We start from the raw sequence: 72089 nt of genomic DNA, 5'->3' as shown, positions 1-72089 counted from the left end.
TAAGGCATCAAAATCGGACAAAAAAAGTCCAAATTTTTTTACACCTCCAAAAGTCATAAAAAACGTCATAGTATAGTACGGCGTCAAAATCGGACAAAAAAAGTCTAAATTTTTTTAGACCTCAAAATGTCATAAAAAACATCATAGTATAGTATGGCGTTTTTTTCGGGCAAAAAAAGTCAAAAAATTTTTCGACCTCAAAATGTCATAAAAAACCTCATAGTATAGTATGGCGTTTTTTTCGGGCAAAAAAAGTCAAAATTTTTTTCGACCTCAAAATGTCATAAAAAACGTCATAGTATAGTATGGCGTTTTTTTCGGGCAAAAAAAGTCAAAATTTTTTTCGACCTCAAAATGTCATAAAAAACGTCATAGTATAGTAAGGCGTGTTTTTCAGCCAAAAAAAGTCAATTTTTTTTTTGACCTCAAAATGTCATAAAAAACGGCATAGTATAGTAAGGCATCAAAATCGGACAAAAAAAGTCAAAATTTTTTTCGACCTCCAAAAGTCATAAAAAACGGCATAGTATAGTAAGGCGTTTTTTTCGGGCAAAAAAAGTCAAAAAAATTTTCGACCTCCAAAAGTCATAAAAAACGTCATAGTATAGTAAGGCGTTTTTTTCGGGCAAAAAAAGTCAAAAAATTTTTCGACCTCCAAAAGTCATAAAAAACGTCATAGTATAGTACGGCATCAAAATCGGACAAAAAAAGTCAAAATTTTTTTCGACCTCCAAAAGTCATAAAAAACGTCATAGTATATTAAAGGCGTTTTTTTCGGGCAAAAAAAGTCAAAATTTTTTTCGACCTCCAAAAGTCATAAAAAACGTCATAGTATAGTAAGCCGTTTTTTTCGGGCAAAAAAAGTCAAAAAATTTTTCGACCTCCAAAAGTCATAAAAAACGTCATAGTATAGTAAGCCGTTTTTTTCGGGCAAAAAAAGTCAAAATTTATTTCGACCTCAAAATGTCATAAAAAACGTCATAGTATAGTAAGGCATCAAAATCGGACAAAAAAAGTCAAAAATTTTTTCGACCTCCAAAAGTCATAAAAAACGTCATAGTATAGTAAGGCATCAAAATCGGACAAAAAAAGTCAAAATTTTTTTCGACCTCCAAAAGTCATAAAAAACGTCATAGTATAGTAAGCCGTTTTTTTTGGGCAAAAAAAGTCAAAAATTTTTTCGACCTCAAAATGTCATAAAAAACGTCATAGTATAGTAAGGCATCAAAATCGGACAAAAAAAGTCTAAATTTTTTTCGACCTCCAAAAGTCATAAAAAACGTCATAGTATAGTAAGCCGTTTTTTTTGGGCAAAAAAAGTCAAAAAATTTTTCGACCTCAAAATGTCATAAAAAACGTCATAGTATAGTAAGGCGTTTTTTTCGGGCAAAAAAAGTCAAAAATTTTTTCGACCTCCAAAAGTCATAAAAAACGTCATAGTATAGTATGGCGTTTTTTTCGGGCAAAAAAAGTCAAAATTTTTTTCGACCTCAAAATGTCATAAAAAACGTCATAGTATAGTAAGGCATCAAAATCGGACAAAAAAAGTCAAAATTCTTTTCGACCTCCAAAAGTCATAAAAAACGTCATAGTATAGTACGGCATCAAAATCGGACAAAAAAAGTCAAAATTTTTTTAGACCTCAAAATGTCATAAAAAACGTCATAGTATAGTATGGCGTTTTTTTCGGGCAAAAAAAGTCAAAATTTTTTTCGACCTCAAAATGTCATAAAAAACGTCATAGTATAGTAAGGCATCAAAATCGGACAAAAAAAGTCAAAAAATTTTTCGACCTCCAAAAGTCATAAAAAACGTCATAGTATAGTATGACGTTTTTTTTTCGGGCAAAAAAAGTCAAAATTTTTTTCGACCTCAAAATGTCATAAAAAACGTCATAGTATAGTAAGGCGTTTTTTTCGGGCAAAAAAAGTCAAAATTTTTTTCGACCTCAAAATGTCATAAAAAACGTCATAGTATAGTAAGGCATCAAAATCGGACAAAAAAAGTCAAAAAATTTTTCGACCTCCAAAAGTCATAAAAAACGTCATAGTATAGTATGACGTTTTTTTTTCGGGCAAAAAAAGTCAAAATTTTTTTCGACCTCAAAATGTCATAAAAAACGTCATAGTATAGTAAGGCGTTTTTTTCGGGCAAAAAAAGTCAAAATTTTTTTCGACCTCAAAATGTCATAAAAAACGTCATAGTATAGTATTGCGTTTTTTTCGGGCAAAAAAAGTCAAAATTTATTTCGACCTCAAAATGTCATAAAAAACGTCATAGTATAGTATTGCGTTTTTTTCGGGCAAAAAAAGTCAAAATTTTTTTCGACCTCAAAATGTCATAAAAAACGTCATAGTATAGTAAGGCATCAAAATCGGACAAAAAAAGTCAAAATTTTTTTCGACCTCCAAAAGTCATAAAAAACGTCATAGTATAGTAAGCCGTTTTTTTTGGGCAAAAAAAGTCAAAAATTTTTTCGACCTCAAAATGTCATAAAAAACGTCATAGTATCGTAAGGCGTTTTTTTCGGGCAAAAAAAGTCAAAAATTTTTTCGACCTCCAAAAGTCATAAAAAACGTCATAGTATAGTATGGCGTTTTTTTCGGGCAAAAAAAGTCAAAATTTTTTTCGACCTCAAAATGTCATAAAAAACGTCATAGTATAGTAAGGCATCAAAATCGGACAAAAAAAGTCAAAATTTTTTTACACCTCCAAAAGTCATAAAAAACGTCATAGTATAGTACGGCATCAAAATCGGACAAAAAAAGTCAAAATTTTTTTTGACCTCCAAAAGTCATAAAAAACGTCATAGTATAGTAAGGCGTTTTTTTCGGGCAAAAAAAGTCAAAATTTTTTTCGACCTCCAAAAGTCATAAAAAACGTCATAGTATAGTAAGGTGTTTTTTTCGGGCAAAAAAAGTCAAAAATTTTTTCGACCTCAAAATGTCATAAAAAACGTCATAGTATAGTATGGCTTTTTTTCGGACAAAAAAAGTCAAAAAATTTTTCGACCTCCAAAAGTCATAAAAAAACCTCATAGTATAATATGGCGTTTTTAATGGGCAAAAAAAGTCAAAATTTTTTTCGACCTCAAAATGTCATAAAAAACGTCATAGTATAGTAAGGCGTTTTTTTCGGGCAAAAAAAGTCAAAAAATTTTTCGACCTCAAAATGTCATAAAAAACGTCATAGTATAGTAAGGCGTTTTTTTCGGGCAAAAAAAGTCAAAAATTTTTTCGACCTCCAAAAGTCATAAAAAACGTCATAGTATGGCGTTTTTTTCGGGCAAAAAAAGTCAAAATTTTTTTCGACCTCAAAATGTCATAAAAAACGTCATAGTATAGTAAGGCATCAAAATCGGACAAAAAAAGTCAAAATTCTTTTCGACCTCCAAAAGTCATAAAAAACGTCATAGTATAGTACGGCGTCAAAATCGGACAAAAAAAGTCTAAATTTTTTTAGACCTCAAAATGTCATAAAAAACATCATAGTATAGTATGGCGTTTTTTTCGGGCAAAAAAAGTCAAAAAATTTTTCGACCTCAAAATGTCATAAAAAACCTCATAGTATAGTATGGCGTTTTTTTCGGGCAAAAAAAGTCAAAAATTTTTTTGACCTCAAAATGTCATAAAAAACGTCATAGTATAGTATGGCGTTTTTTTCGGGCAAAAAAAGTCAAAATTTTTTTCGACCTCAAAATGTCATAAAAAACGTCATAGTATAGTAAAGCGTGTTTTTCGGCCAAAAAAAGTCAATTTTTTTTTTGACCTCAAAATGTCATAAAAAACGTCATAGTATAGTAAGGCATCAAAATCGGACAAAAAAAGTCAATTTTTTTTTCGACCTCCAAAAGTCATAAAAAACGTCATAGTATAGTACGGCATCAAAATCGGACAAAAAAAGTCAAAATTTTTTTAGACCTCAAAATGTCATAAAAAACATCATAGTATAGTATGGCGTTTTTTTCGGGCAAAAAAAGTCAAAAATTTTTTCGACCTCAAAATGTCATAAAAAACCTCATAGTATAATTGGCGTTTTTTTCGGGCAAAAAAAGTCAAAATTTTTTTCGACCTCAAAATATCATAAAAAACGTCATAGTATAGTAAGGCATCAAAATCGGACAAAAAAAGTCAATTTTTTTTTCGACCTCCAAAAGTCATAAAAAACGTCATAGTATAGTACGGCATCAAAATCGGACAAAAAAAGTCAAAATTTTTTTTGACCTCCAAAAGTCATAAAAAACGTCATAGTATAGTATGGCGTTTTTTTCGGGCAAAAAAAGTCAAAAAATTTTTCGACCTCCAAAAGTCATAAAAAACCTCATAGTATAATATGGCGTTTTTAATGGGCAAAAAAAGTCAAAAATTTTTTCGACCTCAAAATGTCATAAAAAACGTCATAGTATAGTAAGGCGTTTTTTTCGGGCAAAAAAAGTCAAAATTTTTTTCGACCGCCAAAAGTCATAAAAAACGTCATAGTATAGTATGGCGTTTTTTTCGGGCAAAAAAAGTCAAAATTTTTTTCGACCTCAAAATGTCATAAAAAACGTCATAGTATAGTAAGGCATCAAAATCGGACAAAAAAAGTCAAAAAAATTTTCGACCTCCAAAAGTCATAAAAAACGTCATAGTATAGTATGACGTTTTTTTTCGGGCAAAAAAAGTCAAAATTTTTTTCGACCTCAAAATGTCATAAAAAACGTCATAGTATAGTAAGCCGTTTTTTTCGGGCAAAAAAAGTCAAAATTTATTTCGACCTCAAAATGTCATAAAAAACGTCATAGTATAGTAAGGCATCAAAATCGGACAAAAAAAGTCAAAATTTTTTTAGACCTCCAAAAGTCATAAAAAATGTCATAGTATAGTAAGGCATCAAAATCGGACAAAAAAAGTCAAAATTTTTTTACACCTCCAAAAGTCATAAAAAACGTCATAGTATAGTAAGGCGTTTTTTTCGGGCAAAAAAAGTCAAAATTTTTTTCGACCTCCAAAAGTCATAAAAAATGTTATAGTATAGTAAGGCATCAAAATCGGACAAAAAAAGTTAAATTTTTTTTCGACCTCCAAAAGTCATAAAAAACGTCATAGTATAGTAAGGTGTTTTTTTCGGGCAAAAAAAGTCAAAAAATTTTTCGACCTCCAAAAGTCATAAAAAAACCTCATAGTATAATATGGCGTTTTTAATGGGCAAAAAAAGTCAAAATTTTTTTCGACCTCAAAATGTCATAAAAAACGTCATAGTATAGTAAGGCGTTTTTTTCGGGCAAAAAAAGTCAAAAATTTTTTCGACCTCCAAAAGTCATAAAAAACGTCATAGTATAGTAAGGCCTCAAAATCGGACAAAAAAAGTCAAAATTTTTTTAGACCTCAAAATGTCATAAAAAACGTCATAGTATAGTATGGCGTTTTTTTCGGGCAAAAAAAGTCAAAAATTTTTTCGACCTCAAAATGTCATAAAAAACGTCATAGTATAGTAAGGCGTTTTTTTCGGGCAAAAAAAGTCAAAATTTTTTCGACCTCCAAAAGTCATAAAAAACGTCATAGTATAGTAAGCCGTTTTTTTTGGGCAAAAAAAGTCAAAAATTTTTTCGACCTCAAAATGTCATAAAAAACGTCATAGTATAGTAAGGCATCAAAATCGGACAAAAAAAGTCTAAATTTTTTTAGACCTCAAAATGTCATAAAAAACGTCATAGTATAGTATGGCGTTTTTTTTCGGGCAAAAAAGTCAAAAATTTTTTCGACCTCAAAATGTCATAAAAAACGTCATAGTATAGTAAGGCATCAAAATCGGACAAAAAAAGTCAAAATTCTTTTCGACCTCCAAAAGTCATAAAAAACGTCATAGTATAGTACGGCATCAAAATCGGACAAAAAAAGTCAAAATTTTTTTTGACCTCCAAAAGTCATAAAAAACGTCATAGTATAGTAAGGCGTTTTTTTCGGGCAAAAAAAGTCAAAATTTTTTTCGACCTCCAAAAGTCATAAAAAACGTCATAGTATAGTAAGGTGTTTTTTTCGGGCAAAAAAAGTCAAAAATTTTTTCGACCTCAAAATGTCATAAAAAACGTCATAGTATAGTATGGCTTTTTTTCGGACAAAAAAAGTCAAAAAATTTTTCGACCTCCAAAAGTCATAAAAAAACCTCATAGTATAATATGGCGTTTTTAATGGGCAAAAAAAGTCAAAATTTTTTTCGACCTCAAAATGTCATATAAAACGTCATAGTATAGTAAGGCGTTTTTTTCGGGCAAAAAAAGTCAAAAAATTTTTCGACCTCAAAATGTCATAAAAAACGTCATAGTATAGTAAGGCGTTTTTTTCGGGCAAAAAAAGTCAAAAATTTTTTCGACCTCCAAAAGTCATAAAAAACGTCATAGTATAGTATGGCGTTTTTTTCGGGCAAAAAAAGTCAAAATTTTTTTCGACCTCAAAATGTCATAAAAAACGTCATAGTATAGTAAGGCGTGTTTTTCGGCCAAAAAAAGTCAATTTTTTTTTTGACCTCAAAATGTCATAAAAAACGTCATAGTATAGTAAGGCGTGTTTTTCGGCCAAAAAAAGTCAATTTTTTTTTTGACCTCAAAATGTCATAAAAAACGTCATAGTATAGTAAGGCATCAAAATCGGACAAAAAAAGTCAAAATTTTTTTTGACCTCCAAAAGTCATAAAAAACGTCATAGTATAGTACGGCATCAAAATCGGACAAAAAAAGTCAAAATTTTTTTTGACCTCCAAAAGTCATAAAAAACGTCATAGTATAGTAAGGCGTTTTTTTCGGGCAAAAAAAGTCAAAATTTTTTTCGACCTCCAAAAGTCATAAAAAATGTCATAGTATAGTAAGGTGTTTTTTTCGGGCAAAAAAAGTCAAAAAATTTTTCGACCTCAAAATGTCATAAAAAACGTCATAGTATAGTATGGCTTTTTTTCGGACAAAAAAAGTCAAAAAATTTTTCGACCTCCAAAAGTCATAAAAAAACCTCATAGTATAATATGGCGTTTTTAATGGGCAAAAAAAGTCAAATTTTTTTTCGACCTCAAAATGTCATAAAAAACGTCATAGTATAGTAAGGCGTTTTTTTCGGGCAAAAAAAGTCAAAAAATTTTTCGACCTCAAAATGTCATAAAAAACGTCATAGTATAGTAAGGCGTTTTTTTCGGGCAAAAAAAGTCAAAAATTTTTTCGACCTCCAAAAGTCATAAAAAACGTCATAGTATAGTATGGCGTTTTTTTCGGGCAAAAAAAGTCAAAATTTTTTTCGACCTCAAAATGTCATAAAAAACGTCATAGTATAGTAAGGCGTGTTTTTCGGCCAAAAAAAGTCAATTTTTTTTTTGACCTCAAAATGTCATAAAAAACGTCATAGTATAGTAAGGCGTGTTTTTCGGCCAAAAAAAGTCAATTTTTTTTTTGACCTCAAAATGTCATAAAAAACGTCATAGTATAGTAAGGCATCAAAATCGGACAAAAAAAGTCAAAATTTTTTTTGACCTCCAAAAGTCATAAAAAACATCATAGTATAGTATGGCGTTTTTTTCGGGCAAAAAAAGTCAAAAAAATTTTCGACCTCCAAAAGTCATAAAAAACCTCATAGTATAATATGGCGTTTTTAATGGGCAAAAAAAGTCAAAAATTTTTTCGACCTCAAAATGTCATAAAAAACGTCATAGTATAGTAAGGCGTTTTTTTCGGGCAAAAAAAGTCAAAATTTTTTTCGACCGCCAAAAGTCATAAAAAACGTCATAGTATAGTATGGCGTTTTTTTCGGGCAAAAAAAGTCAAAATTTTTTTCGACCTCAAAATGTCATAAAAAACGTCATAGTATAGTAAGGCATCAAAATCGGACAAAAAAAGTCAAAAAAATTTTCGACCTCCAAAAGTCATAAAAAACGTCATAGTATAGTATGACGTTTTTTTTCGGGCAAAAAAAGTCAAAATTTTTTTCTACCTCAAAATGTCATAAAAACGTCATAGTATAGTAAGGCGTTTTTTTCGGGCAAAAAAAGTCAAAATTTATTTCGACCTCAAAATGTCATAAAAAACGTCATAGTATAGTAAGGCATCAAAATCGGACAAAAAAAGTCAAAATTTTTTTACACCTCCAAAAGTCATAAAAAACGTCATAGTATAGTAAGGCATCAAAATCGGACAAAAAAAGTCAAAATTTTTTTACACCTCCAAAAGTCATAAAAAACGTCATAGTATAGTAAGGCGTTTTTTTCGGGCAAAAAAAGTCAAAATTTTTTTCGACCTCCAAAAGTCATAAAAAATGTTATAGTATAGTAAGGCATCAAAATCGGACAAAAAAAGTTAAATTTTTTTTCGACCTCCAAAAGTCATAAAAAACGTCATAGTATAGTAAGGTGTTTTTTTCGGGCAAAAAAAGTCAAAAATTTTTTCGACCTCAAAATGTCATAAAAAACGTCATAGTATAGTAAGGCGTTTTTTTCGGGCAAAAAAAGTCAAAATTTTTTTCGACCTCCAAAAGTCATAAAAAACGTCATAGTATAGTAAGCCGTTTTTTTCGGGCAAAAAAAGTCAAAAAATTTTTCGACCTCCAAAAGTCATAAAAAACGTCATAGTATAGTAAGCCGTTTTTTTCGGGCAAAAAAAGTCAAAATTTATTTCGACCTCAAAATGTCATAAAAAACGTCATAGTATAGTAAGGCATCAAAATCGGACAAAAAAAGTCAAAATTTTTTTCGACCTCCAAAAGTCATAAAAAACGTCATAGTATAGTAAGCCGTTTTTTTCGGGCAAAAAAAGTCAAAATTTTTTTCGACCTCCAAAAGTCATAAAAAATGTTATAGTATAGTAAGGCATCAAAATCGGACAAAAAAAGTCAAAATTCTTTTCGACCTCCAAAAGTCATAAAAAACGTCATAGTATAGTACGGCGTCAAAATCGGACAAAAAAAGTCAAAATTTTTTTAGACCTCAAAATGTCATAAAAAACATCATAGTATAGTATGGCGTTTTTTTCGGGCAAAAAAAGTCAAAAATTTTTTCGACCTCAAAATGTCATAAAAAACCTCATAGTATAATATGGCGTTTTTTTCGGGCAAAAAAAGTCAAAATTTTTTTCGACCTCAAAATGTCATAAAAAACGTCATAGTATAGTAAGGCGTCAAAATCGGACAAAAAAAGTCAAAATTCTTTTCGACCTCCAAAAGTCATAAAAAACGTCATAGTATAGTACGGCATCAAAATCGGACAAAAAAAGTCAAAATTTTTTTTGACCTCCAAAAGTCATAAAAAACGTCATAGTATAGTAAGGCGTTTTTTTCGGGCAAAAAAAGTCAAAATTTTTTTCGACCTCCAAAAGTCATAAAAAACGTCATAGTATAGTAAGGTGTTTTTTTCGGGCAAAAAAAGTCAAAAATTTTTTCGACCTCCAAAAGTCATAAAAAACCTCATAGTATAATATGGCGTTTTTAATGGGCAAAAAAAGTCAAAAATTTTTTCGACCTCAAAATGTCATAAAAAACGTCATAGTATAGTAAGGCGTTTTTTTCGGGCAAAAAAAGTCAAAATTTTTTTCGACCGCCAAAAGTCATAAAAAACGTCATAGTATAGTATGGCGTTTTTTTTCGGGCAAAAAAAGTCAAAATTTTTTTCGACCTCAAAATGTCATAAAAAACTTCATAGTATAGTAAGGCATCAAAATCGGACAAAAAAAGTCAAAAAATTTTTCGACCTCCAAAAGTCATAAAAAACGTCATAGTATAGTATGACGTTTTTTTTTTCGGGCAAAAAAAGTCAAAATTTTTTTCGACCCTCAAAATGTCATAAAAAACGTCATAGTATAGTAAGGCGTTTTTTTCGGGCAAAAAAAGTCAAAATTTTTTTCGACCTCAAAATGTCATAAAAAACGTCATAGTATAGTAAGGCATCAAAATCGGACAAAAAAAGTCAAAAAATTTTTCGACCTCCAAAAGTCATAAAAAACGTCATAGTATAGTATGACGTTTTTTTTTCGGGCAAAAAAAGTCAAAATTTTTTTCGACCTCAAAATGTCATAAAAAACGTCATAGTATAGTAAGGCGTTTTTTTCGGGCAAAAAAAGTCAAAATTTTTTTCGACCTCAAAATGTCATAAAAAACGTCATAGTATAGTATTGCGTTTTTTTCGGGCAAAAAAAGTCAAAATTTATTTCGACCTCAAAATGTCATAAAAAACGTCATAGTATAGTATTGCGTTTTTTTCGGGCAAAAAAAGTCAAAATTTTTTTCGACCTCAAAATGTCATAAAAAAACGTCATAGTATAGTAAGGCATCAAAATCGGACAAAAAAAGTCAAAATTTTTTTCGACCTCCAAAAGTCATAAAAAACGTCATAGTATAGTAAGCCGTTTTTTTTGGGCAAAAAAAGTCAAAAAATTTTTCGACCTCAAAATGTCATAAAAACGTCATAGTATAGTAAGGCGTTTTTTTTCGGGCAAAAAAAGTCAAAAATTTTTTCGACCTCCAAAGTCATAAAAAAACGTCATAGTATAGTATGGCGTTTTTTTCGGGCAAAAAAAGTCAAAATTTTTTTCGACCTCAAAATGTCATAAAAAACGTCATAGTATAGTAAGGCATCAAAATCGGACAAAAAAAGTCAAAATTCTTTTCGACCTCCAAAAGTCATAAAAAACGTCATAGTATAGTACGGCATCAAAATCGGACAAAAAAAGTCAAAATTTTTTTAGACCTCAAAATGTCATAAAAAACGTCATAGTATAGTATGGCGTTTTTTTCGGGCAAAAAAAGTCAAAATTTTTTTCGACCTCAAAATGTCATAAAAAACGTCATAGTATAGTAAGGCATCAAAATCGGACAAAAAAAGTCAAAAAATTTTTCGACCTCCAAAAGTCATAAAAAACGTCATAGTATAGTATGACGTTTTTTTTTCGGGCAAAAAAAGTCAAAATTTTTTTCGACCTCAAAATGTCATAAAAAACGTCATAGTATAGTAAGGCATCAAAATCGGACAAAAAAAGTCAAAAAATTTTTCGACCTCCAAAAGTCATAAAAAACGTCATAGTATAGTATGACGTTTTTTTTTTCGGGCAAAAAAAGTCAAAAATTTTTTCGACCTCAAAATGTCATAAAAAACCTCATAGTATAATATGGCGTTTTTTTCGGGCAAAAAAAGTCAAAATTTTTTTCGACCTCAAAATGTCATAAAAAACGTCATAGTATAGTAAGGCATCAAAATCGGACAAAAAAAGTCAAAAATTTTTTACACCTCCAAAAGTCATAAAAAACGTCATAGTATAGTAAGGCGTTTTTTTCGGGCAAAAAAAGTCAAAATTTTTTTCGACCTCCAAAAGTCATAAAAAATGTTGTAGTATAGTAAGGCATCAAAATCGGACAAAAAAAGTTAAATTTTTTTTCGACCTCCAAAAGTCATAAAAAACGTCATAGTATAGTAAGGTGTTTTTTTCGGGCAAAAAAAGTCAAAAATTTTTTCGACCTCAAAATGTCATAAAAAACGTCATAGTATAGTAAGGCGTTTTTTTCGGGCAAAAAAAGTCAAAAATTTTTTCGACCTCCAAAAGTCATAAAAAACGTCATAGTATAGTAAGCCGTTTTTTTCGGGCAAAAAAAGTCAAAAAATTTTTCGACCTCCAAAAGTCATAAAAAATGTTATAGTATAGTAAGGCATCAAAATCGGACAAAAAAAGTTAAATTTTTTTTCGACCTCCAAAAGTCATAAAAAACGTCATAGTATAGTAAGGCGTTTTTTTCGGGCAAAAAAAGTCAAAAAATTTTTCGACCTCCAAAAGTCATAAAAAATGTTATAGTATAGTAAGGCATCAAAATCGGACAAAAAAAGTTAAATTTTTTTTCGACCTCCAAAAGTCATAAAAAACGTCATAGTATAGTAAGGCGTTTTTTTCGGGCAAAAAAAGTCAAAAAATTTTTCGACCTCCAAAAGTCATAAAAAACGTCACAGTATAGTAAGCCGTTTTTTTCGGGCAAAAAAAGTCAAAAATTTTTTCGACCTCCAAAAGTCATAAAAAACGTCATAGTATAGTATGGCGTTTTTTTCGGGCAAAAAAAGTCAAAATTTTTTTCGACCTCCAAAAGTCATAAAAAACGTCATAGTATAGTATGGCGTTTTTTTCGGGCAAAAAAAGTCAAAATTTTTTTCGACCTCCAAAAGTCATAAAAAACGTCATAGTATAGTAAGCCGTTTTTTTCGGGCAAAAAAAGTCAAAAATTTTTTACACCTCAAAATGTCATAAAAAACGTCATAGTATAGTAAGGCATCAAAATCGGACAAAAAAAGTCAAAAATTTTTTCGACCTCCAAAAGTCATAAAAAACGTCATAGTATAGTACGGCATCAAAATTGGACAAAGAAAGTCAAAAATTTTTTCGACCTCCAAAAGTCATAAAAAAACTCATAGTATAGTATGGCGTTTTTTTCGGGCAAAAAAAGTCAAAATTTTTTTCGACCTCAAAATGTCATAAAAAATGTCATAGTATAGTAAGGCGTGTTTTTCGGCCAAAAAAAGTCAATTTTTTTTTTGACCTCAAAATGTCATAAAAAACGTCATAGTATAGTAAGGCATCAAAATCGGACAAAAAAAGTCAAAATTTTTTTCGACCTCCAAAAGTCATAAAAAACGTCATAGTATAGTAAGGCGTTTTTTTTCGGGCAAAAAAAGTCAAAAAATTTTTCGACCTCCAAAAGTCATAAAAAACCTCATAGTATAATATGGCGTTTTTAATGGGCAAAAAAAGTCAAAAATTTTTTCGACCTCAAAATGTCATAAAAAACGTCATAGTATAGTAAGGCGTTTTTTTCGGGCAAAAAAAGTCAAAATTTTTTTCGACTGCCAAAAGTCATAAAAAACGTCATAGTATAGTATGGCGTTTTTTTCGGGCAAAAAAAGTCAAAATTTTTTTCGACCTCAAAATGTCATAAAAAACGTCATAGTATAATAAGCCGTTTTTTTCGGGCAAAAAAAGTCAAAATTTTTTTCGACCTCCAAAAGTCATAAAAAACGTCATAGTATAGTAAGGCGTTTTTTTCGGGCAAAAAAAGTCAAAATTTTTTTCGACCTCCAAAAGTCATAAAAAACGTCATAGTATAGTAAGCCGTTTTTTTCGGGCAAAAAAAGTCAAAAAATTTTTCGACCTCCAAAAGTCATAAAAAACGTCATAGTATAGTAAGCCGTTTTTTTCGGGCAAAAAAAGTCAAAATTTATTTCGACCTCAAAATGTCATAAAAAACGTCATAGTATAGTAAGGCATCAAAATCGGACAAAAAAAGTCAAAATTTTTTTCGACCTCCAAAAGTCATAAAAAACGTCATAGTATAGTAAGCCGTTTTTTTTGGGCAAAAAAAGTCAAAATTTTTTTCGACCTCCAAAAGTCATAAAAAACGTCATAGTATAGTAAGCCGTTTTTTTTGGGCAAAAAAAGTCAAAAATTTTTTCGACCTCAAAATGTCATAAAAAACGTCATAGTATAGTAAGGCGTTTTTTTCGGGCAAAAGAAGTCAAAAATTTTTTCGACCTCCAAAAGTCATAAAAAACGTCATAGTATAGTATGGCGTTTTTTTCGGGCAAAAAAAGTCACAATTTTTTTCGACCTCAAAATGTCATAAAAAACGTCATAGTATAGTAAGGCATCAAAATCGGACAAAAAAAGTCAATTTTTTTATCGACCTCCAAAAGTCATAAAAAACGTCATAGTATAGTACGGCATCAAAATCGGACAAAAAAAGTCAAAATTTTTTTAGACCTCAAAATGTCATAAAAAACATCATAGTATAGTATGGCGTTTTTTTCGGGCAAAAAAAGTCAAAAATTTTTTCGACCTCAAAATGTCATAAAAAACCTCATAGTATAATATGGCGTTTTTTTCGGGCAAAAAAAGTCAAAATTTTTTTCGACCTCAAAATGTCATAAAAAACGTCATAGTATAGTAAGGCATCAAAATCGGACAAAAAAAGTCAAAATTCTTTTCGACCTCCAAAAGTCATAAAAAACGTCATAGTATAGTATGACGTTTTTTTTCGGGCAAAAAAAGTCAAAATTTTTTTCGACCTCAAAATGTCATAAAAACGTCATAGTATAGTAAGGCGTTTTTTTCGGGCAAAAAAAGTCAAAATTTATTTCGACCTCAAAATGTCATAAAAAACGTCATAGTATAGTAAGGCATCAAAATCGGACAAAAAAAGTCAAAATTTTTTTAGACCTCCAAAAGTCATAAAAAACGTCATAGTATAGTAAGGCATCAAAATCGGACAAAAAAAGTCAAAATTTTTTTACACCTCCAAAAGTCATAAAAAAGTCATAGTATAGTAAGGCGTTTTTTTCGGGCAAAAAAAGTCAAAATTTTTTTCGACCTCCAAAAGTCATAAAAAATGTTATAGTATAGTAAGGCATCAAAATCGGACAAAAAAAGTTAAATTTTTTTTCGACCTCCAAAAGTCATAAAAAACGTCATAGTATAATAAGGCGTTTTTTTCGGGCAAAAAAAGTCAAAAATTTTTTCGACCTCAAAATGTCATAAAAAACGTCATAGTATAGTAAGGCGTTTTTTTCGGGCAAAAAAAGTCAAAATTTTTTTCGACCTCCAAAAGTCATAAAAAACGTCATAGTATAGTAAGCCGTTTTTTTCGGGCAAAAAAAGTCAAAAAATTTTTCGACCTCCAAAAGTCATAAAAAACGTCATAGTATAGTAAGCCGTTTTTTTCGGGCAAAAAAAGTCAAAATTTATTTCGACCTCAAAATGTCATAAAAAACGTCATAGTATAGTAAGGCATCAAAATCGGACAAAAAAAGTCAAAATTTTTTTACACCTCCAAAAGTCATAAAAAACGTCATAGTATAGTAAGCCGTTTTTTTCGGGCAAAAAAAGTCAAAATTTTTTTCGACCTCCAAAAGTCATAAAAAATGTTATAGTATAGTAAGGCATCAAAATCGGACAAAAAAAGTTAAATTTTTTTTCGACCTCCAAAAGTCATAAAAAACGTCATAGTATAATAAGGCGTTTTTTTCGGGCAAAAAAAGTCAAAATTTTTTTCGACCTCCAAAAGTCATAAAAACATCATAGTATAGTAAGGCGTTTTTTTCAGGCAAAAAAAGTCAAAATTTTTTTCGACCTCCAAAAGTCATAAAAAACGTCATAGTATAGTAAGCCGTTTTTTTCGGGCAAAAAAAGTCAAAAAATTTTTCGACCTCCAAAAGTCATAAAAAACGTCATAGTATAGTAAGCCGTTTTTTTCGGGCAAAAAAAGTCAAAATTTATTTCGACCTCAAAATGTCATAAAAAACGTCATAGTATAGTAAGGCATCAAAATTGGACAAAAAAAGTCAAAAATTTTTTCGACCTCCAAAAGTCATAAAAAACGTCATAGTATAGTAAGCCGTTTTTTTCGGGCAAAAAAAGTCAAAATTTTTTTCGACCTCCAAAAGTCATAAAAAACGTCATAGTATAGTAAGGCATCAAAATCGGACAAAAAAAGTCAAAATTTTTTTCGACCTCCAAAAGTCATAAAAAACGTCATAGTATAGTAAGCCGTTTTTTTTGGGCAAAAAAAGTCAAAATTTTTTTCGACCTCCAAAAGTCATAAAAAACGTCATAGTATAGTAAGGCATCAAAATCGGACAAAAAAAGTCAAAATTTTTTTCGACCTCCAAAAGTCATAAAAAACGTCATACTATAGTAAGGCGTTTTTTTCGGGCAAAAAAAGTCAAAAATTTTTTCGACCTCCAAAAGTCATAAAAAACGTCATAGTATAGTATGGCGTTTTTTTTGGACAAAAAAGGTCAAAAATTTTTTCGACCTCCAAAAGTCATAAAAAATGTCATAGTATAGTAAGGCCTCAAAATCGGACAAAAAAAGTCAAAATTTTTTTCGACCTCCAAAAGTCATAAAAAACGTCATAGTATAGTATGGCGTTTTTTTTGGACAAAAAAAGTCAAAAATTTTTTCGACCTCAAAATGTCATAAAAAACGTCATAGTATAGTAAGGCGTTTTTTTCGGGCAAAAAAAGTCACAATTTTTTTCGACCTCCAAAAGTCATAAAAAACGTCATAGTATAGTAAGGCATCAAAATCGGACAAAAAAAGTCAAAATTTTTTTCGACCTCCAAAAGTCATAAAAAACGTCATAGTATAGTAAGCCGTTTTTTTTGGGCAAAAAAAGTCAAAATTTTTTTCGACCTCCAAAAGTCATAAAAAACGTCATAGTATAGTAAGGCATCAAAATCGGACAAAAAAAGTCAAAATTTTTTTCGACCTCCAAAAGTCATAAAAAACGTCATACTATAGTAAGGCGTTTTTTTCGGGCAAAAAAAGTCAAAAAATTTTTCGACCTCCAAAAGTCATAAAAAACGTTATAGTATAGTAAGGCGTTTTTTTCGGTCAAAAAAAGTCAAAATTTTTTTCGACCTCCAAAAGTCATAAAAAACGTCATAGTATAGTAAGCCGTTTTTTTTGGGCAAAAAAAGTCAAAAAATTTTTCGACCTCCAAAAGTCATAAAAAACGTCATAGTATAGTACGGCATCAAAATCGGACAAAAAAAGTCAAAATTTTTTTCGACCTCCAAAAGTCATAAAAAACGTCATAGTATAGTAAGGCGTTTTTTTCGGGCAAAAAAAGTCAAAATTTTTTTCGACCTCCAAAAGTCATAAAAAACGTCATAGTATAGTAAGGTGTTTTTTTCGGGCAAAAAAAGTCAACAATTTTTTCGACCTCAAAATGTCATAAAAAACGTCATAGTATAGTAAGGCGTTTTTTTCGGGCAAAAAAAGTCAAAATTTTTTTCGACCTCCAAAAGTCATAAAAAACGTCATAGTATAGTATGGCGTTTTTTTCGGGCAAAAAAAGTCAAAATTTTTTTCGACCTCCAAAAGTCATAAAAAACGTCATAGTATAGTAAGCCGTTTTTTTCGGGCAAAAAAAGTCAAAATTTTTTTCGACCTCAAAATGTCATAAAAAACGTCATAGTATAGTAAGGCTTCAAAATCGGACAAAAAAAGTCAAAAAATTTTTCGACCTCCAAAAGTCATAAAAAACGTCATAGTATAGTAAGGCGTTTTTTTCGGGCAAAAAAGTCAAAATTTTTTTACACCTCCAAAAGTCATAAAAAACGTCATAGTATAGTACGGCATCAAAATCGGACAAAAAAAGTCAAAAATTTTTTCGACCTCCAAAAGTCATAAAAAACGTCATAGTATAGTAAGCCGTTTTTTTCGGGCAAAAAAAGTCAAAATTTTTTTACACCTCCAAAAGTCATAAAAAACGTCATAGTATTGTATGGCGTTTTTTTCGGGCAAAAAAAGTCAAAAAATTTTTCGACCTCCAAAAGTCATAAAAAAACTCATAGTATAGTATGGCGTTTTTTTCGGGCAAAAAAAGTCAAAAAATTTTTCGACCTCCAAAAGTCATAAAAAACGTCATAGTATAGTAAGCCGTTTTTTTTCGGGCAAAAAAAGTCAAAATTTATTTCGACCTCAAAATGTCATAAAAAACGTCATAGTATAGTAAGGCATCAAAATCGGACAAAAAAAGTCAAAATTTTTTTCGACCTCCAAAAGTCATAAAAAACGTCATAGTATAGTAAGCCGTTTTTTTTGGGCAAAAAAAGTCAAAATTTTTTTCGACCTCCAAAAGTCATAAAAAACGTCATAGTATAGTAAGGCATCAAAATCGGACAAAAAAAATCAAAAATTTTTTCGACCTCCAAAAGTCATAAAAAACGTCATACTATAGTAAGGCGTTTTTTTCGGGCAAAAAAAGTCAAAAATTTTTTCGACCTCCAAAAGTCATAAAAAACGTTATAGTATAGTAAGGCGTTTTTTTCGGGCAAAAAAAGTCAAAATTTTTTTCGACCTCCAAAAGTCATAAAAAACGTCATAGTATAGTATGGCGTTTTTTTTGGACAAAAAAAGTCAAAAATTTTTTCAACCTCCAAAAGTCATAAAAAATGTCATAGTATAGTAAGGCCTCAAAATCGGACAAAAAAAGTCAAAATTTTTTTCGACCTCCAAAAGTCATAAAAAACGTCATAGTATAGTAAGGCATCAAAATCGGACAAAAAAAGTCAAAAATTTTTTCGACCTCCAAAAGTCATAAAAAACGTCATAGTATAGTAAGCCGTTTTTTTCGGGCAAAAAAAGTCAAAAAATTTTTCGACCTCCAAAAGTCATAAAAAACGTCATAGTATAGTAAGCCGTTTTTTTCGGGCAAAAAAAGTCAAAATTTATTTCGACCTCAAAATGTCATAAAAAACGTCATAGTATAGTAAGGCATCAAAATCGGACAAAAAAAGTCAAAATTTTTTTCGACCTCCAAAAGTCATAAAAAACGTCATAGTATAGTAAGCCGTTTTTTTCGGGCAAAAAAAGTCAAAATTTTTTTCGACCTCCAAAAGTCATAAAAAACGTTATAGTATAGTAAGCCGTTTTTTTCGGGCAAAAAAAGTCAAAATTTTTTTCGACCTCCAAAAGTCATAAAAAACGTCATAGTATAGTAAGGTGTTTTTTTCGGGCAAAAAAAGTCAAAAAATTTTTCGACCTCCAAAAGTCATAAAAAACGTCATAGTATAGTACGGCATCAAAATCGGGCAAAAAAAGTCAAAATTTTTTTCGACCTCCAAAAGTCATAAAAAACGTCATAGTATAGTAAGCCATTTTTTTCGGGCAAAAAAAGTAAAAAATTTTTCGACCTCCAAAAGTCATAAAAAACGTCATAGTATAGTAAGCCGTTTTTTTCGGGCAAAAAAAGTCAAAATTTATTTCGACCTCAAAATGTCATAAAAAACGTCATAGTATAGTAAGGCATCAAAATCGGACAAAAAAAGTCAAAATTTTTTTTGACCTCCAAAAGTCATAAAAAACGTCATAGTATAGTAAGCCGTTTTTTTTGGGCAAAAAAAGTCAAAATTTTTTTCGACCTCCAAAAGTCATAAAAAACGTCATACTATAGTAAGGCATCAAAATCGGACAAAAAAAGTCAAAATTTTTTTCGACCTCCAAAAGTCATAAAAAACGTCATACTATAGTAAGGCGTTTTTTTCGGGCAAAAAAAGTCAAAAAATTTTTCGACCTCCAAAAGTCATAAAAAACGTTATAGTATAGTACGGCATCAAAATCGGACAAAAAAAGTCAAAATTTTTTTCGACCTCCAAAAGTCATAAAAAACGTCATAGTATAGTAAGCCGTTTTTTTTGGGCAAAAAAAGTCAAAATTTTTTTCGACCTCCAAAAGTCATAAAAAACGTCATAGTATAGTAAGGCATCAAAATCGGACAAAAAAAGTCAAAATTTTTTTCGACCTCCAAAAGTCATAAAAAACGTTATAGTATAGTAAGGCGTTTTTTTCGGGCAAAAAAAGTCAAAATTTTTTTCGACCTCAAAATGTCATAAAAAACGTCATAGTATAGTAAGGCGTTTTTTTCGGGCAAAAAAAGTCAAAAAATTTTTCGACCTCCAAAAGTCATAAAAAACGTCATAGTATAGTACGGCATCAAAATCGGACAAAAAAAGTCAAAATTTTTTTCGACCTCCAAAAGTCATAAAAAACGTCATAGTATAGTAAGGCGTTTTTTTCGGGCAAAAAAAGTCAAAAATTTTTTCGACCTCCAAAAGTCATAAAAAACGTCATAGTATAGTAAGGTGTTTTTTTCGGGCAAAAAAAGTCAAAAATTTTTTCGACCTCAAAATGTCATAAAAAACGTCATAGTATAGTAAGGCGTTTTTTTCGGGCAAAAAAAGTCAAAATTTTTTTCGACCTCCAAAAGTCATAAAAAACGTCATAGTATAGTAAGCCGTTTTTTTCGGGCAAAAAAAGTCAAAACATTTTTCGACCTCCAAAAGTCATAAAAAACGTCATAGTATAGTAAGCCGTTTTTTTCGGGCAAAAAAAGTCAAAATTTATTTCGACCTCAAAATGTCATAAAAAACGTCACCACCGTAAGCCGCCAAAATTGGCCCAAAAAAGTCAAAAATTTTTTTGACCTCAAAATGTCATATTTTAGTAAGACTTCAAAATGTTATAAAAAACGTCATGCGGCCGCAAGGCTTCAAAATATGCCAAAAAATGTCATTGCGAGCCGGGTATGAGAATTAGTATGGTCGATGTCACTTCAATGTCACCACACACACACACACACACACAAAGCCTGGCTGATGTATGATCAGGCATCCAGATGGCAATGACACAAGGAGAGCTTTAGCCTGTGATGATTTGCATACTTCATCACCTGTGACCTTGGCACAAGCATGCACACAGATTAAGTGAGATGCTGGGACCGTCATCCCACCCTCCTGTCCCTCTAATCCTGTCCTCTGCTACTCTACACGGCCCGTTGTTACCCTAGAGTCTTTAGATCACCCTCTAAAATCCCACCTGTTTTGCCTGCAGGGACAAGGCCAACACCACACACACACGCACGCACGCACGCACGCACGCACGCGCGCACGCACGCACGCACACACCCTTCTACACTTCCTAGAAAGACAGCATGAGAGGATGCATGGGGGGGTCTATCTGCCTCTCACTCATAGAAAAGTTTGTCCACAGTGGATTTGTTGAGCATCCGATTCAGCCGAAGTGGAAATCTTTCTGGGAATGGGGAGATGAGAGAGGATTTGTTGAGGATAATATTTCTCCTGACAACTCTGTGTGAAATATTGCGTGTTCAACAGTAAATGGAAGTCATTAAGAGGTTTGACTCTGTGCCAAACCCTGATTGATCCCAACCGAGCCTCCTGGATTGGGAACAGGCTTTCATTCAGTAACACCCTTTTCATTCAGTTTACAGTTTTAGACTTATCACTTTGAAGCTGCACGTGGTCGTCTTTACTCTTGATAAAAAGGTTGACCAGTGAGATTTCAAAAACACAGGATAAGATATGAATAATCTTTGTGCAGGCACTTATAAGATAGAGAGTCTTCTTGACAGTGGATCTGTCTCTGCTTCCTCTGAAACAGTTTTGATGGCTAAGTACAGTCAGTGGACTTCAGTGTTCCAGCCACAATGTTGTGCTTCAGCAGTTGATATTGTGCAGTCAGAATGTGATATCACACACGTTAACTGCATATTGATATTAGTCCACATTTAGCAGGGTAATTTGTTCACCACTCTCCCCAGGGCAATCAATTACACTTACTCATAATTAAATAAACAGACAAATTCATTTATGTAAAACACATAGATCCTCATGTGCACAGCTGAGATCTGGTATGATACTGTGTTATTTTGGGACTGGACAAAATAAAGCTGCCTGAATGTGACATCTCAGTGATAAATGTATTCCATCTTGTTTTCAAATTGTCCTTTTTACCATACAAACCACAGCACATTTTACATAATCTTTTTAAAAACGTTATGAGGTTGTTACGTAGCATTAGTAGAGAAATTAGAGGAAATGAGTTATAGAGACATGGAAACAAATGTTCTCTGCTGGATTTGAACCAGGGCTGTTGCACTTTATGGTCAATGTTTCAAACCATGTCTAAATCATGGGGGCACCCATGGTTTAATAGTTAATCGTAGATGGCAGGAAATGAGGGGTGAGAGAGATAGCAAATGACATGCAAGAAAGATTTCCTATCAGATGCAAGTCATGGATTTTGTAGTTCATGGTCAGCGCCTTAACTCCAAGGACGCCAGGACACCCCATGAAATTAGACAAGGCATAAAACACAAAGGTTGAAATGGCTGCTCACAGACTAAAGATTTAAGTTTCTTGGTGGAAGCGCCTTTCACCAGCATCCTTTCTTAATTACACTTTAGTGTTTACATCAGTGCTGATGTGATTAGATAAGTAATCAGTGAGTAAATTAACAGAAAAATAATCATAATTGATATGAATAATTTAATAACTGATTCAGTATTGAAGTAGTTTTGGGAACAGTTCTTCACTGTTCCCAACTTTTCCACTGTGAGGATATGCTGCTTTTCTCTCTTTCTTTTATCATTAAAAATTAAATATCTTTAGGTTTTGAGCTATTTGTCCAATGTAATTTGGAGATGTCAGCTTACACTCACAGGCCATTTTATAGACTAATTATTAAAGTAATGGGAAAAATAACTGACAAATTATTGATAGTGAAAGTAATTAGGGCTACAATATTAATATCCACTATCGAAAAGTGTTTTTTTAACATGTTTTTTAACACTATAAAATATTAGAAAATATGAGAAATGCCACTTATTTCTCAGATTCCAAGGTAATGTCTTTAGTTGCATTTTTTTTAATCTGTCCAACATAAAATATTCAATTTACAACGACATTAAACAAGGAAAGCAGCAAATCATCACATCTGAGGAGCTGGAAAAACTCTCAGCATATGTTGAGGATTCAGAGAGAGAAAAGAGAATCAGCGGTCAGATTGCAGCACTCAGTGGAGTGTGAAAATTAAAGGTGAATATATAAGCAGAAGTGAAATGCAGAAGGAGCTACTGCACCATTTCTCCACAGTCCACACCCTGACCACAGCTACACCTGCTTCCTCACTGGCCGATAACGTCTTTACTATATCAACATTTTCTCAGCACTGACCTCAGCACAGTAGCAGAGTCATTGGTCAACTTTAACGTCTCTTTTCACATCATAGGGTAGTGAATCATCTGGTAGCATGTCTGGTGTTTTTCACTCTCAGGTGAAGTCATCGCCTAAGTCAACAAGATTTGGATCTGACCAGAAGTTGTGGGTGGGTGTTGCGAACATGACTTATAAAAAGAAATATTTCTTTCATGTTGTTGCTTTTATAGAGTTACTGGCTCAAATTAGTTGTAACAAGAATTCATGTGGAGTCCCAGGGAAACAAGGTCTGTAACATATTTTAAGTTTAACTATAGCACAAGAAACAGAGTTTTGATGTATAAAACTTAATTAGATGTAAAAATGGTGGAATCTGTTGTTAGAATAGTTAGTTTTCCTTTACTCATAAAACATTTGGCAAAACTTAAGATCTTGTATAGAAAGTGGATGCACAAGGTGGATTGGCAGGACTTGGTTTGTGTTGACTGGGAGCTGAGATCTGGGAGAGTAGAGGGTGATAGGTTTAGGGTTAGTCTTGATGTGTCTGCAGCTTAATATGGTTTTAAGATGCCCAGTTGTTGCCCCAATTCATTAGTTCTGGATAATTTATAAATAATGTGTTATGAATCAGCTCCAGAAAAACAATTAATGTTAGTCTAAGTGTATAAGTTACAGGGAGCACCGGGAACTTTCCTCTGTGGTTCTGGAGGAGCTTTGTCAAATATGAGAAAATCTCAGGTTTGGCTTGATGACTACAGATGCACAGCAGGAAGTCTTCTTTACTAACTGTGAAAGTTGAGTTTGAAAGATGTGGCTGTTATTAAAATTGCATAATATATTATAGGCTGTGTAAAATCCACTTTTTTTTTTGAAGCTTCAACCACACTTAGTGAGCATACAATATCTCAGTCTCCGCATCGTTTTTTAACCATTTAGTGCTGCAGCTAATGATCATTTTCACTATCAATTAATTTGCCAGTTATTTATATCTCAATAAATCAATTAATTGTCAATTGATTGGAACCAGACAATGTTTGACATTTCTGCTTAAGATATTTAAACAATTAATCAATTATCAAAACAGTTGCTGACTTCCAAAGATGTAATTTCCACAGAGCCTTGACACACAGAGATAGATACAGTAAACCAGAACCAGTTCTGCTGCACTGTCTAGTTACTACCCTGATTATATTTCCACCCTGCGAGGCCCACATCAGTCGCAGACATCAGGGATTTCATGCAGCTCCTGTTCAAAAGCTTACCTCTTCCCCCAGAGTCTACCCACCAACAGTCGTAAAGAGACAGGAGGGACCCAGGAGCCAGTCCTTTCAGTCTTTAAGGACTCTAAGCGATCTCTTAAAGGGAGGGTTTGAACAGCCTGTAATGTTTGGGCTGGGAACACTGCACTGTTACACCCACAGCCTGTCCGCTTTGCTTCTCCGTGCTCTCCATCATGGGGAAAGAGAAGGCGTTTACATGTTTTAACAGGCTCAGCTTTACCTTCCCCCTGACATGAGATGGCTGATGAAGCTGCCGGGGTCAAAAGTCGCAGCCCCAGCATTTTTGTTATTGAAGGGGTTTTCCAGATTTCTGGAAGAGAATTTCTGAAATGTGGCCTGTAATGGGGGCAGGGAGGTTAGAGGTTAGGTGTGCTGCTTTCTCAGTAATCAGTATCTGTGGGAAAGTTTGATACCATTTTTTGAAGTGATATGTGAACAAATATATAACAAAAAAAGAACACCAAGAATAATTCTAATACTCTTGGTAATAATAAAAGTTATTTGTATGGCAAAATCTAACTTAAAAGACAATTAAAACTAATTATTAATATAATTATTATTTAAAATTATTTTTTTCTAGAAATTTAAATGAAAATTTAAGCTTTGTAACCCAAGAATAGTTCACCATGTTGTTTTTTCATTGTTTCCCAGAAAAAAATATTTGCACTTTCCTAATGACAGCCAACATGTCAGTGGTATAAACTGGAAACACAGAATTCAGGAAGGAAAATGGTTCACCAATAAAAACAAAACTAGGCTGCATTTTTAAGCAATTACATATTTGTAAATAATGATGATTTTTGAAGAATGATTTAAACATTAAATGTCAGTACGTGTTGGGAATATTTCTGTAGTTGAAGCTGAAGTCAATTACAACATGATTAATACATCAATAAATAAAACTGAATTTTTGCTAAAAGAAATTTTGATTGGAGGAACATTTTTTTGGGAGTTGGTTGGAGTGAGTTTATTCTAGTGAATTCTCTGAAGAATAGGTAATTATGGCACAAATGGAGGAAATGCATTTTGTATGATGGAAGCTCACTGAGTCAGGACCATGTCAACATATTTCCTTTCATGTGACAATACCAAATATGATCAAATGATCATTGTTGTGCTATTCAGCCTTGCCCTCTAGTCTTACCAGCCTGCTACGCAGTCTGTAACAGAGCATATTAACCACTGGGGGAGGTGGTGGGCAGCAGTGACCCCACATTACACCAGCTCAGCCCTGCTCCATTTATCATTGCCTCAGTTGGCCAACACGTTCCTCCAGGATCCACAGAAGGGATTTCTTTGCCTTTAGGGACAAAAAAGATCAATAAACTAATATGGAATAATCCGTTTTGCATCTGTGATGCTTCCTGAAGATTTAAGCCACTGATGTGAAAAGGACAATTGAGGAGGAAGAATCCCTTCCTGCACACAACAATGCAAAAATAGGGACTACTGTATAGCTGCACTGGTGGCTCCAGATGTATATCAAGCTAAGTCGTCTGCACTATGTGGGATAACAGGTCTTCATTTTGCAGAATTCCTTTTAATGAGAACGTTGGACTGAGAGTCCAGTGTGATGAGTCCTTGCTTTTCTTATATTGTTTACAAAGGGACAGAAATAGTGGACATGTATCTAAGGCATGGGGAAGGAAAGGCTGCTAGAGAAAGAGAAGAGCCAACAATACTTCCTGCCTGTCCATTCAGTTTCTGAAAATGTACATGGAGACATGAATGGAAGGATAAACTGACAGACTACAGAGAGGCTGGTGTAGGAGGTGTTGGTGAATCTGGCACAGCCACGTTGTGAGGCCTCCAGGTTTGCACTCAGAGATCTGATTGGCTGCTCCACTGGCCAGCCTGACCAATAAGGTTCACTGATTTAGGACTCAGCTGTAAGAAAGGGAGGGGAACAAAGCAACAGCACACTGCAGGGACCAGAAAACAAAGCCATATCCATACAAACAGAGAGAGAAAAAGGGGGTCAGCCTATACCTGGTTCATGTAAAGATCATTTAAGGGAGAAGGAATTTGACTGTAATTGCTGGAAACTTACACAGTAGTTAGAAACAGTGTTATGTCCGGTGGTATATACAGAAATACAGGTCTCTCTGTTGCTGCATATTGTGTCCGGATGCATGCGCAGTGTTTATTTTTTAGACCATTTGTTTGTCAGTATGTATGCAGATCTGCGTGCATGTATGCAGTTATTTTTTTGTGCTGTGTGATATTGCGTGCCGCTCACGTGTGACAGCCGGCCTCCAGAGGAGCAGATTCAACAACAGAGCAGAAGAGAGGCGGAGGAATGAGAGCAAAAAGCGAATGTTGCTCAGCGGGCTGCGAATAACTGGCCTGAGGACATCAACAGGACTGGAATGAACTGGGGGGGGGGGGGGGGGGGGGGGGCATGAGAGAGAGAGGAGAAAAAAGCAAATGTTTAGGGTGGAAGAATAAAGAATGAGTGACATGGACAAAAGAAGGCGTATAAGTCAGTGAGTGTTTTCTACTACTGACTGTCACTTAGATGTGTTAAAGATCTGGCTCTGTGGCATCAGTGCTTGGACTGCAATGGTGCTAGTCACACTACAACTTAGGAAAGACCAGGAGGTAGTGAGACACACACACACACACATTATTCTTTTATTCTGTTTTCCCCTCCATCCAGATGTCCACCCAGCAAGGATCCAGATGGCCTCCCTATAGTGGAGAGGTGCTTTTGACACACACACACACACACACACACACACACACACACACACACACACACATTCACACAAAGCAGCATGGCCATGTTTTTCTCCCTCTCAGAGGGAAGATTAACTCTCCTCATTAGGGCTCCCCCGCCTCTCGCCCTCATCCCTCCCCCTCCCTCCCCTGTCGGCCTGCATCGCCGTCATTGGCTGCTTATATCGGGACCACCGCTGACTGAAACGCTGTGACTACAGGACATAGGAGAGCAGGGAGGAGGTGGGATGGGTTGATGTTGCCACGGTAATAGAGGAGGCGATCACTCACCAAATCATTGAGCCGGGGCTGAAATGGAAAGAAAAAAAAATTCTAGTGGAAGGTTGCGGAAAGCGGGTTAGAGTGTGAGGGACTGAAAAGAGGAGGGGAAAAACCAATAACAACAACAGCGAGGGATTAGGCACCGACTGAGCAATCAGGAAGTCTATTTAGGACAAAGCAGCGTTAAAAATCCTTCCAGACTTTAGTCGTGATTGTCAGAGCTGAGCTGCCTGTCCAATTGGACAGCTGCTCAAGATCTATGTGGGGGGGGGAAGAAGCACACAAAGGAAGGATGAAATAAAAACGTGAAAAATGTAAAGCACTTCCTGGATAATTTCTCTTCTTCGATGGTCTGAAATTTCTCTCCTGGCAATAAGTGAGAGGAGGTAAGCGCTGGCCGAAGTGATGCCTGGGGCACAGAAATAGAAACGGAGAGTGAGTGAGAGAGAGAGAGAGAGAGAGAGAGAGAGAGAGAGATCGCTAGATATGAAGAGCATGCGTCAGCACTAAGGCACGGCGAACAAGAGCAATCAGAGAGAGAGAGAGAGAGAGAGACAGTTACAGCTGAGATGAGTGAGGTGGAGCAGGAGAGAGATTGAGGGTAGAGGTCATTATCGTGGCATTAGATGGGACGACGGAAATAGAGCCTGCCGGATTTGTCACCTCCGAGTGCCACACCTTGACTGCATCATCCCAACGGTCCATCCTGACTGCAGCAGCTCAACTGAGGACCCACAGAAGGGATTTCCTTGCCTTCAGGGGACAATAACGATGAAATAAATTCATTTGGACTGATCCGTTTTGCACCTGTGATGCTTCCTGAAGATTCAAGCCACTGACACGTGAAAAGGACAAACTGTACTTGTTTTTTGAAAAGTGGATTGTCTTCTATTTTTCAGTTGAAGAGGAAGAATCCCTGCCTGCACACAACAATGCAAGAATAGGGACTATGTTCACTCTGCATCAAGAATTATTGTCGGCAGCTGTTTCTGTTTCCATAAAGACAAGCACCTGTGTTTTTATGAACTGGTCAGTCAGTGAGCATTGTCCTGTTATCACTGTGTGAAAATGAAGAACTCATTGTCCGCCCCATTTTCACCGAATGCTGACTAAGCCTAAATGAGGAAGACAATGAAGGTGGGAGAATTTGGAAGAACAGAGCGACAGCATAACATAGCTGAATGATTAGAAATACTGTGCCGAGCTTTTCTGAAATAATGCAACACTGTACTGTGAATGACACGCAGAATACTGTACTTGTCTTCCTAAAGACAGCGTGGAGCTCACGGCAGGCTGACTGACCGACTGACTGACTAAGCTTGTGGGTTGCTCGCTGACTGGAGCTGTGGCTGTCTGAGGACTTTGAGGACACGTAGCCCCGGGCAGATACCGCCAGGTTGGTGGAGCCCCATGATGGGGGAGACGGCAGAATACCAGAGGCTGCAGGAGACATCGGAGCCTGACTACCAACACCTGCCCAGTGATGACGAAGAGGTAGACCTCTACAGTTCCCTTGATTATACAGTTGTAGGGATCCACTGCTTTAGACAAACATGGATGACAGATGAACAGTGAGCAGAAATTTCAGGGAAAAGGTCAGTGTTAAAGGTCAGCGTGTTTATAAAATGGTTTAGCATGTGACCACGGGGCATGCACAGTGATACTCTATTATTTTCAGTAATTTTCTGCTCTGAGAAATTACATTAAAATCATGCTGCGTGAAGTAATGCCTGTTTCAGGATGCTGTCACTGTGCATGGTGGCTCACTGTCACACTGCCATGGCATACTGGGACGCTTGAAAAGAACAGAGCCAGCATGTTACTACTAACACCTGTGCTACGAGTTCTGCAGGTCACACGTCTGCAGTGAAAAAAAAAAAAACCTGGATTGTGTAATATAACTCCATATCACAGATCTGAGTGCTCATTCATCTGTCACACAGAACCAGCTCTTTTACACTCATATGTCACCAGCACCCTCCTCAACCACCACAAACACAGCATTTCTCACCCACACACAAGACCAGCCCTGTGTGTGTGCCGAGTTATTGAATACAGAACCATGAGCTCATTGATGAAGTGCTGCCGAAGGAGCACGGTGACAGGCAAAGTTCGACATTTTATACCCTCCCACCTCTTCCGCAAACTCCCACATCCTTTCGCAACGCCTGAGATGCACTGACAAGCGCAGCCTCTCTTTACGCTCGGATGAGGCCAGCAATACGACTGCCACTATGCTGTTTTTGCCTTTTTAAAATCTGGTAGCATGCTGTGGGGAGGAAATGTGGCAAAGAGACAGGATGACATACCAAAAAAAAACCTAGCCGTGTGCGGCTAGACTGAAGCCACACACGTCAGTACACACCTTACACCGTTTGTCAGTCCTGAAGCCTGTCTTTTGCTCTCTGGGCTTACTTTATTGATATGGTCCGTATTGGACGTATGTGTACCGAAAAACTGGCAAAATAGTGGCCAGGTCACTATTTTGTCCGATATTAACTTATTGCAGATAAATTAGTATGTGTGTGTATTCCTGCCAAAAGTATCAAGAAACTTCAGTTGCAAAGTTTCTGTACTTGCAGAAATGCCAAATTAGGTTTGAAGTAATTTAAAAATAGTGTCATCATTACATAGCTTGTTTACTAAGGAGCAATCACAAGTTGATTTTACACTATAGCATGTTCCGCTCAGTAAATATCCTGGTCACTGCATATGGAAACGTTTCTTTGATTGCGTTTGCATGGGATTACTGTATGTGCTGAAATGAAAATGATCAGTGTAGCACTGAATATTTTCCTATTCTGTGAACAGAGTGTTTCTAATTTAACTTTGAATTTCCTCAGTTTTATGATGTGATTTATTGTTTTATTTAGGGAAAGTTCCTGTGTGGTTGTTTGTGCTTAGAGAACATCTAACATTTGAGATGTTAGACATCTTTTGTCGATTGAAAAAGGTCAGTAAGTGAGTAAGGGTAAGTGAGTATTTGTATAGAAAATATGATGGCCTGGATGAATGTGTTGATCTGTGCAACAGTTTTAATGTTATGAATAGTGGACTCTGTGTGTTTAGGGTCTGTGTGCTAGTTCAGCAGAGTTAAAGCCGGTGGACGCTGCAGCTGTCCTGGTTGCTGGCCTCCTGAATCAGATCAGTCTCTTTCTACAGCTGCAGCTTTGTGCTGAATACAGCGGTTTTCTAGTCTTGACACACACACAACCCTAATACACTGCGTACAGCCATCTCATCGCCATCAGAAACACAGAGAGGTAAGAGATGTAAGGGGAGCTGGACCAGGGCAATAGACAAACTGCCTTGAAATACACACAGAAATTGTTTTATTCTTAAAGCTGATATGTTTCTGCTTTTCTTTTCCCCTATGGAGCATGAGGGGATTAGTGAGCTAGCTGTACTACTGTAGGTCAACCGCTACCCCTCTCTGAAAACGCTGCATTGGTTTAGTCCAGGAGTACTGCCGAGCAGCTGCTATATATTTTTTTTTTTTCAAACAGTAGGGAATGGGAATAATAAATAGGAACAATAAAAATTCACCATGTATCTTATTGTAGCACATGCTGTCCTAGATTTTTGGTTCACACACTGCTGACTGACCGCAGGAGGTCAATCGCGACATTTGACCGACATTTTTCACTAACACCCTCCTTTCCCCTCTTTAACCAGCTTTAGTAGATCAGAGAAGGGATGGCTTAGGATGGGTGTATTTCCAGGGTGGAGGCAGCGTTGGCAAGTGTTGGTGGGGGTTGTTTTGGTTGTCTGGCATTATGCATACTAAGCCAAGCTACCACAACAACCTTTGTTGACAAAAAGCAACACACATGTTCTGTGTCGGCCTGTTTGTATCCAGAGCTGCTTTCATTCCCACAGTCAGTTCTTCACCACATAACGCCTATCCTCGCCGTACCCTGTGAATGATGAGGTGCTGTCGATGGTGAAGGGATTTAAGGAGAAAATAAAAGCCAGGCTTTGGCAGACAGTTACTATCTGTGAGATCACAAATGACGCATCTCTGTCTGTCTGTGCATGCAGGCCTCCGTCAGAGGCATCGTGTGTGCGTGTGTGTGTGGATGTTTTGCTTGCAGAGTTGTAACAGGGATTAACCGTGTTTGTTCTACTGCTTCTTCACTCTGCTCTGTCAGCTTCTGGCATCCAACAGCAAACCACAGATTGATGTTTTGCCACCAAAAGGTTGCGACTTATTTTAGAAATGCACTGGCAGCGTGTCCATCCGTATCCACTAAGCTATCTTAATTCCCAACACACTACGTCAGTGTGAATCCAGCCGATGTGAGTGCATGCCTCTGCATGCCTGTGTCTGTGTACAGTGAGCATCGTGTTACAGAATCAAGCTTAATGTGTGTGTGTGTGTGTGTGTGTGTGTGTTTGTGTGTATGTGTGTTGCAGTACTCAGACATCATGCAGACCTCACACAGAGCTTTGTTCTTCATAATCTCATTAGCCAGCAAGCCACTAATTTGATGTCAATTCATGATAATACAGTCAACACGGTCAGGCATTTAACTTGGGCTTTACAGTATTAGCATCCTTTCATTTTCCAGTTGTACAGCTAGTGAGTCATACTACTTTGTGTGTCTGTGTGAGTGCACGCGAGGGAGATGGAGGCCAGATAGGAGTAACTTGACAGGCCGCCAGTAGCTGCCTCACAGTGAGTGTGAGGGTCCAAGCAAATCAGACAAGAGCGACACGGTGCAGTGTGAGGGTTTTATTTACCCAAATCTCAGTGTCTATGAGAAACAAACCACTTTCAATTGAATATGAACATATTTAACAATCAGCAGGGTAAAGTAATGTAACTGAGCAAGAGGCATGAGCAATAACAGCGTTTACACATACAACAGAGTCTTGTCCTGGTTTTGATCTCATTTGGGATATGGTGTTTACATAGAACATGAGAAACATGTATTTTTTCATGTCTCTGATCACAATCATAATGGCATCTAGGTTTCTGGTCATGTGTGCAGATGTGTCTTTATTCCTGTCATCTCTCAGCCACTCGTTTCTGAGCAGACTACTGAGTCACCCAACAGCTGAAAATGAACAAAGTTTGGTCTCTGGCCGTTTGAACTTTTCTATCTGATGTCAGTGGAAAAGACGAGTGATAATACAGTTTATGATCTGTACTAACAAAGTCAAACATTATTTTTTCTTGCAACCTAACTAATACATAAGTTACTGAAGCACCTTTGAGCTCAGCAGAGAACAACTAGAAACCTGGATCAGGTGTTTCCATGTCACAGGATCCTGGTTGCTATCAGTACTGTGCGTTTGATAAAGAGAAAAAAGGGACATCAGTTGTGCCTGTCAGGCCAAATAATAAACATTATATTATGGTAAAGGGAAGGAATAACATTAACATCAACTGGAGATAGTTCCCTATAGTATATGTGTGAGTCAATGCCTGGGCTCTTTACTGGAGAAATGCCACGTCAGGACACAGGAAACAGACAGAGGGAAACTAAGGCAGTTAAGGAGATGTCAGCTTAGAGCTAATGCAAAGCTTTGCGCAAGAAACGGTTTGTCCCAGTTTATCTTGTACATGACAACTGTGAACATCAATTAATGTCAAAACTGAGATGAAATAAAATGATTAGAGGAAGCAAACCTCAGCCTACACACCTAAGAGACATGTGGCTGGGCCTTCACAGTGAGTGAGTGAGTCTCATTGCAGACTTTGAAAAATATAGTGTTTGGGCTCTGAAGTCATCTCTAATAATATCTATTGCCTAACACCTAAATATATTACCAGGATCAATATGAATCAAAGCTGATAGATGAAAACACTGTACATCTGACTGTGCGTTAGATCGCTCACCAGTCCCCATAGTAAGATTTGGTGCCACCTAATGGTCGCTCAGCTGAGCTGCAGGTTGACTTACTGACCATTAATCCTATTGGTCTAATCTCCTTAGTCAGGAGGTAGCTGACAGGGCTGTGACACATTCCTTCCACTGATTTTTAAAACTACCAAGCATCAATGTAAATCACACACCCAATGCTCTGCTGCACAGTAACCGATGCACTGTCACACATTCACCTTTCTCTGTCACTAAACATACAGTAGCTTCTACAGTCGCCACCATGTTTCCTGAACGTGATCTGTCTGTCCACAGGGATTTTGAACTGTTGCCTTGTCCAGCTTCGTTAGCTAAGAATCTGCTCTTTCTCTTGTGTTCAGATTTTGAATTCCATGATGAATTAGTTAAAGAATCAATCACAGGCTCATGTGAGTTACATAACTGCTCCTATACTTAAGCAAACACAGTTTTCCTGTTGTTTGTAGCAATAAAGGTGAGTTTACTTGACCCATTCCCTGTCGAAGCACATTAGCCAACTTATAGTTATAAAAGAGTTCCCAGCTGAGATCACGTGGACTTCAGGGAATTTTTATGCCATTAATGGCATAACTCACTTCAGGGAGTTGTGTTTCCAGACTCTGTGTGTGTGTGTGTGTGTGTGTGTGTGTGTGTGTGTGTGTGTGTGTGTACATATTGTGGTTTCAGAGGGGGAAAGAGTAGAGGAATGGGTCTCTGCTTCCCCTCCCCTCCTGTCCTGTCACATCCTATGTGCTTGATGATTTGGAGCCAGATTCATGACGTCACCTGAGAGAGAATGAGACAACTGATGAAATCTGAACGAGTCCAGAAGGAATTCACACTTAAACTCTTTAAATAACGGAGAGTGGAGCAGACAGCCCTCTGAGCTAGTTCTCATAAAGCATTCGTGAAAGAAAAATAAAAGGCTCTGTAGAGACCTTTCACTGCAACGTAAAAAACTTTGTTTATAAAGTGCGCAGGATTTTTTTTTTTTTTTGGCTCTTTTAGTTTAATGGTCAAACACAGCTGTCAGTTATACTTTCTGCTGTGCAAGAACTGTGTAATGATAAATACCGTGCATAGAAACAGAAGGAGGTGCTGCTCTGCTCTGATAACCAGACTCCAACTCAAGGTGCTCAATAGTATACTAACACAGGTAGGCAATCACACAGAGGGAAAATACCCAAACTACCCATACACACTAGCAAATGTAGGCAGTGTCCTTAGATCAGTGTATGAACTGCTTATGATCTTCTGACTGACACAATGGCCTGAAAAATACATCTCTAAAATCTTAATGCACATCTTAGCTGTTTCTTTTTTTTAAATAATAGCTCCTGGGTCAGCTCACTAAAAAGACCCTGCTCATCTTGTTGTGAATGGAGGCACACAAACACAAACTAACACACCAACCACAAACTCATAAACAAAACCACAGTACACAGCACAACATGCTCTTCAGAAATGTCTGCTGTCCTGTCTTTAATCAAAGTCAGATGCTTTATGACAACTCCCATTTCGTTGTTGTTTACTCTTTCCTTTCCCTCCATGACTCCACTGTCTGCTCACCTCCCTTCCTTTCTCTAGAAAGTGTCCTAATTAATAGCAGAGGACAGTGGCAGTGAATGAGAGAGAGAGAAAGAGAGAGAGAGAGAGAGAGAGAGAGAGAGATACCCCAAAGAGAAAAGCAAAAGCAGAGTCAAATGCTGAATAGATCGATTAACTATAAAAGAACAAAGAAAAGCAATGAGCAGACGGAGCTGAAATCTGTGAAATTAAAAAAACCAAAAGCCTAACAGTGTCTGATGAGAGACAGAATGAGAGGGGGCTCGCTTCTTCTAAGGGTCTGAAAAGCAGCTGGTAAGGGTTTGTTTAGTCAGCAGAGTGGGAGAGAGATAACATTTTTGGAGGATTAGAGGCAGGAAATAAAAGGCAGCACCAAATAAAGAAGAAAATGCAACGGGCCAGCCAGGCCCAGGGGAGGGAGGAGAGCAGGGATTAATGAAGGAGTGAAAGATAGGGCGGAGAAGGGTGAGGGCAGGAGGTTTACGCTGCAGTGGTTAAAGACAGAATAGACGTCAGAGAGAAGGGAGGGGAGTGAGGGAATTAAGTGCTATTAGGTGGCCTGGGCAGGTCTTGTTAAAACAACCGCTTTTCACTTTTAGCTCTAAATTAAGGTTTCAGTCAGCAGTCACCAGGCGTCTCTGTTTGTACTCTTGTAAGCTGATGTAGTGTTGTGTGTGTGTGTGATTGTATAAACAGTAGATAAGTGGATTTAGTCTACTGTTCCTGTGCCATGGTGGTTTGCAAGCAAAGCTGCTGCAGCTTTCCAAGCACAGTGCTGAAAACTCCATACAGACACTTTAAAGGTCTAGACTGCAGTTGATTATAGAACAATAAATAATGATTATTTTTATTATCAATTAATCTGTCAATTATTTACGACAACTAAGGAAACAACTCCAAAACAAAGAGATCATAAAAACAATGACAGTGTCACCAGCAAAAGAGCAGTCAATAAAAATCAAGTAAAATCAGGAAAAGCTCTCAGATAAAAGTGTGTTTTAAGAATAGATTTAAAAGCAGCCACTGATTCTGCTGAGCTGATTTCCTCAACTTGTTTCAAAGCTTCATGGCTCTGACTGCAAATGTTCTGTAACCTCCAGTTTTCAGCTGCTACTCAGTAAAAGATAAAACACCTCTGCCAGAGGATCTCCGGCTGTGTACTGGCTCATATGCAACTAAGACAAGAGATACATAGCATAGAGAGAGTGCCTTAAAGTCAACACAAGAAGATCTTGAAATCACATCTAAAACACAGTCACTTCTTTTAGATGTTGTTAAAAGCCTGGTGGCTGAGTTCGGTACAGTCTGGAGCGGTAATATCTTCATTTTATATATAATCCCTTAGAAATTTCACAGCCAGTTTGTTACTTGGAAATCTGGGGATAAAGAGTCTTTATACTCAGATTGCTGTCTCACTCAAACCCAGTGGTTTCAGTGACAGTGACAGTCACAAGTCCAAAAAGTCAAATTTCTTCACCATGGTGAATTTTAAGATAAGCAAGCTGAGAGACGAGGAAAGAGGGAGTAGTGGAGAAGGGGAAAGAGTGGTTGTGAGTGTGCGTGTGTGCGTCTATGTGTATGTATGTGCATGTGTATATGTGTGTGTTTGAGGGGGTTGCATCACAGGAAACAAGCTCTCCATCCTGCAGTTGAATGTAACCCCTTGGCCCTGGATCAAATGCTCCTCTGGGCTGAATACCATGAAGCCTCTGTCCTCTGCACCACTCACTGCTCTGCACTGCACGGACCGTCTGACTGCCTGCGGGGGGGGGGTAGCAGAAAGATAGGGTGAGGAGCAGAGCAGGGAACAGTGCAGCAGGAGGAGGTAGGAAAGGGGGTACATGAGAAAACTGGAGGAAACACTGACCGAGGTTCAAGTCAGAGGAAGAAGAGAACAAATATGCCACACACTCAAACACACACAAGCTGGCTGTAAACAAACTAGACATCTCGTTGTACCCTAAACTGTGAAACCAGAGACACTCACTCACACCAACTCTCACATCCCCGCTGCCCACCCAGCTGGCGAGCGACTGAATTGGGGAGAAGTCGCTCCTATTTTTAGCCCCACGCTCGATGGAAGGATGGAAAAGCAAACAGACAGTAGCTGCACGCGCAAAGACAGAGAGACACAGATAGAGAGAGAGAGAGAGAGAGAGAGAGAGAGAGAGAGAGAGAGAGAGAGTCTGTGTGAGGGAGTGAAAGGAAGGGAGGAAGAAGGAGGAGGAGTGACTTATTTGTGAAGTTCTGCAACTTTGGATCACTGGCTCATTGCTGTGTGAGGAGGACACATGTCTGGACTGGGCAGAGGGCAGAGCTGGGAGGCTTTCTCTGCCACAAACAGCAGCTCGTAATCACTCTACAGCCTGTTCTCACATATTATTAATACTGTCTGAGTTCTCCTTTGCACCCTGAAGTGCCACATGAATGCCTCTTTGCCTTCTTGAGGGAGCTGAAGGTAAAGAAGGGGCTTACAGAAGGATTTCCCCGCCATGGAATGTTGTAGATTTGAGTACTGGATCGTAGGAAGATTTTCTTCCCCCTCTTGGGTTCGGAGCCGTGGGTCTGGATCCAAGGAGCGTGTGCGCTTCTTAGAATTCCATCAGAGACTGGGAACGTCAGACTGGGAGGACCGTGGCTCTGGTACTGGTTTAAAAGACAAGCAGCCACCTCTGGCCATTTAAAACGTGCACACACACACACTTTTTTTCTTTTTTTTTTGCACCTAACACTCATCCAGACGAAGGAATTCAGGATGCGACGCTTTGACAAGCTGAAAAAGTCATTCCCCTTCCTGGCACACTTTCACGTATATCGAGTAAGTCTGGTGTCTGTCTGATGTCTATACTCTGCCTGTCTACTCAGGGATTTTATTCTTCAGTAATATGGCATGGAGAGCTGTAACTATAGTCAGGATCATGTGGTTTACTCGAGTGTTAGAATACAGCATTTGTATCATGAGCATGGTATGGTGGAGGTCAGCTTTGTGTGTGTGTGTGTGTGTGTGTGTGTGTGTGTGTGTGTGTGTGTGTGTGTGTGTGTGTGTGTGTGTGTGTGTGTGTGTGTGTGTGGACTCACCAGCTGGACTGAGGCCGTCCTCTGGGAGGGTTGTTGTTATTGTAGCAGGATGTTAGAGCAGAACAGATCTGATACAGGACATGGCTTTGGCCAGGAGTGTGTGTGTGCGTGTGTGTGTGTGTGCGTGCGTGTTTGTATGTGCATTTCTCCACCACCATGAGGAATGAGTTCAGACCAGAGGCATTTCTCAGTAGGGACATCATGTTGTTTCTCTGCATATAAATTCCGACATCCCTCCTTCCCCTCTCTGTGTCAGACTCGCTGTGTTTCTGTCTTTGGTTTTTCTTTGCTTTCCATATTTTCTACCCCTTGTCATAATTTCTAGACATAACACCATCTAGAGTCCTACTACAGGACCTCTGGCTCTGGCTGGATTCCTCAGAGTCCTTCCACAAGTCACACCTAATGGTTTGAATATAGCATTTTTCCTCACACCTCCTCAGTGTGCATCTTCCTCTTCATCCCAATACAGAAAAAATCAAGATACAAACTAAGACGCTTTGCATATAACTCTATTAGAAAGGAAGGAAGGACACCTCTCTGATTTTCTCCTCTAAATGTGTGATTTGATAGTGTCAGAGATTAGTGATTAGATTAGTCACAGCCCATCTTAAGCACCTCTATTAATGGATGTATGACACCTTTTTTCCATGCAGCACCCATCTCAAAGCAAACTGTAAAACATAAAAGATATATGCGCCTGTTTAATGAGTTTGTAAATTAGGTAGCAAGCTGACTGAGAAAGCATATAAGGGCTTTAGCACCTTGATTTTGAACCCACATGCCTCAGATATGACACTGTCATGGAAAGAGGCCCAGGAGGAAGCTGACTTGCGTCTTTGGCACCGTCCAGTGAAATAACACTTGCATGTTGACTGCCAGGGGAGATCAGACTCGGAACTGCGTTGTGGAGGATAAGGGGAGTAATAGCTTGTGGTTGACGCCACTTAAGGGAGAGAGGAATATTTTGTACTTCATACAAAAATATGGACAAGTTGGTTTGTTGGTTTCAGGGAAAACTTGGGCTTTAAACTCCACAAGTGTGAACTGCAGATCAAATAAACATGCCACATGGTGAGGGAGCCTCTGGTGCAGCTTAGCACGTAGTGGACCAGCCAAACAGACTGCTGTATCGTCTTTCTCAGGGTAAGGGTCGGGCATGATGCAGCAAAATGCAAAATATGGAGATGGATTCAAATGACTGCAGCTGTAGTTAATCCTAAAGCCACAGGCACTACCAGCACTCATTTTACCCTGCATCCCTCAACAATAACTCCAGGCTCTTACAGGTTATTATATTATATTATATTATATTATATTATATTATATTATATTATATTATATTATATTATATTATATTATATTGCCTTAGGCTGTTTACTCGCTATGTAGTAGTACCTGTTATTTCTGCTTCCAACAAGCAAGAGGATTTCTGTACAGGCTAACATCAAAGAACGTTCTCACAGTGTGAGTTTTTAACAGAAACAAATGGACGACGCGGAGAGCCAAAAGCCACATGTGTGTACAGCTAAAGAGATATCGGCTAACACACTTTTATGTGCACTGCAATGAATTTGTATCAGGATACAGACATCTGGCATAAGCATTGGGGACTGGGGATCCCAGCAGACTGGCCTCTGTTAGACCTTGCATCTAATATTCATGGAAAATACAAGGCCACTCATTCTGAAAAAGAATGGTGGATATATATATTCAGACTTTAGGACTTGGTCCCATGCAAGCTGTATTTTTCATGGCCCAGCATTAGGTGTGTGTTTGTATGTGCGAGAGAAAAACATGTCCAACTCTTCTGACCACAGTCATTAAGCAATAGGAAGTGACCTCTAACCAAGCCCATTAAGAAGTTTAAATGACAGAGAGGAAGCTGTGACCCCTCTGACACTTTCCTCTGGACGTTGTAACCTTGCCTCAGCCAGCACAGGAAGTTCCTCATTCACAGAGTGCAATTACTACTCAGTGGAGTGACCCCTACGCCCCAGAGCTCCCACCCTAAAGGTCTCCCTGTCAGTCTCTGCAGATTAGGAATGTTTGTCATTTTTGTGTTGATTAGGCTGATTTACAGATTCACTTCCCCTTAGAGCCTGGGAATAATAGTGTGGACCAGTATGAGCAGGTGCTGTGGATGAGTAGATGAATTACTTGGGGTTGTTTTCCAAGTTCCGGCTTTTATACTAAACTTAACTCCATCATTTTAACTAAAAGCTCATCAGGATTTAAGATGAACTCCAGCTAAATTTGGTGCTTCAGCTGGTTACGTTAAGCAGACAGTGATGGATGACGTTTTAAGCTGGTATGTTGTGTTTTGACACTGAAGATTGATGGTCTGACTCCGTGTTGTATGGAGGGATGTAGTATATATATTGTGGTCAGATTGTTTAGGAGCCTTCCATTTGTCTTCACTGACACTTATGGACACCAGATGCACGTCATTCATCTCATGTATCTCTGTCTGCTGTGATGTCTGCGAACTGTCTGCAGCAAGGCTGCCAAAAAAACACAACTGTCTGTTTCCAGAGTATGTATTTAATCTACTTTGTGTCATTTGAATGCAAGATAAATTGCAGCCCAGGTGGTTTATTAACACCACAGTGATATAGGATCTGTGTAATCATAATACATTTAAAGTAAAATCTCGTTTCTTGTGTCATGAAATTGTTTCTTCTTGTGTGTGTATTTGAGTGTATATTCACATTGCTACCTGTTAGGTACAGAGACTGTAAAAGTCAATGTCTGAGCATCTAAGAAGTATTTTATTGTGCTGTAAACAATTACCGGAGAGCACACAATGACTCTGAGCTCAGTTTCCTCCATTTTTTTAAACTGAAAAGAATGCTTTGTTTGTTGCTCTGTGGCTTTCCCTCTGGCTGTATTTTGCACATTTTGGACCAAGCATTGAAAAAACTGTCAAATAAATATTGAATGTTGAACGATTTAAACTCAGTTTTCCTGTTCTGTGTGTGTGTGTTTTGCAGAAACTGGGCAGCAGCATGCAGTGTGAGGAAGGCACAGAATGGCTGCTGGAGCTGCTGATGGAGGTGCAGCTGCAGCAGTACTTCCTGCGGATCAGAGATGACCTTAACGTCACACGGCTGTCACACTTTGACTATGTCAAGAACGAAGACCTGGAGAAGATTGGCATGGGTCGACCTGGTGAGACAGAATGCGTGGAAGTTTTGTTGTGCTAAAGACACATATTAGCAGACAGACATTCTTGGTTCCCAGAGGATGAATCCTAATGACTTTGGTGATCCCTCTAATTTTCATCTAGTGCCACCACAGTTTTGGTTTTGAGTGAAATATCCTGACAGCTATGTGCTACAGATAATCAGAGTCCCCCTAGGATAAACTCTAACGCCTTTGGTGATCCCTTAAATATTACAATACTTTGTTCACTACTTTGGTTTGTGACCAAATACCTGAAAAACCAATATGACTCCCTTCAGTCTCAGCTGTACTTTGTGTTTACTGCTAAACTAATACAGTGAACATGGTTAACATTAGCTTATTAGCATTGTGATCGTGAGCATGTTAGCATGTTAACCATGGGCTGCAGATATTAATGTAGCATTTAGCTTGGAGCACTGCAGTGCCTAAGTACAGCCTCACATAGCCATTAGCATAGCTGAACACCAGCCAGATAGTACTAATTTTAAACTGTGGCTTGGTTGTTTCACTTTGGCAGATAAGCAAGTATCATTTCGTGGTAAAAATCCATTTGACAGATCAGAGAGTGAATCTCTGCCAAGAATGCTATTGTCTAACTGCCTGGCTGTTTTGACCGTTAGCTCCTCTTTCCCTTTACTGAATAATCATAGCCAGGCATCACTCGTCTCCTCAGCTCCTGTCTTTTCCCTGATCAACTGTCATGTCATCAAGTATACCTTTAGAGTGGCAGAGCTACCTATTTTTTTTTTAATGCAGTAGTACTGTCTGCCTCATAAATGTCATTTCACTCATTAATTATACAGAGCAGGGAGATTAAAAGCTAAGTTAAATGAATATATATATATATATATATATATATATATATATATATATATATATATATATATATATATATATATATATATAGCCTGAGGTACTACTTTTGCTTGCAGCAATGGCAGTGTGTCACTTGGCTCACGCTCAGCAGAGCCGGAGCAAATCCTCCATCACTAATACCCCTAATATCATTTTAAAGTCACAACTGGTAATTAGGTACAATAGTAGGGGACAAGTCTTTTGTCTCTGATGTGTGTATGTGAAGGGGATGGCAGCAGTAATGTTCTAAATCCAGTTACTGAAACCCTCAGGGCCTCAGCTTCAGCGCCGCTTAAGACTAATTACACCCACTTCTCCTCTTCATGTATTTACTCACATCTCTCTCCTCTCTTGTTCTCCAGGCTCTCAATCTTTTTCTCTTTCCCTGTATCTGTAGTTCTGTTTTTTTCACACGTTATCTCCAGTCTCTGCTCACATATAGTGTGAGTTTGTCCTCCATCGTTTCTCCCTTGTTTCTTATCTACTCTTTGTGTTTTCTCTTCATTCCCATTTCATACAAAGCTGCTCTGAGTCCAATTATAGGAGATCACTTGAAATTCGATATACGACACCTTCTGTAACTCAGCTCTTAACTGACCCTGTGGGACCTGACAATGCAAGAATACACATAGCAGAAGAGGCAGCTGCAGTCTTCATCTTCTTGTATATCTTTTACCACTGACCATCAATGTATTCATCTCTTTTTTTTCTTTTATTCTCTCAATAAAGGGCAGAGACGACTGTGGGAAGCTGTGAAAAGGAGGAAAGCCATGTGCAAGCGCAAGTCCTGGATGAGCAAGGTGACAGATATAGACAGGCACAACATACACACACACACGCACACACACACGCACACACACACACACACACACACACACAGCTCATTTATTATGGTACATGGTATGCTTGACATTATGTCGCCACAGTGGCGTCTGTCTGTCTGTCTGTCACAGTGACAATAGACGGCAGAATTTTGACACTTTGACCACAGTTTATGTCTCTATAAATAATGTGATCACATTTTCAAACACCTTGCAGAACGAATTTTGGCATCATCAGTTTCTTTACGGAGTATATAGTATAATAACAGACATATTTGCTATAATGCAGCTACAGATGTGGCATTAAATTAGGATACGGTTTTAGGATACGGCTTTTCTGGGCAAGAGGAGACAGTTTGGGGAAAGATTCCTTGATTGGTTCTCTGACTACTTTTGGAAAGAAAAACACATCTGTTCCTTACAGATGTGTGTGCATCTGTAGGGAACATTCCTCCCGAGAACAAGACAGATTCACCCTTCACATGAGGATGAGCACGTCCACATTCAGACACAGACGAGCACATAAACACACGAGTCAAGTCACAAGAGCTGGTGACACACAGATTCAGAGAATCGGAGCGTGCTGCATTCACAGAAATGTTGTCTCAGGAAACATAAAATGTCTCTCTTAAAGAGACACTACCACGCATGACGATTACTCAACAACTTTCTTTTAAGACTTAAATATAGAAAAATCAAAAGGTACTTTCTGCACAACCTACACACACAGAAGACTGGTACACCTACACGCACAAGGCTCAGAGGAATGAAGTGTGTGAGGCACGAGGCAGATGTTGCCAGTGCTGTGTGTGGGCGAGTGTGTGTGTGAATATGTGTGTATATGCATGTGTGTGTGCTGGCTGTTCTCAGTGGATGTCGTGGTGCCCAGAGGACGGTGCTTGCCGTCTATAATTACACCTGTCTGTTTCCGCGTCTGGCACCATCTTCAGCTTGAGTAATCTGCTTCCTCAGCCTGCTGTGTGTGTGTGTGTGTGCTGCTCTGCCATAGTCAGAATCTTTTGAATTTCAAGCCTCCTATTTGAAACACAGTGACCACAGAGAGGTGGTGTTTTTAAAAAGGTCTGCAGCATTATGTCATGTCTGGTCCAGTGTGAATGTGAAACCACACACCCCTCGCTACTGTTTATATCGGGCCAGTCAAATATGTTTGGCACTGGGCACCCATTGACACCCCTTTTTTACTGACGATACCATTTCTGAATACTGACCTTTGTTCATGAGCCAGTAATGAGTTCACATTTGTTTCATTCATTCACTTCGTTGGACAAACATTGACTTACTGCTTTAAAGGGGCAATGTGTGAGAATTCACCCACTGTCCAGCTCATATGCCAAACAAGTAGGGGGCAGCATATTACCAGAAAGTCTGGGTGTCCAGCGTCCACCAGTCTCATACCGGGACAAATCCTGGTGGATTGACCTGAAGGCAGACAGGACGCTACGGGGACACTATCGCCTCTTGAGGTACAAAGTGGTATTATGACACCGAACAGGACAGGGCTAGCTGGTTAGCATGCTAACCTCAGTAGATATCTGTGCAAGACAATATATAGATGTCAAAACTCTGCTTCAGGTTATTCTGTTGATCTTACAAGATTTTTTAATGTTTTAAACTAAAATAGTTAGTTAATAGTTATTGTTTTACCCAAAAGAAAGACAGTTATTTAATATCTCACATGCTGCTCATTAACTGATGTTAGATATTAGGTTTGGGGAGTTTATTTGTTTTTTTAACTGCTATGTTAATTTAGCTCTGTGTCCCCATTATCTGATATCAGCACCCAATCCTGTGCATTCCTATCTTTGGTAAACAGTCTTATTTAGGGCCTCTAAACAAAGCTTTGCCTTAATGGCTCTGCAGAGCACACACATTATACGGGTTCAAATTTAGGGGAACTGAAAGCGCTTAAGGACTCACACAAACACACATACGTATGGATGCACACAGAAACATTCACTAAATCTAATAGTGCTTCCTAATGAGTTCTTCCTAACAGCTAAGTAATTCCTCTCTCTCCCTATTGATGTGTGTTTGCGTTTGTTCTGATACATATGCATAGTTTTTGACGGACTATTAGTTATTACTGAAAACATTTCACTATATGTGTTGCACATTCATTATTCAAAATATACACAGATGTTTCACTTAGAGTAAGAGCTGGTGTCTGTATTTATGGTTTAGAGTGTGTGTGCATGTTGGAGGTAGAGAGGCAGCTCCACGTGCCCTCAGGCCCAGATAAGAGCCTGGGGATCACTGGTGGTTCCTCTGTGAAAGTGGTCTGACTGCTGGATGCTGGCCATGACTTGACTCTGCTTTCCAACCGCACATTCCTTACACTACACACACACCACACATACACACACACACACACACACACACACACACACACACACATCAAGTGGCTAGATATGCACCTACAATAGCAAAGGAGAAAGCAGGTTGGATGACGAGGCTCGCTGTTTATGCTGAAGGGTGAATTGTGGTTGAGCTGGGAAGTGTTTCAGCACCTACAGTGGATTTAGTGGCTCTGTAGGGATGCAGAGGCTGCCGCCAAAGCTGACGCCTCCATAAAAATTGTAACTACACACAGGAGCTATATGGGCTAGAGTAGGTATCATTCAGCAGGTGGAACAAAAGCTGAGTTATCTCTGAGCAAAGACATTTCCAGTGTAAATCTCCTCTTTGCTGCCACTGTTGCTGATATCACAAAATGAATGAAAGAATGTGAAAACACACAATATTATCACTCTGGAACAATGCAACATACTTCCATCTAGTGTTGCCACAGATGTTTACACACACACACACACACACACAAAAAGAAATGCCACCAGAGAAACTTGGGAGTAAGTTGTATTTTTCTCCATAGGCTTAGGCCTACTGTGGAGTGAATGTAATGAGTCTGCCACCTCACTGCCCACGCTGTTACTTATACAACCTATGCTGTGTACAATATGCTGATACGAAACCATGGTTACGAAAAGTTACTGTTTCCGCTGGAGAGAGACGGAAGTTGAGGAGTATATGTGATCCTAAATAAAGTTTAACTTTAAAGTTGTTAACGTCTGTATGGTTAAATGTTTATCTTAGTTTGAGCAGCATACGAGTAAATGTACGGACAGCTGCATGGAACTTACACTTGTACAGAGCACCCTAAATGACGAGCACATCATGGGGTCTCATGTGGGATGGTACTTAAGACCATCCACTTAGCTGTAGAAAGGCACCTGGACTTAACTGAGGTTCTTGAAGATATTTCACCTTTCATTGGAAAGGCCTCTTCAGTTCTGAAGAAGAAATAGCTTTTGGAAATACCATGACCTGGATGACTGAGAATCTTCATTTTTTGAGTTCAAAGTGAAAATCTGGTCGACAGATCAATCAGGTAAGACTTTAGGGTTTCTGGTTCACACGCTCTCTTTCTACTCAGAAGAAAAACGAGTCTCACAAGTTAACTTGGCGAATGAGCAAGTGTTGAGCAGTTGAAGTTCAGAATTGTAAACGATTATCTGGTGTCTGTTCCTCTCTAGGTGTTTAGTGGTAAGCGCCCAGACGGAGGAGACTTCCCCCAACAGGGCCAGCCAGCCTCCTCCTTTCGAAAGCTGTCTCCCACACCTCCCCTGGGCCTGGGGGAGGGAGTCTTGACCACACAGTCTGGTGGTAGTGCTCCCCTTGATGGACAGCAGCAAGCTCTGACTTGTCTCATCCCAGAGAAGGACTTGACTTTGTTTGAGAAGCTTGGGGATGGCTCCTTTGGCGTGGTGAAGAGAGGAGAGTGGCTGACACCATCAGGGAAGGTGGTGAGGAGACCTATGCTTGTCAAAATAATTCAGTTCTCTAAATAAGACTAAGAACTGCTGTATGTTGAAGCTGTTTTTTTTTAAAGGAACGACTGGGGACATTTCACATCACTTTAACTGAATGAATTTGAAACTATGATGTGTAACTTCACACTGTCTTCTAGTTGAATGTGGCCGTGAAGTGTCTGAAGACAGATGTGCTCAGTCAGCCCGATGCTCTGGAGGATTTCATCTGTGAGGTCAACGCCATGCACTCCCTGGACCACCAGAACCTCATTCGCCTCTACGGTGTGGTGCTCACACACCCAATGAAGATGGTAGTGGACACACAGAAACGCATGCACACAGGGAGGAATATACAAAGAGATAAACCCAAACACATACAGTAGATACATGCAGCAGGAGTAGATCAGTCCCTAGTGTACTTGTGTGTGTTTTTTTTTCTTGGCTTCCCTGTGCTCTACCCTACACCCTCACAAACGTCACTCTCAGGCGCTCTCTCAGCTTGCTTTATGACCTTAAAGTCTATTTGAATCAGGTCAGGCATGTCAAGGCTTTTGCCATGACCGGAGATGGGAAGATGGAGGAAATAAGGGAGAGAGGAAGGGAGGGGAGCAAGTAGACGGAGGGCTAAAAGAAGGCCTGACATTTCAGCCTTGTTGTATTGAGCCCATGTCTTCTTACCTTTTAGTTATGGGGGGTTTTGGATTCGGTTTTGGACCATATTAATGAATAGTTATTTCCAGCATCTCTTTCTCTTCTTTTGTTTCTTTAATTGTGGCACATTACATTCTCCTTTTACATCAACATATCTTATTCTCATTCTTTTTCCTTCTTTAAACTATAAATCACACCTCTGTTTTTTCTTATCTACATCATCTACTCCTCTTTCCCTTTAGTATTTAGTATTAGGTTTGACTATTTATTGCCACTCTCCTCCTTCCTCTTTTCACCCACGCTCTTTTTCTCTCTGTCCCTGTTTGGCAGGTGACGGAGCTGGCTCCTCTGGGTTCTCTGCTGGAGCGTTTGCGATGCGTTCGTCCGCAGGGTCCAGTGCTGATCCACACTCTGTGTCAGTATGCTGTACAGGTGGCCTGTGGCATGGCCTACCTGGAGCAGAGGAGGTTCATTCACAGGGACCTGGCAGCCAGGTAGGGGAAGGAGATCTTTTTAAAGTGCCTTTTTAAGTATATTCACTTAATTCTCTATAAAACATATTTTTCTTTCAGGTTATTTTTTTTACTGGTATGTTGAATTATTTATACTGCCTCTCCTTCTCCTCCACCCAGAAATTTACAGGCCATTACTTGGACCACAAGGAAAATGAGTCAGTTGTTGGCTAGTTTTACTGGGTGGTCTAAGTTCTTGGTCTTTCCCAAACTAGTCACTTTCACTTAAGTGTTCACACAATTTAGATGCTTGAGAAAAAGCTTAATGTCTGGTAAAAATGAGTCATTTTCCCTGTTAAAGTTGTAATAAAATGGTCATGACTACTTATGACTGTGATAGTACACCAAACACTAAGCAGATTTTAAAAGCTGTGGTTTGAAACTGGACCACTGAAGTCCTGCTGGTTTTATAGCCTGTGAGACAGTTAATTGTTTTCCTCATACAGTCCATATTTATTTGATGACTACAATGAAAATCTGCTATGGGACCTGTGTTCTCCTACAGTACACACACTGTGCTAAGTGTACTGTAATTGAATGGCACATAGAGTATATTTAATGTGGTGGGATCTTGAATGTGGCTAAAGATTGACCATCAAAATGATCCCATTTTTTTGGTGGATTTAGGTCAACAGGCATCACTAAGGGCAGCTCTTCTATAATGTTTTTTTTTTTTCCTACTAGCATAACAATTCACCAAAATGATGCTGTAATTTACTTTATTTCTTTATTTTTTTTGGTCAGATTCAATTTGATGAGGGATCGCTTTTCTTTCTCTGCTCAACAGATTAGCTGCTATCATCACATTATTCTTGATTGTTGTTATTACTGTGTGTGGAGAGCAGGGAACACTGTTAAGACTCTGGTGATTTAACTTCCCACAACACTCAACATCTATGAGATGCAGTGTTAAGAAGGTTACAGTGACTATTTCTAAAGCCGTACTGTATAACAAGCATGTATGTTTAAAAGCAAAACATTAAATATTTGACTCTGTCTCTTCAGGAACATCCTGTTGGCGTCAGCTCACAGAGTGAAGATCGGTGACTTCGGGCTGATGAGGGCTCTGCCTAACAACCACGAGCACTATGTCATGCAGGAACATCGCAAGGTCCCCTTTGCATGGTGGGTAGACTGAGGATATGAGTGGTTTTAGAGGTTAGGATGTGAACCTCACTCATTTTATTGCAGAAAGTTTCCACAGAGACATTTGATTGGTCAAATCTGCATTCCAGCCCTGCTGTTAATAAAACAAGGCTTGCTCAGCTTTTTTGGTTTCTTTGCCAAATTCTGTGTCAGCCAAGCAACAAGTTAGAAATCTGTCTTGCTCGTATTTTATTCACAAGCATACTGAACTGTGTTAAAGTTTCAAGTTCCTTTTAAATTTCTCTTTTTCTATAAGAGAGGCCCCATTTAAAGAATCAGAGCTTTACCTCTGAATGGACATACACTGTAGATAAGTGGTTTATATAGTTTGGTTTTCGTGCTTTCAGGTGTGCCCCAGAGAGTCTGAAGACCAGAACATTCTCCCATGCTACAGACACATGGATGTTTGGAGTTACACTCTGGGAGATGTTCACACATGGTCAGGAGCCTTGGCTGGGTCTTAATGGAAGCCAGGTAAACACATACAGAAAATAAAATGGAAATATATTATTTATAGTGTATACATAAATATTTTTATGCTAAAGAATCAGGTAGACCCACATAACCAGTCACATGTTCTCACTTTTACACTGATACATTTTTCCAATTGTCCTCTTTCCTCTTCTGTCATTCATTTTTCTCTCTTTTGTGGGGAAAAAAAACATCTTTACTTTAGATTCTGCACAAGATTGATAAAGAATGTGAACGACTCCCTAAGCCAGAGGACTGTCCGCAGGATATCTATAATGTCATGCTGCAGTGTTGGGCACAGAAACCAGACGACAGACCTACTTTTGTCGCCCTGAGAGAGTTCCTGCTTGAGGTAGGAAGGAAGTCAATTGGGCAGCCAGTGGTGTCTATCCAGTGTTCAATATGGGGGCTTTCTTTTTTTTTCTTTTTTTTTTTTTTTTTTTTTATTACTGTTAAGGATTACTTAACTCTCCATCTCCATGAAAACCAAAGCACAAAAGACACATAATTGGCAGTCATGACATCTCTCTTGCACACAAGCCAGTGTTCACACAACAATCTCTGGATAAATGGGCTTTTAGCTCCACCTAGTGGACTGATTCCAGAGAAGAAACTGAGAAGTGCCCTCAGCTGAAATAACTGAGAAGCAGCTTACAATGTGTCCCACTTTTAAAAGTTTGCTGTTTTAAAACGGTGTATCCTGTGTGTGTGTGTGTGTTTCAGACCATGCCCACAGACATGTGTGCTCTGCAGGACTTTGACGAGCCTGACAAACTGCAGATTCAGGTCAATGATGTCATCACCATCATAGAGGGAAGGTGTGTATCAATAAGCACTATTTCTAAATGTCCAGTGGGATTATTTAACTATGCCCTAAAGCGTGGATCATCCTGTTTCATCCTCACTCTCTGTCTTTCAGGGCAGAGAACTACTGGTGGAGGGGTCAAAACAAGCGTACTCTCAAGGTCGGACAGTTCCCCAGAAACGTGGTGACTTCGGTAGCGGGTCTGTCAGCTCACGATATCAGCCGGCCACTCAAGAACAGCTTCATCCACACAGGACATGGAGACACAAACCCTAATCGCTGCTGGGGCTTCCCTGACAGGATTGACGAGTAAGGACCATCTTCTAGTTTATTAACTTTTAGTGTTGTGTGAAATTAGTACAAGGTACCTAGAGAGGTTTTTACATCGTCTAAAGCACTTAATACATATGTATCATAATTATACCCCATGTGGGAATTTAGTGGTCTGTCTCGTTAGTTTTTGCTGGTTTGCAGTTGCAATAAAACTCACCACTAGAAGACAGTAGCACATTATGTTAAAAGTTCTACCAGCTAAATACAAAACGATGACATACAGGTTAGTAACATTCGCTATATTGACATCTACTGTGATAAAATCTGTCCATCTCCTCCCTCCAGCTTGTACCTCGGGAATCCCATGGATCCTCCTGATGTTCTGGGTTTAGACCTCGGTGGTACTCGGCCCACTCAGCTACCAGGACGAGCTAAAAGTGAGTGGAAGAGCTGTCAGTACAGACTTCAACCATACCACAGTCACGATCTATTTAGTAATTTTCTCATCATATTTTACATATTTCAGGTACATGTTCACATTCTACCAGACAAAATTATTAAAATTTCAAAGCCGGGGCAGAGTAGACCTTGCTTTGGAAGAAGGACCACCAAGACGGCTTATGTTTCGTTTTAATTTTTCTAACGACTGCTTGAAAAGCTTTCATATGCAAACTGACATTTGCTTGCTTCTTTTTTTTCTAATCTTTTTATCTTCGCTTCTGTCATTTTTTCCCCCCTCTCTATTTCTCCTTTGTGGTGGCGGTATGCGTCTTTTTATTTCTCCAGAGGAGCCTCCTCCCCGCCCTCCTCAACCAGCAGTGTTAATCAAGAGTAAGTCTGCTTTCTCTCAGCAGCTCCTCACCCGTTGCTCCTGCCCTCTCTGTTCCCTCCTAGCTCCACTCCTCAAAGGTACATCCCATATTTTTTGTCTTTCCTTTGCCTGTGTTTGCAGTTACTGTCACTTAATTTGTCTCTTAACATCTTTCTCTCTCCATCTTTCCACCCTTGTGTCCCTCTAACAGGTGTGCAGTGTCGTTGCTGTGCACTGTAGGGCTAACTTCAAACTCCAAGACTTTTTTGGAGCGAGTGCATTTTGTGGTGTGAAGTGATCTTAGAAAGCGTCAATGTCAGCATTTCCTACAGTTTTTCAGTACATTAATAAATGTATTGTGGGGTTTGTGTCTCCAGAGCCTTGCTACGATCCAGTAAACGAGGATGAGGATCTGACCTCTGCAGGACTAAAGAGGTTATCGCTTCGGAAAACAGGTTCAGTCAAAGGCTTAAAACTTAAACCCGCTGTGTGGGTCTCGGCTTCCAAACAGGGGAGTAGCCGGACTACAGGCTCAGGCTACAACCCCAACAGTGAAGTGTCCCTCATTGACTTTGGAGAGGAGTTCCCCCCGTCCACACCGTCCCCCTCCCCGGTGGTTGAAATTCAGATCCCCTCACTGGCGAAGCTGGCTTTGCAAGCAGAGAACATCCTGGACCGGACTCCACCTCAGAGTCCGTCTAAATCGTTGCCCCGCCCCCTTCACCCCACACCAGTAGTGGACTGGGACGCACGACCATTACCCCCGCCCCCAGCCTATGATGATGTAGCCCAAGATGAAGATGATATGGAGGTACGGTAGGAGGTGATACAACATATTTCACACTATGTTAAAATTTTATGGAAATGTGAAGGTTTATCTCCTGTTCTGTTATCTCCTGGTTTCAAAGTGCAATGTACTGAAGTTGGAAACTGTTTAGACTATTTTGAGAAATAATAATCAAAAAATCTCTCTTCCTCACAAAGGTGAGTTCCATCAACAGCTCAGAGCAGCAGCATGAAGAGGAGCAAAGTGATGTCCATAAGCCAGAAGAGGCTGACGAAGCTTTCGCCTCTGGACAGAAGGTGCAGACTGAGGTTCTTGTCCCCAGGGGTACAGAAAGATCAGGTCTGGAGGATAACCTCTTTCTCCCCTGCAAGCAGAGCCAGGGCCTGTCCTCGTCTTTCTCTCAGTCTGCAGAAATCTTCCAAGAACTCCAGCAGGAGTGCATGAGGAGACTCAACGTACCAACAGGAGGCGCTGCTCAGTCAACTTCGCCATCCCAGACCTCAGTTTCATTCCCCCAGACTCCTCAGATCCTTCAGATCAAGGAGGGACACCAGCAGATTGTCCTCTCCTCCAGTGAAGACAAACCCCAGATCCCCCCACGTGTCCCCATCCCCCCTCGCCCTATAAAAAGGGGCGATTACACATCTGCTCGCTGGTCAAGAGATCTCTCTCTGTCCCCAACGCCTGCAGACACCACAGAGGACTCTTCAGGCCCAGACCAGAACCGACCACCTCAGATCCCTCCAAGGGACCCTTTGTCCCAGCCAGGCTCCAGGACTCCTAGCCCCATGGGCCTGGTAGTGGGCTCTCCCCAGCAGAGAGTCTACTCTGTCAGCCCCACCACCATGCAGGCCCCCCTTACCTCCTGCCCCCTCACACACAGCTACGGCTCCTACCTCTCCACCTCTCCAGGTAAACTCATGCCTACCACACACAGCTTTGCCTCAGATCCTAAATATGCTGCACCCAAAGTGATCCAGGCACAGGGGAAGGACCCCGCCAGTAAGGGCCCCTGTATCCTCCCCATTGTACGTGATGGACGTAAAGTCAGTAACACCCACTATTACCTTCTGCCGGAGAGACCGCCGTACCTTGACCGATACGACCGCTTCTTCAGGGAGGCAGAGAGCCTTCCAGCCAGTGGTGTGGATGAGAGGCATATACGACAAGCTAACACCGCCACCGTCAGACCCATGGTGGTCAGCGGCCAGACTGTCCAGGGACATGCCCAGGGACAGGGCCTCGTCCAGCAAGGTGAGCTGAAGGCTAATTTCTCCTCCAACAATAACAGCAGTCTGGGTGGACCACGGTCAGCGATGAAGACATCAGTTAGTCTCCCTCGTGTCTGTTCAGACGGGCTGACAGCACCGGTGGTCACTGTTTCTTGCACCAGGGCAGATGGAGGAGGAAACTCAGCGGACAAGGTCAAAATGGTAAGATCATATTTACTGGGATTGCCTTTTGCAGCTTCTCTATTGAAATGTGTGTATCATTTTATGATTTAAATCATGTGCTGAGAGGTATAGGTTATTGCTTAGTGTTAGGTTAGTGCAGAGCTTGCTCACTTCCTCTCCTCTTCTGATAAATGTCAAATCCCTGCAGTGTGAAAGTTTATCTGTAATATATAGTTGACCTGAAGTCTTCCTTAATGCTACTTTGATTACTTTTTGTAATTTAGATAAAAAAGCACGTCCCTCAGCACGGTTCTCTATCATTAGTGAGAGAATGTGTGGTTCCATTATTATGAGATTTAGTTATTATCACACAGATAGGAGCTAAAATATCAGTTCAGTGTTCAGAGTAGCTCAGCACCAAGAAGAAATAAGACTTTAAATGTGATGTAACAGTGTGTTGTGTAAATGTGATATATGGTTTGCTGGACTTCAAGCTCAATTCAAACTTGGACTTGACCCAGTTTAAATTTAATTTGAACAAAACAAACAGAAAAAACACATGTAAACATGTATGTTCTGGTGTACAGTATATTACATTACTTGTACTCTGAACACAAGGGGGCAACAGAAGGTAATATTTATTGGTTGTTCACTCAGGCCATAGGCTGTAGGGAGTTGTTTGTGTGTGTGTGTGTGTTTCTCTTTCTGACATTGAGAGAAAAGAAGTGAGCAATTTGAAATTGCTTGCACATACAGTTATAGTGTTTAATTGCTTATATCTGTTATAATTAAACAGATTACCTCCCTATTCAACTTCAAATCATTACCAGAACCAAATTATGATTGATGTGTAACAGTAAAACACAATTTTCAAAGTGGAGCTGGACTTATGAAAGCCAGCGAATTACACTAATTAAACAGGAAGTTCCATTTGAATATCCTCAGAGTTCAAAACTTGATAGCATGCAAACACCATCACAATGAAAAAGCACAAAAACTGTATAATTTCTAATAACTTATTTTAAAATATGCCAGTGTTCTTTGGAGGCAAAGGGCATATAAATTTTTTGCTGAGAATTGAATTTAAAAGACGGGGAACCAAAGTTTGATTGGTTCTTTTTGTTGCTGGCCAATTGATTCTGACACCAATTGAACCTGATTGAACGGGAGTCAGAATCACTGCAAAACACGAAGGCTCTACATTGATCAGGCACTTGGCATTTTGTAGTAGATGCTGAGATCTGTGGCTGCACACTAGTTGCAGTGGGATTATATATAAACTCTACTGCAGAGGAGTTCAATGCAAGACAAAGACATGCTGTAGACATTCACTGGCGATAGCAGTTTTAACATTAGTAGTAGAAGTAGCAGGAGGTAATGTGGTAATATTGTCAGTATAGGTTTCAATCATGTATCACATTCATCCAAGCAGAAAAGAAATATCGATGAATTAAAATAAAATATATATATTTAAAATCTATGACTATACTGCTTGAAATTTCCATCACATTCAGGAACACTGTCAGAGTTATGTTGTTGAAATTATGGTTAGCTTAAGGTGGATTTGGATAAACATAATTAGAAGAACTCAAACAAATTTACTTCAGTTTGTGAGAAGACTGAGGAGTGTTTAAAAAAAAAACTAATCAAATGCAGCGATGCGTAAATCTCAGCATTTGGATTCTTCATAGCTTTTTCAAGTGAAGCAGAAGAGCTCTGATAAAGGCCAAACACTATTCCTTGACTGTCAGTTTTGAAAGTATCTGTATGTGAAGTATTGTGTCAAGCTGATAGTGATGATTTCATCATGAGGAAAAGACACAGTGGTGTGTGCAGAGGTTTCTACTGAAGGAAACGCCGAGGTCCATTACCAGGGATGAGGAATCGGAGGCAGGGGACTGTACAGTCAAGAGCTGCTGGATGTTGGAGAGACTTACACTGTTGCTGTTGTATGATTCAGGTGCAGGAGGCAGTTCACGGTGTGACAATAGAGGAGTGCCAAGCTGCCCTCCAGAACCACAACTGGAATATCCAGAAAGCTGTGCATTACCTAAAGGTGAGAACATCATATCAGTACTGCACCAGTTCTCCTCGGCACGGTTTCACAAACATTCCATGGTTCCAGTCTACCAAAATAAATGTCTTGTGAAGGAGGATAATTATGTTGCAGCACTGCGCTTATTGAAAGGGAACCAGAGTCATCAGTGGTAAACACTGCCGTGCTGCAGAAGAGTCCTCAGAGATCCAGTTCGCTGCATCTCAGGTCAATGCTTAATGTAATTTTTATTTTACATCAGGATATGATAGCAGCAACCTTATCCTTAAGGGAAACTCTGGTCATTACTGCTGCAAAGAGACGGCTGTAAATAAAAAGCATATGGACTCGCCAACGTGTCCACAGCCAGTCTTCAGCACACTCTTAACTGGCTGCGGCTGGGGCCGCTGTGGGAGGACGGAAGATGTGTTTGGATGGCAGTGGGCACAAGGGAACACTTGGGTGGGGGGCACATTTTAGAAGAGGAAGAAAAAAGCAATCCAGAGGTTTCAATCAAAGGACCATGAGTGCGTTTGAACAAAGACACAGAGTTTGTAAAAAGACTTAAATCATTTTACAATATTCCTACTGCTGCAATAACACCCACATGAAGGAGTAAAGAAAAAAAATATGTTTATAATTCTCTCCTATACAGCACCTGACTTAGTGACCCCTCTGTACTGTCCCATCTCATTCCCTCTCCCTCCCTGACTCCAGGCTTCTTTGTACAATTGTTTGATGTTTCTTTGTCTCTGCAGGTGGAGCAGTTGTTCTGTTTGGGTCTGAGGAGCAGGTCAGAGTGTCTAAAGCTGCTGGAGATGTGTGACTGGAACCTGGAGGTGGCCAGCACTCAGATGTTAGATAACTATGGATCCACAACAAGGCAGAGGTACAGCAGGCCATAACTTCCCACACAGCTATAACTTTTAATGGACTGTACTGTCCTCTTACTGGCCAGAAGTGACCATCCACCATTTGATGTAATAATTTAGATTTGTCACTTCATGTAACACGTAGAGCAGCTCTAATCACCTACATTTAAAACTTGGTCCAGATATTTAATCTTGAATCTGCCGGCATGAGATCAGATTTGTCACATCTGTCTTTGGAAAAGAAAACCATTAAAATCTGCCTCCTAACTGGTCTTAACTGCAGGTTATCTTCCCTCCTCCAAGTATGTAATATTACTGCAAGCTGCTCAAGAAGCAGACACGTACAGCAGGCAGACAGGCAGCAGCGTGATGCAACGAGAACACTGGAGTGCTCTGTTAATGAGGCTAAGGCTCATATTTGGCTGCTAGACTGAGAAAGTTTTCTGCTTTCTTGAACTGTTGTATTGGAAAATATATATTATGGAAATTATTTTTAATACTTGAACAATCTAATGAGTATCTCATCTCAGAAGTCGCTGTTGCAAATCAATGTTAATATCGTTGAATTTAATTTAGGAGGATTTAGTCTTTCATCTCGTGATATTTTCAATCTAATTTAATTCTCCTTTATATTTGCAGACGGTGACAGAAATCTCAAGCTGCTGAGCTGTGATTGGAACTTCATCCCCAGTAAAACATCATCAGAGGAGGTGAATCAGCTCTTGACCTTTTCTGCCTGATGCTTCAGTCACACCTCCAATCAGAACACTGTTATTTGAGTACGGAAGAATCAAGCACATTTCTCACTGAACTAGCACAAAATACCAAACTTCATTATGGCTCCATTCATACTTAATATGGATACAGGAATATTTAGCCTGGGGGCAAAAAAAAAAAAAGAAGAAGAATACTTTGGGTCATGTTTTGACTTTGGTCTGAAAGATATGTCATTGTTGCACTTTTTAAGAAACTGTAGACTTCCATCCACCATCTTATCAAAGTTGTTAAAAGGCAAAAAAAGACTCCGCCTGTATGTTCTGGACCATCGGCTCAGCCCACACAGATCCACCACAGATTCTGGGTGCTACCATACTGTCTGATCCTCTTACAGCTATCTTCACTGCCATGATTACACTGTTGACCAACTGCAGAGAGATATTCCTTTCTTTTTTGTTGTGATTGTCATTAAACAGTCAGGCTGGGAGTGAATCTGAAGAGGCTGGATTGAGATGACTAGCACAATATACGCAGTAGCACTTTCTAAAAAAATGTTGGAATATCCTAAAAAACTTGTACAGTTTGACTGAAAATTGGTATCTCATTTACTGATCACTGTCAGAGCTGAACCTAAATACTGTACAGTGCGTGTATGTACATGTAGGTCATTAAAGGTTGACTCCCTGTGTTGCAGCTGTAGGATATGCCGTGCCACTTGTAGCAGTACTTTTCAAAAGCAGTTTAAAATCATATTGTATCTCCACAATATCCATGCACAACAAAATACAAAGCTAATGTTTAACTGGCTTTCCAGGCTGTTTTTAAGAGGTGTGGGGATTTTGTTATGAAGATTGTCTGCTGCTGAATGCCTGTGGAGTCCAGGAAAAATGAGCATTTTGTAGTCTAGTGAGGGACGTTAGTATCGGCACAGAGCTGCACACTCTGTGCTGAGAGTCAAAGGTCAAACCAGTCCAGTGTTGACCTGGATCAATAGAATTAATGGTAAGAGAAGCAGTTTGCTCATTGCTTTTAAAGACCTACAAAACTGTCTAATTTATACATAAAGAGTATAAACAGTACACCCTTTAAAGAGACATTTATGTATTTGTGAGCAAAATAATAATTTTAATATATTTTCAACACAGTGCTTAGGGACAAGAGAAGACTGTTATACCCATTAATAGGCAGGCCATTAAAAAAAAATAATGCTGCGTGTCTCCTTAAGTTAAATACTGGGGCTCGTTTCACAGGGATGAACTTGTGACTGTAGCACAAATCAAAGTAATAGCCAGACTTCAGACAGAAATCATCTAAATTCATCTATTACACAAAGCTGTCTAGTTCTTGACCATCTAAGATGGGATTCATTTGCCATGAAGTCTGGGTAAATTAAGGCCTTTTTCAAACCGAAAGACAAGAGCAGCTCTGTCAAACCAGTCAGCTCCTTTCACTCCAACAAAAAATGTTTGCTTTCTGAAAGAATTCAAAGTTTACAAGGACATTTCACTTGGCAAATTCAACAAGGAATGTAACTATACGAAAACCCCCCTACAGAATAATAGCTCGCTGCAGTGCGGAGCTGTGGCAGAGCTGAGCTGCTGTGGTTTCTTTATATCTTGATGGCTTCTAGTGGCTCGTCAGTCAGACTCAGGGTAGTTTCCCTGGGCAAATGAAAACAACATTGTCACTGCTGTATGTTTCCAACATGTTACCTGTGGTCTGCAAAAACTCTTTCCCTTCTTATCCACAACATATTTTTGTTAAACAGTCTAAAATGCATTAGGCTAACCTAAGAACTAAATTAAGACTAGCCTAAAACATCAGACCTGTCTAAAATATCTTTGTGCCACCAGCACCTGATCTATGACTATTGTCAAATGTGGCTCAAAAAAGAAAAAAGAAAGGCCACCCAGTCAGTGGAAACTTCCCCCACCCCAGATATACTCTTTCCTTATTCCATCCCTCTAAGCACTTTGGCCACACACAACTCCTGTGCATCAGCTGAAAACTCCTGCCAGCTTGGTATTTTCTGCACGCACCCAGACTACGTTGGCAGCTAATAACAGCAACGTAGTGAAATTTACCCCAAGGCACAGATCCTGTCCCATAATCATCAATTAAAACCACAACTGTGATATTTTGGTCAGCAGCTTTAGGGGCAATAATTTAAAACTTCTAGGACGTGTCTGCTCTGGGTAACTCACAGCTGAACTCACAGCTGGACGCGACAATACAATTTTCTGACTGTATTGTCACAGTAGAGCCCTGAGCAACCGATGGTTTAAAACTTAGTCAACACAGAAAACTTTCGGGCCTGTCCTGCATTTTATTTCAGATGCACTCAGTATTCGAGGACTCTACTGACAGAAAGGGCAATAAAAGGCATTCCACATGCTTTGACTTCACTGTTATGTGATCAACCAAATCAACCTCATGATCCTTGCTTCTCTCTATAGTGAGAAAAAAGACCCTTTTTTGCCAACTGGTACCCATCTATTTAATTACAATATAAATATCCATGTCCACATGTATGCCCTGGCTTTGTTCCAAACACTCCATATGTCCACAAAAACCTCCAGTATGCAACATGTTTGAGCACAATCTGTTTGGGCAGAAACTTCAAATGGCCTCAGAAAAAAGCTAATATGGAGGCACATCAAGCCTGCTGTCTGCCTGAGTGCATTAAGAGGCTTTAAAAAAAAATTGTAAAGGATGTACAGGACTGATTTTAGAAAACAAGCTCCAGTCAAAGCTTTCTCCTGTGTGCAATAAGGCTGCTGTAGAACCTGTGACCTCCCCAGTCTGTCCATCCATTGGTGCCATCCAGTCATGAAAATACCACCGAGCTTTCATCTCTGTCATCACGTATCCTGATAATTAAATGCACATGAAACGCCGTTTTCAGTATAAAGTGTTTGGTGACTCAGTTTTCCTCCCCAGGGTAGAATGAGGCTGGCCTTTAACACTGATCCAGTCAGGTTTGCCATTTTCCCTCTGGTATGTGTTGTGGTAAGGCTGACTGTAAACCAGTGCATAAGGACAGCTTGATGTGAGGGCTGTCTCCGCAGCCTGTCCATGTGTTGTTTGTCTTTATACCAAGCTGCTGTAGTTGTATTAGAAGGACTGAACCTTGTGGTGTTATCAACAACCCAAAGCAACATTGTCCTGTTGTGGTGTTGACACTGATCTTAGAAAAACTGTTCAGTTCTGTTTGCCAGATAAGTTTCTTCAGAAACTGTCTGCTATTTTAAAGTCATTTATATTGTTTTTTTGTTTTTTTTTGCTGTTTTTCCTTCAAACCAACTTGCCATTTTTTCCTCATTTGTATGTGTTTGCTTCCCAGGATGTGGTTTTATTTTAAATGCCTCCTGTACAGCTGGTTTTCATTGTTTCTCTTCTCCTGGGTTAATGGAAATGTTCAAGAGAAGTTCATGCTGCCGAATTTATAAATGTATTTTTTATTAAAGAGTTAATTATTTTTTACCTCTTTTCTTCTGTTGACAAATCTTTTTTTCAGTCGCCTTAGTTATGTTTGTTAGTGCTGCCTGAATGGGGCATCACGCTGGAATTTGTTTTTAATACTGAATGTTCCACACGTTCCTGAGATGCATAACAGCTAATTACTAATATGAGACAAATACTGAATTAATGAACCTTAAAGTATTTAAATGGACACTAATGCTGTAGAATGGAAATCTCTGTTTCTAAAATGCTCATCTGGTTTTGTTACACTCCTCAAATCTATGTTTAAAGTCCGGAAACCACTAGTCAATTAATAGATCAGTCAATCACTAGGAAATGAATCAATAACCATTTTAATGAATTTGCTCATTGATTTGACTCAGGACTAGCCATGGATCTGTGAGCTTAGCGTTGTTTTGAGCTAAATGCTAACACAATGACAATGTTGATCTGCTGATCTGTAGTAGGTAAAGTATAATGTTTAGTATGGTCACCATCTCAGATTACTGTCTCAACATGCAAACATTATTAGGACGCAGAACACAGCTGGTGCTGATGGGTATGTCATTAGATTTGCAGGTACCAAAACAATTACCAAAAACCAAATTACAATTTGGACCTAGATGGCGCTAGATGAAAAATGAATTCCTTAAAATACATTAAGTAAAATACATAAATACATTCATTCCTGTGAGAAAATGAATGTCAACACTGCCTTCTCAAGAGTTACAGCGTGACTAAAACATTCAGTGATTTCAGCCTCTAGAACCAGGATTTGCTGTTTTTCTATGTTAATGTTTCCCACTGTTTGAACTGCTGTTCAGACACAACATGGAATTTAAAGATGTCGCCTTGGTCTCTGGGAATTTGTGATTAGTATTTTTTATTTATTTTTTTTTAATACATTTTATAAACCAAATAATAAACCATGAAACTTTATAAGTAAGCAGCTGTGCAGCTCGGCATTCACCAGCTCTCATGTGCTTAGTGTGATGTGACAGATCAATCTGAATCAATGAGGCTGTGTTTGTGTTTGTGATCATCGACGTCCCAACAACGCGAAGCCTGATCCCTGTGAGAAAATAAAGCCCAGACCTTGCATGTGTCCACCGCATTGATCCCCTCAGCACACATATCAATTGACCTTCATATTGTGTATTCATATTGTCCATTGTTAACACCCGGCGCTTTATGCTCATAATTCATGAGTTGTTTCTGATGTGTTAGGGCGTAAATGAGCACATCCCAGACTCATTTGTTTATTGATGAAACGGCTGGAATCCTAATGATGAAAAATATCTGTAGGTCAATGAAAACATAAAACTTTATTGCTGAATAAAACTGAACAACAAGGCGGAGTGCTGAATGGCGTGGTCGAAATTTTAAAATATGGCAAAGCCAGAGGAACTGCTGAACCTACGGTCACACAAATACATTATTCTTTTTTTTTTCTTCCCTCCCTCTCCATTCACCATCGTTCTTGTTTTTTTACACACACATCCTGCTTTACTCTTAGACTTGAGGAACTTCTTGTTAATACTGAGAGACCCAGTAGACCCTCCATTCATCTTAGTGGTGCGTGTGTGTGTGTGTGCAGTATCATTACTCAGTCCCTGGGCAAATTATTAATGTCTGTTGTTCCAGTTGTTTTGGGCACTAGAGTTGTGGGCTCACAGGAATCCCCAGAGAAATTACTGTGGTTTTCACCAAAGAGCGGAGGGTAAATAAAGAGGGAACAGAGACAAAGCAAAAGCAGGAGGAGAGCCGCCAAGAAAGAGCAGAGGAGCAGATAAGAGTGTACCTTGTGCCGTCTGGAAAAGAAATCCTCCGGCATATGTATTTATATACACTGTGTGTGTGTGTCTACAGTTTGCTTTATAGAATACCATCTCAATATCTCTCTTTGCTCTTTTTTCAGTTTTTCTTTCATCTATTTTTTTTTTTTTAAGGGCGGTATATTTTTCTCCAACTGTCTTTTTCCGTCCTCGCCATCTCCTTTGTTGTTCTGAGTTGAAACCTTAGCTCGGAGCTACAGCACAGGCGCAGACCTTCAGTGTGTAATGGATCGTCTGGCTGAGGAGCGGAGAGAGACAGGGCGATGACAGGGTGACAGGGGGAAGGGAGATGCACGGGAGAGACTTATGAGGAGAGGAAAAGAGCCTAAAAAGAGAGGGAAGGATGGGTGGATGGTCTGAGAGGGCACGGTGTTGTGGTACGCACACACGAATCTCATTTCATGTCTTTTCCATGTTTTCTTTTTCTCCACATTGTTTAAAACCTTTGTTCTGCTTTAATACTTCTATCTAGTATAAATAATTTGAGGTAAAGTTACTTCCATGCAGGACCACTGCTGGGTGACCTAAGTGCCAATACACACATGCAAAAAATATTTGGAAGTACTATAAACTTTAAACCAAACACATTTATTTTGAATATCATTGAATATAAAAAAAGAAACAAACAAAAAAACAGCAGTAACAACATACAGATCTACAGGTGGTGTGTGCTGTATCTTATGTAACTGAGCTGCGAGCACATGGTTGATGATCAGTATCTTCCTCTTGGTCCTGAGTTCCTCTGTGCATGAATTTCAGCACTGACCCTGCATTAATTTAGAAATACAAGGCAAATCAATTAGCAAATCAATGTGTTTAAATATGCTTTAAACACATTCAAACACGCTGGAACAAATCTTATAAATACATTAGTCAAACAATTATGCTTATTATTATCCAAACCTGATATGATTAGCTAAACTCTGCATTTTATGTTTATATTCCTACAGGAAATGAAAACATGATTTATGGCTTACAACTTAATCAAGACATTAAATTCCTTGATGTAAATAAAAAATAATCCACGTTACATCAATTTAAAATGCAAACAAAGTTTGTTATGAAAAAACAGTATTTCACTTTTTTCTAAACTGCTACTATAAAAACATCTGAGAAACAGAAACCAAATAACATAAATATGTAACCGCATACAGTAACAACTATTTACAGAGGTAAGGAGCTCTAATAGAGCAGGTGTTTATCTAGTGACGTACTCTTTTGTGAAACTCTACTATTACTACAACTACAGCTGCTGCAATAACAAGAGCAACAAGAACAGTATAGTACCAGCACAGTACATTTGTGGCTCTAGAGATTTCCTGAATGAGCAGACTACATTTTTTAAGCAGATTCTCCAGTACTTTATAAAATTTGTAAACATACCTGCAAGTGATGCATGAGTGTCATCCCACAGTTCCTCTTTCTTCTCTTCCTCTGACTTCTGTTGCCTTTTTGGGGGCATTCTTTCCAAAATTGTGGCAGCAGACGTACCATCATGCTTCACGGCAGGCGCAAACCACAGGGAGATGAACGGGGGGGGGCACCACGTTTCATTTTATTACTTCGAGCAATTATGTATATTGTCTTGTATTGCCTGTTTATCTAATGGTGCCTATTGTATTTGTGGTTCATCTTAAATTTAAATAATCCATCATTATGATTATTATGATTGATGATAATTAGGCTGTTTTGGTGCCCCACGCACCCCTTGTGTACGTAGCGGCAGCGCTGTTTCCATGTAATTAATCTGCACACAGTTAGGGCAGGGCGATGAGCTTAAAACGAATGAATAGCGATATGCTTATTTAGTTTTTAAACAGTTTATTTTAAATAACTAATTTGGACGAGAGGGTTTTATAAAACAATCTCAGCTGAATTATGGAGAGTTTAAAGTGGCATTATGTGATTTTTGTGAAAGCATTATTAACTTAGCCATGATGCAGGCAGCTGCCTCCAGCAAAGACCCCGAAAGTCACAAAAACAGCCATGACGTGATTATGCTGTTGCAGATTAGAAGTGAGATGCTGAGATGTTAACCTTACAAACAGGCCCTTTAATGGGCCTAGTCCTGTACTGAGCTCAGTGCCACAGTTTGAACAGTATTATGAGCAGTGATTCGGTTGCTCACTGAGCTGATCAAAATGATTTAAATAAGTAAAACGATTTGTAATTTCCACTCCTTACAGTGCAGTATGGCAGCTGGAGAGTACTTGTCTTGGGAAATATGACTTATTACTGAGTGAAACAGAATATATGGGGTGTAATTACGGGAAGGTTCTCAATCAAAGTGACTGGAATTGAGTGCATCACAGTGAACCCTCTCACATCACGCACAGTCATCTGAACCATTGTTAAAATAAAATAAAATATATTGATTAGTGTAGCTTTAAGAACACAAAGCACTGCATTGTAGAAAGTGATAAACTCTTCAGGTTCCATTGTTCCTCTTCATGTCTTCCTGACATGACTCTGGTCATTTGTTCTCCTCTGTGGTTCTTCAACAATACAGGAAAAGTACAGTACAACGTGTTCAGTCCTTAGATCGACTGATCAATGATGTGCAGGGAGGGGACACACTATTGTCTACTTACATGTGACCGCTTGGGTAGCTGAGCGAGGCATGGGGAGGTGGAGTATGCTTTGTCAATGAGAGTGTGGACACAATAATGAACCTCCACCCAGAAAACATCAATTAATCATTGTGCTTGTGGTTAAAGGTAGCCTTTTGTCCAATGTCCCCCTGCGCTTGTAGGTTATTATAGAATTATCTAAGCTTTACTGCTATTGTCAAACTATTCATTACTTGTTTCCTTGTGACCCATAATATTATCTTATGTGGAGTTTAATCCCCCAAAAGGCCTTAAAACATTACAAGATGAAATCATATATGCCAAGCCGCTGTGGAGCGTGTCCTATCATTGGACATAATGAGACATGAACATGTGAACATCAGCTGTGAAATGTTTAAAGAGCTGGGCTGTTATTGGGCTTATGAATGACTGTTATATTGGTACATTATGTGCATGTTCCCTCCGCTGGCCTCCACTCATGGATGTAATTGGATTTATGGGAAGTGCTGATACACGTGCATACCTAGACATAATGTACAGAACATGTGCACGTGTAAAATGTGCAAGGCTCCATTATATATGATCATACTTTCATTTTTGACAGACAAATAACCAGAGGAGCACACTCACTTCAGAGAAAATGTTTTAGTGACAGTGGTGGCGTGGTGTCTGTCAGTTAACAGGGACATCAAAAGCACATTTATGGATGCTCGAGACCTGATTTAAATAAAATGAAGAAAAACTATTTCCCTAATTGCAAAAAGGTTGTCATTAGTTAAGACATGTGAATGGTAAATAAAGGAGACAAAAAAATAGTAGTAATAGCACTGCCATTTTTGTCAGGGCAAGAAAAAAAGCTGCACATCACTTAAAAGTATGTCATATTCAAGAAACTGAAGTGGAAATGGGCGGAGGAGGAGGGGTAGAGAGATAAGAGGAGTGAAGATAGAGTGTTTGGAGGAGACGGTATTGAGGGATTGGAGAAAAAAGGATTGGAGAAGAAGATAGGAGCTGTTTTTTTTTCTTTCAAAACCTGAGGAATTGAGGTGGTGAAGGAGTGTCGGAATTGGAACAGCAAGGAGGGAAATGGAAAGACGTTACAGTATGAGAGGGGGAACAGGAAGAGGAGGAGGTCAATAGCTGACAAACCTGTGTCAACTGAACCTAAATAAACATTTATCCATTTGGCTTCTATCCAAAGCCACGTACGAAAGAGGTATAATCCAAGCTACAGCAGATGAAGGAGAAGACTTCAGAATAAGAGCCGTAATACTCACGTTTCACGTTCTACCTGACGCGTGTGTCACAAGACTGCAGGTGAATGAAGCACAAAAGAAAATACTAGGTGAGCAGGTACTCTTGGATGAATAAAGGTCTTCAAGCTATTTCTGAAGACAGAGATGGATTGTGCTGACCAAATCAAAGTTGTCATTCATGTGTTGACAAAAACCTTAGAGATATAACCACACAATGGCAATATTGGGTGAGTGACAGAAAAGTAAAATAAGACTTTACTGCTCCTACAGGGCAATAAGGAAAATAAGTCTTTATTCTTTCCATTAGCACCAAGTAATGACTTTAAACCTCAGGGATTTTAAACCTCGAGGTGAGTGGTGAAGCAGCACATACAGGTATATGGAGCTACAGTAGCTCATGACTGCAGCACAAACACAATAATTTCTAGGAAGACAGTGGGAGACAAACTTTGAGCTCCTGCGTGCGAGTCGAGTCTCTCCGTGTTTAGGTTCTCTCATCTCAGCCTCTGGCTGTCCTCCTCTGGGTTTCTTTTCTGCACTTACAGTGGAGCTGCTGTTTGGCTTCTGCTCTCTTAGTGTTCACCTGGTGTGAAGAGACCCAGGTAGACCCCGTCCAGGTTTATTCCCCTAGAGCCAGCTTGCGGTCCACTCGTCCAATTAACACCAGTTTAAACTTTTCATGCTTTCCACCTTCCAAATGTACTGATGACTTCTAAAGGTGCTTTATGTCATATTTTAACACAAGTAAAATTACATTTAAAACATTTAAAGTGGCTATAACGAATATTTTTACATTTATAATCACACGACTACTTGTATGGGACAGGGGTTGCTTGAAGTGAAAATGAAAATGAAAATGGTTCATGTTCACAACTCTCACCATTCCCTGGGTTATAAATCACACTGGATCACTGATGTTAAAACATTTAAACATGATTTGTATTCCAGTGTTTGTTGGCTGCATTCAGCACTGCCTGCTAGCAGAGGCAGGTGAGCAAACTGATTTGTGTGGAGACTGACTGTGTGTGTGTGGAGAAAGTAACAAATGCTGTGAAAGACTCCCTCATCCCTGTTCCCTCTGCCGCTTTCATCTTTAAACTTTCATAGATACACTTCTTTCCCTCATCACTCCTCTCCCCTGTCATCTTTAAACAACACACACACACACACACACACACACACACACACACACACACACACACACACACACATCCTAACCCTAGCACTGCTATGCTTACAGTTCGTCCTCCTTTTTACAAGAGTAACACGCACTGACACAGTGATCATTTTTCTAAATGGAGAATTCAACATTTAGAAACAAACATGCTTATTCACATTCTTGCTGACAGTAAGATGAGCAGATTGATACTCCTCTCACGTCTGTATAAAGCTGCAGCCACCAACTGTTCAGCTTAGCTTAGCACCTCCAAAGCTTAACATGCTGTATCTCCGTGGTTTAATCTGTCCAAAAATCAAAGTAACTGCATGCAGTGCTGCACTGTTTCTTAGCTGGACTCAGTGACTCACTAGCTTGGACCAGTGCTGCCATTCAGATTTTCTTATGAATGAATTTTGTTATCTTATTTGGTCTCAAGTTTAAATAACAGCACAACAAACCGCGTTGCTTAAGTCACAAGACAATGCTGTGAGGTGAGGTTTCCAAGGTGAATGACAGGTGTCCTACAGGCCCTGATCACCCTACATGACACACAGCACGGTAAAATCAGAGCATCAGTGGTGACACACACACAGACTGAACTTTCTTCATGTTCCTCCTGAAACAGAGGAATCCTAAATGAACTATGATGAACTATAATTTCAGTACAAACAGTGCAGTCCTCACTCATAATTCATTCTCGTTCTCCGTCTGCTCTGTGTTGCCTGTTTTAATTTGTTGTGTATACGGGCACAGATTTTATGCTTGTGTTTCTGTGACCCTGTAGGAGCTGTGGCTGTGCTTCTGCAGGTGTGCGACTGCATGTGGTTATTTGGTTGCTGTGCCAGGATGTTATGCTGTTGTTGTGTCTGGTGAGCCAGTTTGGTTGGTCTAACTTGCTGCCGCGGGTGCATCAGCCAACTGCATGTAGTCAGGCACGTGTGCGTGGTTATCGGGGAGTGCCAGGCTGTGGCCACGGCCTCCATCAGGTGTTCTGATTTTTGTTTGTTTGTGCTGGTGCCTGTACTGTTATCTAACAAGTAATGTTATTGTAAAAGTTGCCAATTTCTGGCTACACTACTGCTGGGTTGTGTTTTTCTTTTCTTTTTTAAATGTATTTATTTATTTAAGGGAACCACTAGCAGTCATTAGCTTGCAAACTGGTCTCCTCTCCTAGACAATTTCACTCCTTCATTTCACTTGGCATCTACATCCAACCCCCCTGGCAATAAATGATGAAATGGGATGCTTATCAGAGGGACACATTGCAGAACTCGACGCCACATCCAACTCTGCAATCTTCATTCTCGCGGATTTGTGCTGGAACTGGTTACCTTTCTTGCCCGTGAGGACAAAATATTCAATCTTCGTTTTCGGTATTTTGCTAAATTAAGGCTACAACTTGCCTGAAGCAGTTCTGACCAGGCAGTTATTCAGATCCTGATGTCAGAATTTCAATCAAGCCAAACTGATGTGGACCCCAGAGGAAACTGAAAAGCTTGAAAAGTGCAAAGCAAGTGGGCTTCACATTCCTGCACAGTCACTCTCTGGGTTCTCTGTCCTCCAAGGAAATGTGCGGCAAGCATTTTATACAATAGTCCTCCACTGACAGCTGCCTTCACTTCACCCTCATCCTCACTGAGAAAGAAGAAATCAAGACAGGAACTCCTTCAACAGCACAACAGCAGGACCGCTGAGGGCCTCAGACACAACACCAAGCAGCATCTCCTTTCTCTCCTGTCCACAAGCTTCTGTTCAGTTGAATGGCTGGAGGCCAATCGAGCTGACCTCAGTTAAACACTCTGCGGTCTGAAAGGTGTCACACACCTGCCCCTCAACTTCTACAATTTCGCCTACACGGCAAAATAATCAGTGGAGGTACCTGCCAAACGGGCCATCACACTGCCCTGGAGCACAAAGACACTCCTGTACCTGACCGTATGTCTGAATCACTCCTGTTGACTTCATTGGTGACACCTTTCATACAGTTATTCATAACTGTTGCTGCACCTGTCAAACTCTCCCTTCAAGCTCGCCACGTGTGTGATGGAAATTTTGTGAGCTGCAGCAGGAAGTGTCAGGAGACTTGTGGGATGTCAAAGGAGGTCCTGCCCCTATGGACATGAGATTTAGTCCTGTAGTTGCATTGCACTTTGAATGTTTGTACCCATTTGGAGAACACATTTACAACTACCAACACATATTTCTAACCCTGACAATTTGGTATATGAACAAAATCTTTTTTTTGCATATTTACAAAGGGATCTGACGGCGGTTCCGAATAGTCATGCTTTACTGTGCTGTCCTTTGTCCTAGTTTGCTGACATGTCAGATTTGTGTGAGGCCTGGTGCAAACAGCTGTGAATGATTCTTTTCATTTATCCTCCTCCTCCTTTTTCACACAGATTTCTACTGCTGTTTTTTTTCCCAAAGACATTTCCCTAGTTTCACTGACAAGTCCTTAACACGTTTAGTTGCTCTATTCCCCCAGACAGGTTAATATATCCTGCTTTCTCAACAACTGCGAGCAGTGCCCACAACTAGATCCGACACTGAACAGTTTTGTTCTGTTCCAATCTGAAAAGTATTTTTTTTGTTTTGTTTTTTTTTGTAATTTCTTTTAAAACCACCATGACTCAGTGCAAAATTTCATAAACAAAACAAAAATCCTTATCTCTTGTGTAACATAATTTCAGGATATGATCATATGTTATCAACTACACTTCTTAGTCACATTTGTCTGAGATTTAAATTGATGCCTATCGCAGTCATTCAGTACTACACAGCAAGCAAGGTTGTTATCAGAAGGTCTACAAGCTGAACCGTCAGTGTAGAGAATCATGGAAGAAATTGGTATTGGCAACAAGTCTGGCCTTTGAGACGTGCTTGTCTCAACAGCAGCAATACAATAATGCTCAATTTCTTCATCGGTCAAAGGAAGAAGGATGACTGAATGAAAGCGAGTGCTTCAAAGAAATGGTGGGACAGGAAAGAATGATCACCTTGCAGCCTGAGCAACAAGGGCTGTCGCCATTGACTGATTTGTAGAGAGGTTCAAAATCTGCAACACTGAATGGAGAACATGAACAACACAGTCAAAATTTCTCAATAATGATGGCAACTATGGCAACTAATTGATTGATGAAAAGGTTGATTCAAGAGTTTCACTCTCAGGTGAAAAGGGATGCTGTCTATGGAGAACAGTGGAGAAGCTATAAACAGGTCATCAGTATATTGTAGGACGGTGCTTCCTTCTGGCAACTACAAATGTTTTACAGCTGCTGCGCACCCTTGACAAAGCCCACTGAGTTTCCCAAGCATATTGTTAAAATTTAAATGTAAATTTAAATTTTTTGGGTGTCAGTCTGTGACGCAGAGCAGACGTGATTCTTAGGTTTAGCACATTAAAAGCCTGGAACTTCAGAAAAATACAAAAGGGTCCATACTGCACTGAAAGAGGAGGTGGCTGCAGTTACAGAGGGGCTTTGTGGCAGTAAAAGTTTTCCACTTAGATGTAAAGGTCATCTCCTCGGCTTGTTATCAGCTCTGTGTGTGGGTGTGTGTGTATGTATTTTTGTGTGTGTGTATGAGAAAGAGTCTGCTACAGCTTCTCTCAGTGATTGACATCGTGTCAACATTTATAATGTTTATATACAAGATTTGTTTGATTTTTGTTCACACTTAAATCACTGTTAGGTATTTACAAATGCATAAGCTAATTGCTTGTATTCATCTGAAGGATTAAATGCTGCCGTACAACATAGCAGACACCAGTGATCCACATTCTAGTGACGTTTTAGCAACGTTTTAGTTGAATGTCTGACACACTGAAAGTATTTAACATGTCAAAGTTTGGAAATGTTCAGCAGAACAAACAGGAAATGGTGGATTGTAGAAATTGAACTGTGTATAAGGCTCTGTCATGAGAAATGGTATCTGGAGTACAGTGAATGATAAGACATAGCCTGATTAATGATTCTGACCCATCAGATTGTCTGGGCTTTTCTCAGTGATAACCTCTGAACCTTTCACTGATACAGTAGATTTTTATGTTGGCTCTGAAACAGAAATCGCTGAGACTTTTACAGCAGTAATGAAGCCAGAAGTTGGTGTACATACTTGCTCATTAGCTTTAACTGCTGAAAGAGTTGCTCCACTATCTACAAGAATATTGACCGTGGCACCAATAAGCTCAACTGATCCTCAGGGGGACTTTTAGGAAGCCAAATAGCTGCTGCATGAAATTGTTTTTACCAGGATACTGTCTTTCAGTTACATCATCTGTTTAGGACTAAAGCTCTGCTTTGGGAGAAAACTTGGTATGTTGGTAAACCCATTACTGTCTGTTTGCATGTTTCTATTTTGCACTTATGTCCATACTGTGATTAGGTTTAGCTCATTAAACGTCTGGAACTTTTTACTTTTTGCACATTTGCATATTTTTCTATTCACTCAATCTGTATTTATTATAATCACTACTATTTTTTTTTTTTTTTTTGTTATCATAGTTATTACTTTTTACTCTGAGTGTTGGGTAGTTGTAACAAAGCTATTTTCCTGCAGGGCTCATTAAAGTTTTTCGGATTCTGATTATTAATAGTTGTTGGTCTCTCCCTGCACTCCTATGAATCTGAGCCCGAAGCTCATCTGTTAGTGTTTGAGCCTGACTTCTGTGTGCAGTTGTTAGTAAAATGTTTCTCATATAGTGAAATTATCTCTCAGTGGTGGTAGGCAACTAAGTACATTTACTGTACTTAAGTACTACATTGAGGTAGTTGTACTTTATCCTCCCACTCCACTACGTTTACAGCTACGTTGACAGCTTCACTTCTTAGTTACTTTTAAGACGAAGATTTTGCGTGATGGCCTAAACTTCTCACATAGTTTCAATTCAATAAATATTCAAATGATCCAATATCTCATCAGAACTCAAAGGTTAGTGAAAAAAACTCTGAAAAACTGAAAACAGTTTTCTGTTTTTTTCTTTTTTTCCTCTCTCATTAATCATCTCACAGCCCCTCAGATTTATCTGGTGTCCCTGTTTATAAAACTGTATATAAAGTAGTTCAGACTCCCTCCACCTCCAGCAGCTACAGCAGTAACATGCTGCTGACACACTGATGCTTCTGTATTAAGTATCTAAAGATATCACATGTAATAAAATATTAGTCTATGCTTATATATATATGTACTTTAGTAATATTTGTCATGCAGGATTTTACCTCGACCTTCCTGCTGCTCATTTTACTCTTTGCTGATTTGGAACTGGCAGATTAATAATACTCAGTACTCTCTAACTCAGTATTAACAGCTTATCATAGCTGGGTTTGCCTTGCTGACTTTGGCCATGCATACATTGTGATTCTGCAGCTCTAGTTTG

General features: G+C 38.6%; 1 protein-coding gene across 4 annotated transcripts; it reads left to right on the top strand.

The window, feature by feature from the left end:
- Positions 1-28187: 28187 nt before the first annotated feature.
- tnk2b (tyrosine kinase, non-receptor, 2b) lies at positions 28188-59983 on the top strand. 4 transcript variants are annotated; one of them, XM_041054470.1, is made up of 18 exons: positions 28188-28271; positions 40261-40438; positions 42038-42108; positions 45681-45950; positions 46115-46267; positions 46938-47101; positions 48125-48244; positions 48613-48739; positions 48942-49088; positions 49460-49554; positions 49656-49850; positions 50160-50251; positions 50601-50723; positions 51003-51436; positions 51610-52845; positions 54767-54862; positions 55600-55730; positions 56353-59983. In XM_041054470.1, the coding sequence occupies exons 1-18, from the start codon at positions 28188-28190 to the stop codon at positions 56357-56359; spliced, it is 3723 nt and encodes a 1240-aa protein (XP_040910404.1). In that variant the 3' UTR covers positions 56360-59983. The 4 variants fall into 4 exon arrangements, with proteins under 4 accessions (XP_040910404.1, XP_040910407.1, XP_040910405.1 ...); XM_041054473.1 differs by lacking the exon at positions 28188-28271 and adding an exon at positions 36478-37007 and having other exon boundaries at positions 45681-45947; XM_041054471.1 differs by lacking the exon at positions 28188-28271 and adding an exon at positions 36478-37007.
- The last annotated feature ends 12106 nt before the right edge of the window (positions 59984-72089 follow it).

The sequence above is a fragment of the Toxotes jaculatrix genome, chromosome 14 (genome assembly GCF_017976425.1).
Source record: "Toxotes jaculatrix isolate fToxJac2 chromosome 14, fToxJac2.pri, whole genome shotgun sequence".
Taxonomy (NCBI): domain Eukaryota; kingdom Metazoa; phylum Chordata; class Actinopteri; family Toxotidae; genus Toxotes; species Toxotes jaculatrix.
The sequence above is the reverse complement of the archived record's forward strand: the minus strand, read 5'-3'. Positions and strand labels throughout refer to the sequence as shown.

Coding starts and splice junctions, on each gene's coding strand:
- tnk2b (XM_041054470.1), top strand. CDS start 28,188: ATGATGGGGGAGACGGCAGAATACCAGAGGCTGCAGGAGACATCGGAG. Junction 49,555..49,655: donor ATCACCATCATAGAGGGAAG/GTGTGTATCAAT, acceptor TCTGTCTTTCAG/GGCAGAGAACTACTGGTGGA. Junction 49,851..50,159: donor TTCCCTGACAGGATTGACGA/GTAAGGACCATC, acceptor TCCTCCCTCCAG/CTTGTACCTCGGGAATCCCA.